Source organism: Populus alba, chromosome 12, assembly GCF_005239225.2.
Source record: "Populus alba chromosome 12, ASM523922v2, whole genome shotgun sequence".
Taxonomy (NCBI): Eukaryota; Viridiplantae; Streptophyta; class Magnoliopsida; order Malpighiales; family Salicaceae; genus Populus; species Populus alba.
This window is the reverse complement of record NC_133295.1, coordinates 4,304,218-4,376,306: the sequence shown is the minus strand read 5'-3', so window position 1 is coordinate 4,376,306 and position 72,089 is coordinate 4,304,218. Positions and strand designations below refer to the sequence as shown.

The 72,089-nt window shown below is 31.0% G+C and overlaps 5 protein-coding genes and 1 pseudogene across 8 annotated transcripts in view; 3 read left to right on the top strand and 3 right to left on the bottom strand.

Moving 5' to 3' along the window:
* The window catches only part of LOC118044292 (probable serine/threonine protein kinase IREH1), a 13,008-nt gene extending 12,853 nt beyond the window's left edge, over positions 1-155 (top strand). For both annotated transcript variants that reach the window (XM_035052531.2, XM_035052532.2), the window contains exon 18: positions 1-155. This exon is cut by the window's left edge and continues 74 nt beyond it. The gene's annotated coding sequence lies outside the window, so the exon portion shown is untranslated.
* A 5,745-nt stretch (positions 156-5,900) lies between these two features.
* On the bottom strand, positions 5,901-9,093 carry LOC118044294 (probable inactive receptor kinase At1g48480). The gene is made up of 2 exons (XM_035052535.2): positions 7,423-9,093; positions 5,901-6,828 (listed from the first exon to the last, which is right to left on the bottom strand). Exons 1-2 carry the CDS (start codon positions 8,759-8,761, stop codon positions 6,209-6,211), a joined length of 1,959 nt encoding a protein of 652 aa, XP_034908426.1. The 5' UTR covers positions 8,762-9,093; the 3' UTR covers positions 5,901-6,208.
* Positions 9,094-27,014: 17,921 nt separating this feature from the next.
* On the top strand, positions 27,015-29,369 carry LOC118044255 (LRR receptor-like serine/threonine-protein kinase EFR). Its single transcript, XM_035052483.2, has 2 exons — positions 27,015-29,121; positions 29,236-29,369. Exons 1-2 carry the CDS (start codon positions 27,015-27,017, stop codon positions 29,367-29,369), a joined length of 2,241 nt encoding a protein of 746 aa, XP_034908374.1.
* A 786-nt stretch (positions 29,370-30,155) lies between these two features.
* LOC118044295 (uncharacterized) lies at positions 30,156-33,197 on the bottom strand. Of its 3 annotated transcripts, none has more exons than XM_035052536.2 (9): positions 33,038-33,197; positions 32,710-32,950; positions 32,427-32,601; positions 32,215-32,277; positions 31,191-31,261; positions 30,995-31,072; positions 30,708-30,795; positions 30,536-30,591; positions 30,156-30,404 (listed from the first exon to the last, which is right to left on the bottom strand). In XM_035052536.2, exons 1-9 carry the CDS (start codon positions 33,101-33,103, stop codon positions 30,328-30,330), a joined length of 915 nt encoding a protein of 304 aa, XP_034908427.1. In that variant the 5' UTR covers positions 33,104-33,197; the 3' UTR covers positions 30,156-30,327. The 3 variants fall into 3 exon arrangements, with proteins under 3 accessions (XP_034908427.1, XP_073259638.1, XP_034908428.1); XM_073403537.1 differs by having other exon boundaries at positions 32,215-32,274; XM_035052537.2 differs by lacking the exon at positions 32,215-32,277.
* A 3,758-nt stretch (positions 33,198-36,955) lies between these two features.
* Positions 36,956-38,778, bottom strand: LOC118044296 (nudix hydrolase 4). Its single transcript, XM_035052540.2, has 5 exons — positions 38,238-38,778; positions 37,780-37,885; positions 37,576-37,659; positions 37,344-37,472; positions 36,956-37,240 (listed from the first exon to the last, which is right to left on the bottom strand). Exons 1-5 carry the CDS (start codon positions 38,414-38,416, stop codon positions 37,103-37,105), a joined length of 636 nt encoding a protein of 211 aa, XP_034908431.1. The 5' UTR covers positions 38,417-38,778; the 3' UTR covers positions 36,956-37,102.
* Positions 38,779-43,250: 4,472 nt separating this feature from the next.
* Positions 43,251-64,419, top strand: LOC118044256 (pentatricopeptide repeat-containing protein At1g59720, chloroplastic/mitochondrial-like; annotated as a pseudogene).
* The last annotated feature ends 7,670 nt before the right edge of the window (positions 64,420-72,089 follow it).

Below are 72,089 nucleotides of genomic sequence, written 5' to 3'. Positions count from 1 at the left end.
TGTTGGGGTTCAATTTTATTTGTTTAGTTGAGCTGAGGAATATTGTTTTCCATTATTTAAATGCCCCGGTGTTGGTCTGCGCTCTTTTGATGTCTGGTGTACTTTTTTGTGATTTTCACCTCGTATCAATGAAAGAACACATCCCTATTTTTGAAGTTCAGTGTAATATGATCATCAAACTTGCAAGATTCTTTGCTATTCTGTGGTTTAATCCGTGACCGTAAGAAGTTTAGAGACCAGTTGCTGTTTTTTTGTCCAATCACAACGGAAAATTTGTTTGGTTAGCAAATAATTTATGTTTTTTATACTGAATTTCATATATAATTGTGTTTTAAACATTGATTTTGTAGAAGCTAAAATAACCTATTTTTCTCCGCTGTTTGCTTAATTTCACAGTAGTTTTTTTTAAAACACTGCTATTAAAAGTGTTTCTTAAAATTACAATTGCAAAAACAATTATAATATTAAATATACACTTGGTCATGTTAGTATTTACTACTGTTAGCAGTCAGATTCCTTTTTGTTGTGCTACCTGTTCTCGTATGTGCTGCTTTGCTCCCCTTTCCTTTTCCCTTGATTTGCCTCTGGTTTTCACAAATCCATTTATAATGAAAACTCTTGCTACTCTTTGCCTGTCCTGTTACTGCATCTTTCATGCACGGTGCGGTCTTTATTTATTTACTTCAAATAAATGAAGGGAGAAAAATAAAATATTAGAGGTTCTGTGGCCAGTATTCTAAATGCTGCAAGATGGTGTTACATCTAAAAAGTAAAAACTACTAAAAGATTTGGTATTGGTGCTTCCACTGTTCATATGAACAGTTGAAGCACCTCCCGTCCTCTTTTACACTTGATTTGTTTTTTTGGGTTTTTTCTAAGGTTTTTTTCTCAAGTTATATATACTTGAAATTTGGTTAGATTTAAATGATTTTTACAATTTATTTAGTGTTTGTTATGAGATTATCACTACTTGGAAAAAAAAACAACTTGCACTGTAACAAAAAAAAAACTTTATGTAATTACTGCTTAATTGTACAAGTGATTTAATTATTTTCTGTTACCCAAAAAACACTAAAGATCTGGACAGTGCTAATGGTGCTTCACTATTTATATAAAACAGTGAAGCACCCTTTTTTTTATCACTTGATTTTATTTTTTTGTTTTTTTTTTGAAAGCTTGTTTTCCTTAATCGTATCCTTTTGATAGTTTTGTAGATTTTAAATTGATATTTATAATTTATTTTGATTTTATTTTTATGAGGTTATTATACTTTAAAGAAAATATTTTTGGTATGTGATTGCTACTTTAATTTTTTGACGTATCTAGTTTTATTATTGTGTAATTAAATAAAAAATAAAAATAGATTTTAAATTTATTTTTTACAATTTATTTGGTATTTGTATGAGGTTATCACAACCTATACAACTTGTATGTATTACCGCTTAATTTTACAAGTGATTTAGTTTTATTATCTAATAATTTTATGTAACCTAAAAACACTAAAGATCTGGCACTGCTTCATCTGTTCATATAAACAGTGAATCACCCTCTTTTTTTTATTTATCTTTTTTTTTTAAATTTAGATTTTTAATTAATATTTATAATTTATTTGATTTTATTTTTTATAAGGTTATTACAGTTTTTTTTAAAAATATTTCGTTATGTAATTACTGATTAATTTTTCAAGTGTGTTTAGATTTTTTATTTATTTTGTTAACTTAAACGTGTATAAAAAATAATTTTTTGAAAAATAAAATGATTAAATAAGTTATAATTTGAATAGCGGAAAAGAACTTTCATCCAGTTTATTATTTAGATTCCGAAGCCAGTAATCGCACTGAAATAAAATAAACCCTGTGTTACTTTCTTTTCTACCCGTTTTGCCCTTTCTTCATAGCAAGATGCCCGAGACATTCTCCTTCCCTGGACCTTTGTTAACCGGCTTGAAGGGAGAAAGGCTGGTCTCCGCTCAACCACTCTCACTTTGACTAGAAGTAAGGGACAGAGCCTATTACAATAAGACTTTTTTATTAAAGTTATTGTGATTTTAAATAAAAATCTTCTCATAGCCATTTTAAGTATTTTTGTTTAACTCATACAATTAAGAGAAAATAGATTTTTTAAAAAAATATTAAATCTAGTAAAGTTTATTATTAGAATCATACATTGATTATAAGCAGAAACCAGCGCGCCAATAGAATCATAGCTTTTATAAAAAAAAGATGCTATGTGAGATTTTTTTTTAAAATCAAATAATATTTTTATTTCTTTTTTAGATTATTCTTAACTCGTAAAATTGATTATGGTTCATATTAGGAGGTTACCACACCTTTTATTTTGAAACCTGGAATATGTAAGGATTTGAATCAACATCTTTCAAGGTGGACTTCTTGGGAGTGATCTAGACAATTCTTGTTTACATTTTAAACAAAATATTTGTTTGACCCCAATGATCAGCTCCTCATTTGGTCCACTTTTTTACGCTTAATTTTTAGCTTCTATTTAAAGACGAATGGTGGTATATTCCACCTTATATTTGTGCATCTGAGAAAAGTGGGTAATTTTTTACATGTTTATTGATATTTCCAAAACACGAGCCTCATCTCTGATAATCATTTGCACTGTGTTCCCATAAATCTAAGTTTAAAAGATTTTTTCTTTATAAAAGTAAAATGATAATTTTAGAGTTTTAATCCATAATAAACTGAGTTATGTGTACAATGGAACAATAAACCCCAAGTTTTTTTGTTTTTTCTTTGATTACTGATACTGACATGATAGGGTACCTGGCAAGAAAGAAATATCAGACATTACAGTGGTGAGGGTATTCAATGCTGACAAGAACACACATCTAACTTTAGATTTTTCTTAATTGTCAATGCTTTGTATCCGCTTGTGACCTTGGAATGTGTGGTGAGGCGTGAAAATTCCAGTGATACTGTGTTTTAAAATTATTTTTTTTAAATAATATATTTTTAATATTTTTAAATTATTTAATATATTAATTTTAAAAATAAATTTTTTAAAAAATAACGGTAACCATATTCTCAATCAACACACTTCAATTAAATGAAACAAATTATAGGTTTTCTTCTTCTTCTTTTTTTTCGTCTAATGGTTAAGAATTTGAATACGAGAGTATCGTGTATTAAAACATGAATTGATAAAAAGTGCATTATGTTTCCTTAAACAAATAAGGAATTGATTGTCAACTACGAATCCTTGTTAAATTAGGTTCCTCTCCAAAATAAACTCCAATTCTATCGCCTCTAATGTCCTGTAGAATGAGGAAATTGCTTTGCAGTAAAATTTATAAATTAAAATGAAGGATAATTTTGAACCAATTAAAAAATTAATACAGTTTTTACATAGTATCTTATTATTTTTTATCGCAAGGTCTTTTCAAACTCCAATTACAATGAAATTCTAACTCTATAAAAAACAACATCTTTAAAATCTTCTAATAAACTTTTAATCTAATTCAATAATTGAGTCAAAAGTTATAATATTAATGTAAAATTTATATATTAAGATAAATTAAACTCATAATCACCACCCCTTATCCAACCTTTGCATAAATCACATTAATCAAAGCTTGATCACCCCCTTGTTAAATTCTTGAAGTTGGACTTAGACAAGATATCTTAAATTAACCTATTGAAAGCTTTTTTAATTTTTTTTTGGCACTTGACTTTGTAATTGGTCTGGTCGGCACTTCTAATAAATTTTTTCGTGATATTTATTAGTTCTCATCAAAAATAATAATGGTTGAAATTAAAAATAAAAAAGGATTTAAATAAATAAATAACAATAAAAAATAAAGACTATAATGAAAAAAAAAAGGATCATTGCTTTTAATTTTAGCTGGAACATCATGAATCCCATTGCAATAGAAAAGAGGTATTTCTGATTCTGAGTTTTTTTTTTATTTTTTTTATGATTTGATTTTGTAATTGTTTGATTTTAAAAGGTATTTAAACATCATTTTCTTTTTTTTTGTTAACCAAAGAAAAAAATTGATGTTCGCTTGCGGAAAATTTTTTAAAAGAAAAAAATATGCTCTTAAAAACTATGATAATGGATGGTTTTTTTTTAAAAAAAAAAAAAAATTTGAAAACAAAAATAGAAACAACAAATGATACAAACGACTCACTTATTGAGTTTATATTCTATTTACTTGCTAGTTGGCTTTGCTATTTTTTTAAACAGAAGGTCCAATAAAACTTGGGTAAGGGAGGACAGACTTTTTCCATGATGGTGATGTTATTTTTGAAGTTCTTTTTACCATATAATTTTCTCCTATAAGAATTTCAAATAGTAAGCCTCACATCCCTCCAGCTTATTCAAAAAATAAAATTTAGTTAAGATATATCAAGCTAAATGATTATTTACGTTAATAAATAAAATAAAATTCAATCTTAAAAATGAGACTAATAAAATCAAAAAATAAAAAACATAACCATCTAAGAGATGGCCCAACAATAAAAACATGTGACTAAGAAATTTACTTTCTTTGTGGTTTCAGGTTCGAGTCATATGATTGCTTATATGATGATCACTAGAAGCTTACATGGTCGTTAATTTTAGGATCCGTGAAATTAATCAAGGTACACATAAACTGACCCGAACACCCACAATTAAAAAAAAATGAAAAACCTTTGTCATCACAAGTCAATTCCTTCAATTAGTGGAGATATTTTAATTTGGCCTTAACACTAAGTGACAAAGACAAGTGAATGTTGGGCTCATCCTGCTTGGTTGAGCGTTCAAATTTTGTATTATGTGATGAAAAAGATTTGTGTGTTCATCTTATTCTAGGGCAACTTCTGATGAAGACGAAGAAGAATAGGACAGCACAAGGCAACGAGACAAACAGATCCCATTTTAGAAAATGGAAGGTCTACCCGCTCCCACCTTCTTCTTCTTCTTCTTCTTTTTAATAATTATTATTTTTATGTTTTTTTTCTCACTACTCATTTTCAAAGAAATTTCAAATTCTCGAGGCTTTGGATGCATATAAAGTTCAACTATATCCCATCTCATTATAGAGACCACTACTTTTTACAGATGACCATCCATTTAGATGTAACTAGATCATTGATTTTATTTTGAACATTAAAAATTATATTTAGGTATTGCTAATATATTTTTAATGAAAAAAATAATATAAATTTAACTTGATAAATCCAAAAATAATATGAACGATCGATAAAAATATAATTTGATTAAAAAGAACTAAAAAAACAAATAACATATCATATCAATTCGAGTTAATTTGTTAAATTTACAACTTTAACTTAAGACTATGATAACCCTAACAGAAAATAAATCAAAACAAATTATAAAATCTAATTATCAATTAACCTAAAATTAAAGGATATTTTTTTTTTAATAACAATAACTCAAGTCAACTAACCGAATTAACTTAATAAACTTATAATCTAAATCAAGAAATCATAAACTTATAATCTACATCAAGAAATCAGATAACTTTATAGAACAAAAATTAAAACAAATTAAAAAAAATTAATTCTCAATCGGATAAAATACTTTTAAATAAATCAAGAGCATATTATTTATTATAATTTTTTTAAAAAAATACATTAAATAATATTTTTTATTTTAAAAAATTTATTAAAAATATATTAATTTAAAAAAAAAAAAAACAAAACAAAATTTTACACTAACACACGCAAAACCTATAACTGTGTGATATGTTTTAACAACTCCCTAAGTCTGTAGCGTAGTAGGGCTTTGGCGAAGAGGCTACAATCTAAAGCACTAATGAGTTGGTGGAGCATAAAAAAGTGAGCTTTATCGATCGACAGGCGGTTTGAGAGTCGCCTGAAGAAACATTATAAAACCTTTCAAAGTCACCAAAACACATGAAAGGCTGCATCGAAAGCAAAAGAAAAAGTAAAAGCAAAAGCAAGAATAATAATTACAACCTCCACCATCCACCCAACAAGGAGAGATAGAACAGACATCCACCCCTCATTTTTCATGAAAAAAAAAGGGGAAATTAGTACAGTGGGGATGAGGAGGCAAAAGAAAAACAAAAAAAAAATAAAACATATCAGTTGGCTCCTAATTAAAGATGAGAACGGATCAAACACATCATCAAACACCAGAATAAACATTTAAATTATGGGCACAAACAAAGCAACGAAAATCCCTCTGCAATACATGGAGTGATGTGGCCAGCTAATCAAGAGGACATATCGTCTGCACCATTGCTTGGTTCAGGCTGTGAGTCCTCCCGCAGACTAGACCGACATAGTTCGTCGATCCTCCTTGTTACTTCAGACATTGAAGGACGGTTGTCGGGGTACTGGGCGGCACAATCTATTCCAAGCTGCAAGAGCTGAACCATCTCTTCCTCGACATTTTGGTATCTGAGGAGCTCAAGATCGAACACCTCTGAAGTCCATTCCTCTCGGACTATAGACTGAACCCATCTGGGAAGGTCTACACCATCCTCGTTCAAAAGGGCATGGGTGGGGGCCTTCCCAGTCAGCAGCTCCAACAGCAATACACCAAAGCTATAGACATCAGCCTTTTGGGAAACCTTGCCAGGGTCAGTTACTTCTGGTGCTCGGTATCCAGCAACTCGGTTAGGAGTGGAGGGAGGACCAACAAGGCGGGCAAGGCCAAAATCAGATACTCGGGCATCATATGATTGAGTGAGAAGGATATTGGATGACTTGATGTTTCCATGAGAAACGTTGGGACCTTGAGAGTGAAGGTATTCAATGCCACGAGCAGCTCCAAGGGCAATGCCAGACCTGATTTCCCAGTTCAATGGAGTCCTACCAGCTCCCTTGTTCCCTGTGAAAAAATTGAAGATCAGTGGCTACACACCAAAAGATTATTGTTTGAATATATGGCAACTCAAGTGTCCTGCCAAACTAGATCAAAGGGAACGTATGACTAGATAACTCCTTCTGAAGATGATAATTGAGTTCGTCTATTATTGAGTTGAAGAAAATTTCAAACAAGAAATGACAAAATATGTTGACTTCTCTACTTATTTAACACTACCTACTTGGATGTGCAGAAAACAAGCAAATTTAAGCACAGCCGCGGGGAAAAACTCCTTGCCGATGCAAAACAATGCAAGCATGTAAAAACAAACCATTCGGACAATCAGAAAGAAAGCATAGTATTTGCTAATTTGACTCAGTTCATCATTAACTTGGCAGATGGATTCAGTTGTAAGAGATCACAATCACAACCAGATAGACACAAAAAGATAAGACATAATTCTACAAAAAAAAATAAAAAATTATAGTAATTATCTCCAAAGGTGACACACAGGAGAAATCTCAGCAATCATTCATCAATATGCAAATCCAAAAGAGGGGAAAATATATGAACAAACCAAAGAGAACATGTCAAATCCAAAAATTGAGAAATGCTCACCATGCAGAAGTGCAGACAAGCTTCCCATTGACATGTAATCATAAACAAGAAGCTTCTCATCTCTACTATAATAGTAAGCTCTCAATGGGACCAAATTCTCATGATCCATAGCACCCACAGTCTCAATCTTCTCCCTAAATTCTCTCTCGGAAATTGTCACATCCTTCAACCTCTTTACAGCTACCACAGTCCCCATCTCCAAAACCGCCTTATAGGCTGTCCCAAATGTACCTTTTCCCAAAACCTCTGCCGAAGCTCTTAACAAATCCTCCAAATCAAACACCCTTGAAGCCTTGCCGAAAAACACCAACTTTTTACCATCACCACTATTCAAATCCCCACCTTTACCATTACCCACCATTGCAGCCGCCGCAGCGGCAGCCACAGAATACCCATCTCCATACCCACCACCATTTTCCGCCTCCACGATTGGCTTCCCCCCTTGAATCTCCATCTCTTGTTGCTTAACCGACGCAATGTCAATCGATCTTGAGTTACTACTACTCTTCTTTCTACACAAAAACATCAAAATCATTAAAATCAACAATAACCCCGTTATAGATCCAATGACAATCCCTGCAATTGCACCGCCAGACAACTTCTTCCTCTTACCTTCCCCACCCCCATTTGGCCTACTAGGCACCACAATACTCCTAGGAACACCATCACAACCAGGGAGAGGCTTCCCACATAAAGAAGTACCCCCAAAAGAACTAATCCCAAAACCCTTAAATCTATCAGGTATAGACCCATTTAGCAAATTATTACTCACATTAAACTGCTCTAACTTTTCCAGTTTCAAATCTGGCAATGACCCAGATAACGAATTGTCCTCTAAAAACAAAGTCCTTAACCTGATAAAATTACCAAACCCGGTTGAAATCTGGCCAGTAAAATTATTCTCACCAAGGTTCAACCTCACAAGATCTTTCAAACCAAACAAGAAATCAGGTATCTCTCCAGAAAAAAGATTCCCTTGTAAATAAAGATTTCTCAAACTTTTACAGTTAGCAAGATCTTGAGGAAGCTTTCCAGAGAGTGCATTAAGTCTAAGACTCAAAGTGCGCAATTCTGTCAAGTTTGAGAAGATTCCAAGTGGGATTTCTCCTGTGAGTGCAAAACCAGGAAGCCGTAGCACTGTGACACGGTTTTGCTCACATAAGACACCAGTCCACGAACAAGGGGTCGGCAGTGAGGTGTTCCAGAGAAGGGTTCGGCCGAGCACAGCGGAACGGAGAGTGAGGAGGGCTGAATGGTCGGCAGAGAGATCTGGTTTTGAAAGAGGTAGAGAGAGTAGTAACAGAAAGAGGTGAAAAGGGAGGAGACATTTGGTCTCCATTTTCAGAAAGTTTGGAATTTTGGAAGGAAAAGATTGGATTTTCGAAGGGAATGTGAGATGGGGGAGTGAGAAAGTTTAGATTTTAAGGAAGGGAATGGGAAATGTGTGGGATTGTGGTTGTGATAGTGTAGGTTTTGTTTAAGGTTTTTTTCAGGGTTTTGGGTGGTAGATGATAGACAGACATTGTTTGGGGAGGAAGAGAGAGATGGGGTTGGTGTTAGTGTTAGAAAATAGAGTGAGAGAAAAGGGACAAAGAGTTGAAAAGGGTAACCCTAGCTGTTTTATGTAACTGGCATGTGAGAGCATTGAAGGGGGTGAAGTGAAGTGCAGTGGTGGCTGTTGCTGGATAGGCGTTGGGGCTAGTCAACTATGTTTTTTTTTTCTTCTTCTTTTCCTTTTTTTTCTAACTTTATTTTGTATTTTTTATGTTGTTTTTTTTTTAAAATGGTGTATAATTTTTTTTAAAAATTTTATTTTTATATCAACACTTTAAAATTATATAAAAACATCAATTTAAAATTTTTTAAATAAAAAAATACTTTAAAAAACATGTTATAATAATAGCATTTTCTTTTACAAGAAAGCAAAGTTTGTAACTAATGGGATCTTGTAAGTTATAACTGAACTATTAATTATTATATCATGTTATGTTAATAAATCTAAAAAAGCTATAAATTATATTTAATTTTCTATCTAAAACAATTATTAACCAAAGAAATTAAATAAAAGCAATCACTTTTAAAGAATAAAATTAATAAAATTATTTTGTTAATAAAAATCAGCATTGATGATGGTTTTAAAGAGTAACTAACTAATTAAAGTTTTGGGTTTTTTACAATCAAAATGCCTATTATATACTTGTACTTAAATAAATGTTTCACTCTCTATTTTTGAAAATTTTTAATTTTGACAAATTTATTCTTTCTCAATTAGTATATTTATTTAGAGATTAAAGTAGTTTTATTTTATAATGAAAATACTTGATTATCCTTTAAAATATCAAAAACAAAAATTGTTGCAGTACAAGCCTAGAAAAATTGATCAATTGTGCATAAGAAATCACAAAAATTGGAATGTTCAAGGGTGATTAAAAAGATATTTTCATTTCTTAATTTTTCATTTTTAAATTTTAAGAGATTTATTAATTTTTTAAATACATCCATCCTTAAAACCGCTTTTGGTTAAAAATACATTTTATTATAATAATAATAATAATAATAATAAAAGAGTGAGCCTGTGTAATCTACTTTATGGTGATAATTAATAATTCAAAAGACAACGTAATTTTAATGGTTAATTGCTTTAATTAGTTTAACGCAAAAGGACACGCTTATGGCTTAATCACCATCGAGTTTGTCCTCATTGCAACTTCTGAAAAAGTGGACGATAAAATATCCATTCAGATCAGACAGTATCAGCTTACTGACACGATGTCGTGTCTCAATCGATGTTAAAAACACAGATATGACGAGGTTATTAGATAGTTTGATAATAGTTATTTTTTAAATAATATTTTTATATTAAATTATAGGTTAATAATGTTTTTATATTTTTAAAAAATTATTTTTAATTTCAACACATTAAAATAATTTTAAAAAACTAAAAAATATTAATTTAAAATTGATAAAAAATAAAAAAAATTTAATTTTTTTAAAAATATTTTTAAAACATAAAAATAAATAGGCTTGAAAACCATTTAATATTTTTTTTTTCTTTTTTATTAAGATACACAAGTAAATAAATTCATGAATGAAAATAATTCTGTATTTTTTAGGTTCATAATATCCCTCTTATTGCCTTATTATACCAACACATAATTCTAAGGAAATCTCATCTTTGAATATTTTCAAAGGATAAATTACATTGTCTGGCTCTGGATTTTATTAAAATATGATTGTTATTTCCATCCTCGTAACGTTATATAGCCTATTTTCCTTTTTGAAAACTACTTTAATATTTAAAAAAAAAAATAAACCAAGGTGTTATATATATATATACTCTTCAAATAAAACTGAATGATTTTTTTTTTTCGTGTGAAATTAAGAAATGCATGGCATCTTCATCTAACATTAAACAATAATAAAAAAAAAAAAAACTATGATGCCACTATAGCACCCCTAAAGACATATAAAAGGGAAATTTTACCCAAAAAATAGAGTCAAGATCTAGACAAAAAATATTTTTTATGAAATTAAAAAATAAATTATAATACAAGAAATGGATCCCGTGTGGTCTTAATTTTCTCTTTAGTAAGATATTGGTAGCTTTACTCTTTTTCCTTTTGTTATGTATTTTTTTCCCAAATAGATAATTGACATTAAACAACCAGAAATTTTTTTTTTTAAAAAAAAAAAAACATGTTTTGTAGCACAACAAACCCTTAAAAAGGCATGAAATAAATAAATAAATAAACTATATTGCTTTATTGTATTTACAATATTGTTAAAATTATTATTTCAAAATCACCTTAAAAAATCACTCTATTTTGCTTTTTTATTGCAACGCTCCTTTCTTTTTATTAACTTAAAAAAATTATCAGTACCAACAACAAGATTGATTAGTGTTGGTAGATTTTTACGACCAAAAAAAAGGTTGGTAAATATTCACCAACCAACACTGCTGTTTTTATATTGTCAAAAAGAGATTTAATTTTGACTAATACTTTTTATTATTGAAATAAATAAGTGTAATTTTTATTTAATTAATGCTTTAATAGAAACTCAACTTACCAAGGAGAAAAAGACTACTCAAGTAGCTTAACCTCAATGGAAAGGGACTAAAAAATGATAATGTTTCCCGTGAGATGGGCAATAATGATCACCTTTGCCATATTATGATGCAGGAGCAAGTTTTTTCCATTATTATTATTTTTATTATTAATGTTGATGTCCATGTCAACTTGTGTGAATCTCGACTAATTTCACAGGTCCTGAAATTAATGATCATATAAATCTCCAGAACCTCTAAGATTTATGAGACTTGAACTGATGATCTTAGAAAACAAATTTAAAACCTGACCAGTTGAGTTACACTTCTCAATGTTGCAAGTTTATTACTATCCCTAAGAATTATAGAGTATCGTCAATGTGTCTTTTAGATGGATAATCAAAGCTTACGTAGAGGTTATGTTTGTTTTTTAGGTAGTTTTTATGGTTGTAATTAAAAAAAAAAAAGTTTAGAAGAAGTATTTTTAGTTGTAGTTAGTTAGATTTAGATATGTGTTTGGTAAAAACTGAGGTTGAAGTTTATGTATAGCAAAAAAAAAATATAAAATATTTTGATTTTTTTTACAAACAGTAAATAGGAGACTAGTAAGGAATATTTACGAAACCCAGTTAAAAAAACATATAAAAAACTATTGTACAAAACCTGTGTTTTAAACTCAATATTTTAATGAGTCCCACAACATAAAACTCAGTTTAATGTTATACCAAACATGCTGCTGCGTTTGTTTCACCTCTAACGTGAAAGCTAGTAGAAAACAAACACAGTTTTAGTATGGTAGAAATTACGTTTTAAAAATGATTTATGCTCGAAAATATAATAAAATAACATTTTATTATTTTTAAAAAAAATTATTTTTGATATTAAAACATTAACACGATTCAAAAATATTAAAATATTAATTTTAAATAAAAAAAAATTAAATTTTAAATAAACAGTATTTTCACCGCATTGCGGAACTCCAAATCGTGGCTAAAATTGTTTTTTGGTCCCGCTTTTTCTCACTTTTCACTAAATTAATAATATTATTGAGTTTGGAATTATACAGGGAACATAAGTTGTCAAGTGCTGGAGAAGAAGTAGAGGTTACATGCAAAGGGAACGGCTACAAATGAAGCCATTTTCGGTACGTTATAGATGAGAGAAGAAGGTTTTGTCTTCTATTTGTGGGTGAATGGATGCATGCCCGTGTGGACAAGCACTGGCTTTGTCCAATGAGAACAAAGATAATAATAAATTATACATGGGGTTGTGACCTAGTGATTGAAGGGACTTGTTCCTTTCCTCCACACCAGGGTTCAAGCCCCACTTGTGTATGTCTGTCACCCCCACAGTGTCTTACATGCTCACTGGGCTTGCAGGATGTTTAGTGAGTCCGAGGATTAGTTGTGGTGTGCGCAAGCTTGGCCCGGACACCCCGAGGTTACCAAAAAAAAAAAATAATAATAATAAATTTGTGAGTAATGCTGCAAAATAAAAATAAAAAAACATAAAGAAAAAAAAATTTCCCAGCCAATTACATGGTATAACAAGATTAAATTGCTTTCTCTCATTTAATATAAAATAAATATAATTTTTATTTTTCTTTCAATTATTTGTGAAAAATTGCTGCATTTTTTTAGCTTAAAATTATGAAATACGGATTCATTAAGATAGCTAAAACTCCAGTAGCGTCATAATATTTGATTTTCAGCACTTCTTCATCAAATGAGATTTTTCAAGGATGAAATAATTATATAAAAATTAAATCAAAATAAATTATAAAATTTAATTTTTAATCGACCTATATCAAAAGATAAAAAAAATAAAAGTTAGAGTTTAAAAAAAACATAACGACTCGAGTTAACTCTAGCAAAGCTTCTAATTTTTTTATTTAATTTCATTCTTCAACATTTTATTTCATTTTTTTATGTTAAATTTGGTCATTATTCTTTTTATTGCTATTTTATTTTTTATTTTTTATCCTTTGTTATTACATTTTATTTTTAATTTCATTTCTTGATATTTTGTTGATTGAGAATTTTGTTTTGTTTTTTGTTAGGATTTGTTTTTTATAGAGTTAGTCTCATGCTCATGACTAGAGTTACGAGTTTTGAAAATTAATATAGGTTGATTTTGATTTTTTTTAAGTTCTCTTTAAAATTTATGTTTTTTCTCAAACTCATCCTTCAACATTTAATTTATTGGAAAATTAGTATTAATGGTTGTTGTTTTTTCACTTTTCTTTCTATGGAGTTAACTCAATCGTATGCTCATTGTAGTGGGGTTAGAGAGTTAACCCAGTTTGACTCATATATTTTTTTTTCATTTTTTTTAATTATTTTTATCAGTTTCATCCTTCAACATTGAGTTACTTGATTATGATTAATAGTTTGATTCAATTTTATTTCGATGGGGTTATCTCAGTATTATGACCGGGTTGTAAATTTACATTAAGTTCTTTTTTCAAATTGATCCTTCAACATTTGATTTATCGTGAATTAGTCTTTGTGTTTTTTTTTTTTCACCTTTCTTTTTATATGGTTAATCCAAATTTATGTCATTGGTCGCAGAGTTAGTAGGCTAACCTAAGTTGACTTAAATTTTTTTGTTGCTTTTTTTTAAAAAATCAATTAATTTTTTCTAGTTCTGGCTTTCAATATTAAGTTGTTTGATAATTGAGTTTTATAATTTTTTTTAATTTGTTTTAAAAAAGGTTACTACAGTATCATGATTGAGTAGCAAATTTTGCATGCTTACCCAAGTGGGCTCCGGTTAGGTTAATTCAGTTTGATTCAGGTTTTTTATTATTTTTAAATTTTTTTTTATCATTCAATATTGAGTTGTTTAATTATCAAGCTGGTTTTATTCAACTTGTTTTTGATGGAGTTACTTTAATAATAAAATACTAAAAAAATTATTAATTTAATATTTATTTAAAATACATTAAAAAAACAAACACAGGCATAATAGCCATAGTAGGTGGCCAAACCGTGGGTGGGGACGCATGAATTAATTTAAAGACAAGTCCTATCACACTCTCAGCCCTCACTCTCATGTTGCAGTATACATTGCGAGTAAGTAACTAAGTATGGTAGTTTTATAACGGTTTTTAAATGTTTTTTTTTTATAAATATATTAAAATAATATTTTATTTTTTTTATTTTTAGTATTAACACATAAAACAATTAAAAATCCATAAAAAATTAAATAATTAAAAAAATAATTAATTAATGAAAAAAATATTTTTAAAAACAATTGATGGAATGCCTCCTTTTGCAACAAATTGAAACAATAATATCATAATGTACAAGCCAAGGACAAAATGACAGGGGGGCTTAGATTATGACATTTTATCCACCAAAATGCTTCATAATTTTTCCCTTTTGCATCACCAAAATCGTGCATCATCATCTTTGCCCTCTGAACCTTATTTTGTACTTCAATCCCATATACCGATTGGGAAATATACTATACTCTGTTTTATTTGTACTGGGTTTTTCTTATAATTATTTTAATCACAGGATGTCCTTATTAATTACGAGATATAAGTATTTAGTATGGGAATTTTCAGTATTTATTTATTGAAAATTCAATTACAATATGTGTTTTTTTACTCTATTTGTCATGATCCTTTCCTGCAATCTTATAATCAAAATAATATTATTTTATTTTTATTTTTAAAATTATTTTTAATATCAGTATTCAAAACAATCTTAAAATACCCAAAAAATAATTCCAAATTAAAAAAATTAATTTTTCTTTTAAAAAACACAATTACACTACAATATCAAAACTATCTAGTTGATGGCCTAATGATAAGAATTTAAAACTAAGAAGTTTGCTCCCTCTGTAGTCTCAGGTTCGAGTCTTATAGTTGCTAGTATTACGATTACTGGAGACTTATATGGTCGTTAACTTCAGGACCCATGGAAGTAATCGAGCTACGCGTAAACTGGCGAAATATCCACATTAATTAAAAAAAAAAAAAACAGAAAGAATGCAATATCAAACAGTACCTGAATATTTCCGTTAATGTCAGCCATGCTTCAAAAGATTAAGAAGAAAAGGTTATGTAATCATTAGGCTAGATTTCTTTTATAACTTAAATTCCTCACCCTTGATTGTTTTGAAAGATTTGTCAATACTTTTGGAGTTTTTGGTGAAATGTATGGCGCATGTAACTCAAAAGATCAAAAAATTATAAGATGCTGCAGCCATAAATAAAGCACTTGCTTTAGCTTGTGGTGAAGCGATAATTACTGAACCATAAACACGGGCCCTCATAAATCTCTTCATTAATCACAAGAAATGACTTTATAGTATAGTAGGAATTTCATATCCATGAAGTTTAAATTTACGGGTTTTTTCAAAGTAAATGGTCACTACTACGTCCAAAATCTGCTATCTACATGTTTGGATTGCGAGATTTATACATTTTAAAATTTAGAATTCAAAATATATCATTTATAAAAAGATTTATAATGTTCAATGAGTAATTGAAAGTAGTTATTTTATGAGTTTATTTTGAAGACAGATATTAATAGATGATGAAAAAGAATGTTCAGTCTTATAAAAAATAATAAGAATATTTTTGTTTTTATTGAAAATATATATTTTTTTCTTTTTAATTTCTCTCTTCCTCTTATATTTTAAACATAATAACTTTTATTCATTTTACAAGTTCTCCTCTTATACTAGTGATTCAGCTTCTACTTTGTTATTAATTTCAAGCAAAGCACGTACCTTTTTCTTTTAAAAAAATTAAATAACAATTGAAGAGGGTGCAGCTCAACTATTCAGATTCTAGATCTGCTCCTTAGAGGTCACCAATTTGAGTCATAAATTTTAGGGCCACTAGAGACTTACATGTCATTAATTTCAGGATTCATGAGATTAATCAAGATAGACATAAGCTGATTTAGACATCCACATTAATAAAAATAAAATTTGAATAACGCTAAAGAAATTAATAATGGTGTTACTACTTGCTTAACAATCTATGTCACCTCTTAAAAAAGTGTTTAACAACACCACGTTTTAATGATATGGACAAAGAAACCTCTTGAAGTTTGTTAAATTCAAACAACCTATGTAAGAACATGAATGAATGATACTACGAAACCTTGATAATAATAAAAATCCAAAATCATTAATTAATAACAATTTCTTTCGGTCCATTGATTCATATTGTTTCAATTCGAGCATATATGGCTACAAGTTACTACAAAAACAGCTCATGATTAAGAATTAATGGGAGACAGAGAAGAGAAAGAAGAGAAGGTATATGCATAATCCAGTGATCAACCGCCACCTCATTGTGGTTTCCTGCACTCTTTTTTCATCCTTGAATATTTGATGGGCAAAATCCAATGCAAGAAAGTAAAGGGTCATATAGCTACGGTGGTTTAGACTTTAGATGTGTACGTGTTGGGTTTCTTTACACAATTCTTTGCGAATTGCAACAAGTAACAAAATGCTAGGACATGGGTATCGGGAAATTATTGTTTAATATGTTTGGTAGCTAATTGTTTGATTACATGTAATATTATTATATTTATATAAATATATATTTATTATCAGTAAATAATTAATTTATCTTATAATATTAGATTAATAAATTTAGAATAAAGATAAAGTTCATGAGACAAAAATAATTTACCAAATAAAAATATAAAATTGTTATAATTATGGAATTTTTATCGCATCAAAATATTATTTCTAAAATGTTTTTAATTGACAATCTCTTAAATATTCAACATTCATAAGAGTCGTAAAGACTAATACATATTATGTTCTTTATTTTATGAAAGGAAACAATTGTTCTCATAAGTTAAGATATAAATAATACATAAAACTAATATGTAGATTCTTGTCATAAAACATGTACACTGAATTGACCTTTATGAGAATTATATATGGAAAGATCACTTTATATTTATAGAAAGGCTCATGTGACGGCTATGTAAGTAATTCTTAAACTTGAGATTACTAAGTGATCTTATATAGAAAATATTATACTTTAATCATGTTACATGTTATATTAATCGAGGTAATGAAGGGGCAACGATTGAGTTTAGTATGAACTATATGAAGACACTTGAGTAATTAAGAGAGGATTTATCACTCTAGGTGAATTAGAAAAAAATATTACATTTGTTTTCAAATATGATTGAGAAATTCTTAGTTAAGGTAGTATGAGATTTGAAAAAAGTTTTAAATCTTATTCAAACGATCAATGGCTATTATGTAGAGAACAAACATGATTTAACATAAAAATATATTTCATACCTTAATGTTAAATCGAAATATTATTGATGAAAGAATATTAATTACATTGAAAAATCGATCACTGAAAGGTTAGTCAAACCACTAATGATTTTTTTCATATTTAGGACATCATGACACATTTCTAGACGATGCACTTAATCTTTAGAATATAAATTAATCAATTTCTTTAATTGATAATAAATTAAATTATTTAATTTATTTCATTATAATTTATATTTATATTTGAGGCCAACATATTAGAAACTTAATGAGTTACACAAATTAAAAACCATTAGTCAGAAATTAAATTGAAATGATTTAATTAAGTATAAATTGATTAAAATATATTTTAGAAATTGAGGACTATATTATAATTAATATAAGAATTTATATTTCTAGACCTAGAAAAAATCAAATAAAAACTTGATTAAGTTAATTTATAAAATTATCTTGTATTAACATATGAATATTATTCAGATGAAAAATATAAAAACACGGAATTATAGCTAACACTGAATTATAGCTAACACTTTAAGCATATCAATCCCTTTATCTTAAATAAAGATTTAGAAGATTTTTTATGGATGGTTCATGTGAATTAAACGTCATATTGACAGTTAAATATCTTGTTGTTTATTACAATATAACCTTTAAAAATTTATTCGAAGTAAAAAAAAAAAGATTTATAAATAATAAATCTTTAAATATATCTAATAAAATTCTAAAAATTTCTAAATAATTTTATTTCATAATTTTTTTCTCATGTATAATTTTCAGTAACCCAATACACAATTGCTGTTATGCTTTTGAATCATCACTGAAATTGACTAGTTAACATCCTTCGAGGCACCACCTATATGTTCTAGGTAGCAAAAATGCTGTACAAGAAAAGAAACTAGTTAACTTGCACATCAGAAGGCAGCATAATTAATCATGTCTTGAGTTGCATGGGAGCTAAAAACACTCTACAGAAATCAGAAGAGTGTTTAGCTTATCCTATCGAGATAGATGCAAGTTAATTTAGATATTTAAATTAATAAAAATAAAATTTAAATAATACTAAAAAAATTGATAATGTTGTTACTACTTGCTTAACAATTTATGTCACCTTTTAAAAAAGTTGTTTAACAACACCACGTTTCAATGATATGGACAAAGAAACCTCTTGAAGTTTGTTAAATTCAAACAACCTATGTAAGAACAGGAATGGATGATACTACGAAACCTTAATAATAATAAAAAATCCAAAATCATTAATTAATAACAATTTCTTCCGGTCCATTGATTCATAGTGTTTCAATTCGAGCATATATGGCTACAAGTTACTACAAAAACAGCTCATGATTAAGAGTTTATGGGAGACGAAGAAAAGAAGAGAAGGTATATGCATAATCCAGCGATCAACCGCCACCTCATTGTGGTTTCCTGCACTCTTTTTTCATCCTTGAATATTTGATGGGCAATATCCAATGCAAGTAAGTAAAGGGACTTTGTTCCCTTTTTCCTTGTATTGCTGGTCACCAGCATGTACTGCAAGCTTGTCTTGCAAACACTTTTGATCTATACAATACTTACATTTGATCAAAAAAAAAGTAAAGGGTTATATAGCTACGGTGGTTTAGACTTTAGATGTGTACCTATTGGGTTTCTTTACACAATTCTTACGAATTGCAACAAATAACAAAATGCTAGGATATGGGTATCGGGAAATTATTGTTTAATATGATTGGTAGCTAATTGTTTGATTACATGTAATATTATTATATTCATATAAATATATATTTACTTATCAATAAAAAATTAATTTATCTTATAATATTAGATTGATAAATTTAGAATAAAGGTAAAGTTCATAAGATAAAAATAATAATTATGGATTTCTTATTACATCAAAACATTGTTCATAAAATATTCTTAGTTGACAACCTCTTAAATATTAAACATTCATTAGAGTCGTAAACACTGATATATATTATGTTTTTTATTTTATAAAATGAAATAAATGTTCTTATAAGCTGAGATACAAAATATATATATATATATCTCACGTATGAGTTAATGAGGAACTTAAGGGCCAACATATTAGGAATCATTAGTCAGAAATTAAATTGAGATGATTTAATTAAGTATGACTTGATTAAAATATATTTTAGAAATTAAGGACTATAATATAATTAATACAAGGATTATATTTCTAAACCTAGAAAAATCAAATAAGAACTTAATTGAAATTATCCTGCATTAATATATGAATATTATTCAAATAGAAAAAAAATATTTTCTCAATTTATAGGTTTTTTTATATTTTTCTATAAATAAAAAGCAATACCTCTTATTTTCTAGTTATTATATGTTAGACGAAAAAACTATAAAAACACAGAATTATAACTAACACTCTAAGCATAGCAATCCCTTTATCTTAAATAAGGATTTAGAAGATTTCTTATGGGTAGTTTATGTGAACTATCGTTGAAGGCTAAACAATTGGATGTTTTGTTGTTTGCAACAATACAACCTTTAAAAAATTGTTCAATTTTTTTTTTAAAAAAATCATATTTACAAATAATAAATCTCTAAAAAATCTTTAAATATGTCTAATAAAATTCTAAAAATTCCCAAGTAATTTTATTTTATAATTTTGTTTCCGTACATGTATAATTTTCAGTAACCCAATACACAATTCCTATGATACTTTGGAATCATCACTGAAATTGACTGGTTAACATGTTTTTAGTCACCACCTATATGTTCTAGGTAGCAAAAATCCTTTACAAGAAAAGAAACTAGTTAACTTGCACATAAGAAGACAGCATAATTAATCCTGTCTTGAGTTGCATGGGAGCTAAAGACACTCTACAGAAGTCAGAAGACCGCATAACGACCGACACGTGGAGATATATATAGTTCAAGGATCGAATATGTTTTGCATGAATGCGTTAATTTCAAGGATATTCCCCCCCCCCACAAAAAAAAAAAAAAAAACTGAAACTTTAAGCTTTTGGGCGCATTGAGTATAATATTTTTATTTTTAAAAAATTAATTTTAAAATTAATATATTAAAATAATCTGAAAATATTAAAAATATATATATTTTTTTTAAAAAATAAATTTTAAAGAACACAATTTCAACCACGTTACCAAACACGGGTTTATGTTCTATTCCAACTTATATTTGTTTTGTGTTTTAAAAATATTTTTTTAAAAAAATTTAATTTTTATTTATTTTTTTAAATTAATTTTTTGATGTTTTTATATTGTTTTAATGTGCTGATATTAAAAATATTTTTTTTAAAAAAATATTATTTAATATATTTTCAAGTTAAAAACAATTATTATTACATTTTCAAATATCACCTTAATCTTATTATATGAATATGATAATTAGGTTTCCATTGCATAATATGTGGGAAGCGTTCAATAACACTAATTTTTTAATTTAGATTTCCAGATATTTGTTATATCATTGGGTGACTTCACTGTTAATTTGAAAATTGACTTTGAATTATATTTAAAAACTAGATAGGTGTCCATCCTCATCTCTATATTATTTATTTATTTATTTTCATATTATATATGTCCATTGAATGCCAATAAGCATCCTAACTCGGTATTAGCCACTTCTTTCACTTTCTTTTCCTTCTCTGTTTTTTTTTTTTCCTTTCATTTTATTTTTTAAAAATTCATATCTATATTGGTTTTGGACCGGATTCTTTTATCGTATTTGAAATTATAATAAAAATATTTTTTATTTAAAAATATATCAAAATAATATATTTTTTATTTTTAATATTAGTACATCAAAACAATTTAAAATATATAAAAATTATTAATTTAAAATTAAAATAATTTAATTTTTTTAAAAAGCACAATCTAGCCACACAAACAAACACTTTCTTTATGTGTTTGTTAATATATCTAGATTATTGTCTAATTTGTGTCTCCTCTTTGTTGGAGACTTCTCTCCTGTTGGAGGTTTGATTCCTTGCTTGTATGGGATTATTATTATTATTATTATTATTATTATTTTTTAACTTTTGAATAAGAATTCGGTAAATGATATCAGTTGATTGGAAGATTTTGATACTAATCAGCAGATATACATCTTTCATCAATGAAATTTTCAATATAAGAAATTAGTAGGTGAATTTAATTCACCACCTCACATCTTGGATCAAGCCAATAAAATTTTTATATATCAATATTACATTCTTTTACATCATTTTGTGATTGATGCAATATTTTACTATGGAAAGATTTAGATTTTTTAATATCATTCATGAAATTGATGATTGAGAAAAAAATAATGATTTTTTTTTTTATTAATTGGTACATGGTAGATGATGAACTAGGTTCACCTAATAATGTTCTCATTTTCAATGTTTTTCGTCTGGGCAAAGATAAATGTGATTTTTGAAATCTAAAACTTAGTTGAGTTTGAGCTGGGCTAAAGTCATGCTATTTTAGGCTTGGCCCAAGATTTGTGCTACATTTCTTAGCATTTGATCCCACATCTATGAAGGCATGTACGAAATAAAACAAAAGCAATTTCAGTTGAAATTAAAAAAATATATTTAATTAGAATATTGGAATGATATGTTGATTACGGACCGTGATGAATCCATTTTATTTAATATGCGTGATAGGTCTTAATGAATGTATAATATGCTGACAAATAAAAATATTATAAATAAATAGTGCATAAAAATATAAAATAATAAATTTAAATTCAAAAAAATATTAATTGTCAAAAAAACTGTGTGTTAAATATATGAAAAAATCATTAAGTAACAGCACTAAATAACATAAATCAATAAAAAAAAAATTAATTGTTGAAAAACTGCATGTTTTTTTAATGCATGTGAACTGCTTAATAAGTCAAGAGACAATACACACACACATGATCACCATAATAAAATTTTACTCAAAAGAGATAAAAATACCATAAATAGAACACAACATATAAAATAATATATTAAAATTCAACAAATAAAAAATATATTAATTGGCAAGAGATTATGCATTACATGATTAGTATAATACAATATGACCAAATATTCAACAAATATTATTACATTATTTTTGATAAATATTATGCCATTTAAGAAATAATCATGCATTATTTAGGACATAGTTGTCATAAAAGCCTATATTCACTCACATAAACAGTTTCATAACAATCCTCAAATACACACATTTATGGTTGCCAAAACAATCTATATTCACACACTTTTGAAATGTCAAAACAACATCCTAATACACACATTTATTGGTTGTCTTAACACTCCACCATTATGCACACTATGCTATTCTAAATAGCCCAAACTCATATGTTTTTATGCTGCAACAACTTTTATTTAAGCATATTTAAGCTGTCATTTCAACAATTTTTAGAAATTAATAAAATATTTAATTAGAATATTCGAATGATATGTAGATTACGAAACATGATAAATCTATTTTATTTAATATATGTGATAAGTCTTAATAAATATATAAATGCTGACTATTATGTTTTATATATTACCAACAACAAATAAAAATACTATAAATAAATTATTAGAGCCATATCTCTACATTCTATATATAAACATATATTTAGGCTTTATTCTTACAATCTTGTTTCATTTCCTCATGTATTATATACTTATTGTAACCATAAATGTAAAAATACATAGAGCAAAAATAATCTATTTTATATGATATCAAAGCCGACTTTTCTATATACTTTTACTTGTTTCTTTTTGTAGCCATCTCCAATACCCATCTCAAGAAGCCATTTCTTTAACATCTTCATCAATTTCAGATATATATTTTTTATATTTTCTTCATTCCATTGATCACCCAGGTGTCATTGTAGTTTCCATTCTTTTTAATGGTGACAAGTATCCTACTTGAAAACAAGCCATGAAAATGACATTGAATGACAAACAAATTGAGTTTTGTTAATGATACCCTCTCCAAACCAACATACTCCATAACAAAAATTCAACTATGGGAATATTATAATGATATAGTCTTGTCATGGATTCTCAACTAAATTGATAAATTCATTGTTACTAGTTTGATATATAATGACTGTCTCCGTGATGTATAGCTCGATCTTGAGGATCGTTTCTCTCAAAAGAACAATCCTAGAATTTTCAAATTGAAGTGTGACATTGCTACTCTCATTCAAGGCTTTATGACCATATTTGCATATTTTACCACACTCAAAGGTCTCGGATGAACTTGCCATGCTTAATCCCACATCAAAATGCACTTGTGGTGTCCTAAAAGAATTAACCTCATATGCAAGACATTGAGCATGTTTTTTACTTTTTGATGGGGTTACATGACTTTTATGCTTCAATTTATAGCTAGATTTTGGTTATGGATCCTTTACCCCCTTGTTACTAAAGTTTATTCGATTTTATATCGAGAGGAGAAGCAACACCTCCTTCATATTTTTAGTGTTCCAACTGAATCTGCTACCATGGTAGTTCCTCGTCCTTTCTCTCATTGTTCTAATAATAAGGGAAGAGGATGTGGTTATCCAAAATGCAACTACTATGATTGTGATGGTCATTGAAAATTCCATTGTTATAAGTTACACGGTTATCCCAAAAACAAGTCTCAATACTGTGAAACATCTAATGGTCAATCTGGTTTATCAATGGCAGTGAACAATCTCACTAGTCCTTCAACCTCTTATGAGATTACTGTTTTTCACCAGTGACCAATGCTATCGACTTTTGGATCTTTTATCACCTTTGAACACTAACTCTGTCAATTTTACTAGTAATCTTACCTTTTGCCATTCTGCTTCTTTCCCTAATCATGAATAAATTATTAATTCTGGTACCTCATATCATATAATTTCAAATCTGTCATTCTTTGATAATGTTCAACTCCTTCGTCGACCATACCCCATTAAACTTTTAAATAGTGATATTGTTTCTATAACTCATACTAGCACACTACATATTTTATGTCCATTATAATGGTAAGTCTATGATTGGAAGAAAACAAAGTAGTATATATAATAACAAGTATAGACATATATGTCATAAACATAATAAAATTAAACACTTTCTCTTAAATGAGATAATTTTAATTGACTATGTGAACAAATGAGAATATTATGAATACATAAACTAAAGGTTTATCAAGAGAGTTTGTGTATAATTTATTAAGAGGAATGAGCTTAAAGTATTTATAGATGAAAGAGTGTAATGATGTTAACCATACATAGTTAACTAGAGATTCTGAAATCTAGGTTTCAATAAAAAACTAAGTCATATAACATTTTTAATAGCACTAAAAAATTATCATTTCTTGTTTATTTCTATAATGAGAAAATGAGTTAGCTGCAGCTTGATAAAAGGTGTGTTGTGCTCTTAATGATTTTTATATCTTGGTATATCAAGTAAAGTATAGCATAATACTCTTAATAAAATATCACTTGTATGAGTGAAAAATGTGATCGTTTCTTTGAGAATTTACAAAAAATATTGAATTCTCTTAAGCACTCATGAAACTAGGAGTTGTTCAGGGCTAAAATGAACACAACCAAGAGAACTAAAGGAAATATCTAGGTAGAGAGCCATGTGAGAACTATTTTCTTAGTTGACATAAAAGGTTGAATAACTTAAGACATCATGTTCACTATTTAGTTAAGTAAATTCAACAGTATTTCATCAAGGTTTAAAACTAAAAGTTACTTATCCTAATGTAGTGATTCACTAAATCATTAACTCTCTACGAATCTTTGAGTCTTTTATACTTGGTAAGACAACTTTCATTAATGTGAATGATTTTGAAAATTTATTTTAAAAAACATGGATAATAGATACATTTGAGGCTAAATTAATTATGAGATCCACTCACTTCTAAAATTAAAGCTTTGTTGAAATTTATTTTTCAACAAAAATTATTTAATATAGAATATTAACATGATTAAAATAAATTATCAATAAATAAAAAATTAATCTCAAAAAAACTCTTGGTTGGTATTTTTTATGAAACCCAAAACACTATATCCCATACTGCAAAAACAAATACTAGATATCTTGTAGTTTATAAAGTGACAAGTTAAAAGAGCCATATATAAACCTAAAAAATATTGTTTGGGTTTAATTCACAAACGCATGCTTGACACAAGCATAAGCATATGCATGGCCACGAGCCTTAAACCCCGAGCCTCGTGCGTGTTCTAAGTTATGGAGCCTATGGCCTAGGCTTGGGTTTGATTTTGATTTTTACTGTTTCAAACTGGATTTTAGTTTATTAAAAGATAATTCTTTGAACAATAAAGAATTTTTTCTCTCAAACCCGAATAAAGAGTTTGAACACTCTTCTTTCTTCTAAATAGTTTATTTTCAAATGATAAACTTCTTGTTTTTAAAGCAAAAAACTATAATTATTACCCTTAATCTAGGATAGTTAAGGCAAAATAATGAGATTTAAATCTGGTAATTACTAATTACCAGAATTAATTATGTATTATTTTTTGTTTAAAAAATGTTGAACATGAGATGTTATGCACGCTTGCAGTAGCTCTCTATTATTTCCCCAGCCTCTTTTGCTCATATCCCTCTGTTCTAAAACTTAAGTTCCGGTTCTTAGAGAGGTTTCTGAGTTTCTCTCTGGTTTTTTTTCCCGTACTTTTAAAGGGAGTGCAGATCTGGCCCAAGTAGCAGTAGAGGTAACAATGGAAGGATAGAGAATTGTTTGGCATCAGTCTTTCAAGTAACGGAGTCCTTTGTTCTGCTGTTTTCCAAGCAAGAGAAAAGTCATGGGATCTGATGCTCCTTTAGAGCTAAATAAAACTAGTGAACATTATCTTAGCAAGTTGAAATATGTCAAGTTCATGATGCAGTTGCCCTTAATCGTAAGTTTCTGTGGTAAGCAATGGTATAGAGTAGAGACTATTCACTTTCCAAGAATCACGGCTAGAAAACATTTTGAACGCCAAGACTTAAAAATGACTTTGTCGGGGGGGATTCAATTTGACTTTTATTGTGGTTCAAATTATATGTTAAAAAGTTTTTTCTGCCATTATTATAGCTCCTTTCTTCATTAGGATTTATGCAATATCAAAAATATGTTTTTAGCTTTTTCAAGAGAAAGGATGGGGGATAAGTGGACGGAAATACAAGGGTTTTCTATGAACATTAAAATATATATTTCTTGTTTCTTTTTATCCATCATTCAAATAATTCCGTGGATATAAAATAGAGAGTTCTAATAGAATTTGCCAGAAATTTGTATCCATCTATAGGAGCATATCAGAGCAAAAAATATGATTTCAAGGCTACTAAACTCGATCCTTTTTATCTTGTGTGCCCTTTGTTCCATCAACTACTTGGAGAACCCCACGGCCTCTGGCTTCACAAATGAAACAGACCGAGAAGCTTTGCTAGCCATGAAACATCTCGTCTTAAGCGATCCTTTCAGAGCTTTGAGCTCATGGAATGCCTCACTGCATTTCTGTACTTGGCACGGTGTTGCATGCGGTTCCAAACATCAAAGAGTGATTGCTCTGAATCTTTCATCACTGCAACTGGCAGGGTTCTTGTCTCCCCACATAGGGAACCTTACCTTCCTCAGGAGAATCGATCTCAGTAAGAACAACTTCCATGGAACAATTCCAGAAGAAGTCGGACAACTGTTTCGCCTACATTACCTCTCTCTCTCAAACAACTCTTTCCAGGATGAACTTCCAGGAAATCTAAGCCACTGTTCAAATTTGAGATTCTTGGGTATGGAGGGAAACAACCTTACAGGGAAAATTCCTAGCGAGCTGGGATCTTTGTCTAATCTAAGAATTCTTGGCCTCCTCAAAAATCATTTGACAGGTTCACTCCCTCGTTCATTTGGGAATCTCTCTAGTCTCATCTCACTTTCTCTGAGAGAGAACAATCTTGAAGGAAGCATACCTATTGAATTTGAACGCCTGTCCAGGTTAGTATATCTTGACTTGTCCTTCAACAATTTGTCAGGTATGATTCCGAAAGAGCTTTACAATATCTCATCCTTAAGCACTGTTGCCATGGTCTCCAACAATTTAAGTGGTCGCCTCCCCCTTGATTTAGGCTTGACACTTCCCAATCTCCAAACTCTGTATCTCGGAATAAACCGGTTCCTCGGACCTGTTCCAGCATCCATAGTTAATTCCTCGGGACTTGAATACCTTGATTTGGCTTCTAATTCCTTTTCAGGGCCAGTGCCAAAGAATTTAGGAAGCCTAAGTTATCTTCAAATCCTGGATTTTGGTTTTAACCAAATTGGTGATAAGAATAACAATGACTTGACTTTTCTCACCTCCTTAACCAACTGCACCTATCTAAACGAGATCTGGCTTTACAAAAATAACCTCGGAGGTTTGTTGCCAAACTCCATAGCAAATCTCTCGACCGATCTCTATTACCTTGTAATGTGGGGCAACTACATAACTGGAACCATTCCTACCGAGATTGGAAATCTTAAAAGCTCGCAGATTCTTGATTTGGCTGACAACATGCTCACAGGAAGATTACCTGAATCTATTGGGAAGCTAGTCATGTTAAAAGAGTTCTACGTTCACTTGAATAAAATCTCGGGGGAAATCCCATCCTCTTTGGGAAACATTTCTGGATTACTTAAACTAGATTTGGGAGTGAATCTTCTCGAGGGAACCATACCTGTTTCTTTGGCTAATTGCACAAGCTTAAATCTTTTGGACATTTCACACAATCACCTTAGCGGGTTCATACCTGAAAAGATCTTCAGTCTTTCTTCCCTCACGCTTGGCCTTCTTTTAGGATCAAATAGATTAAGTGGAAGATTGCCAAGTCAAGTGGTTGACATGAGAAATCTCATCGAATTGGATATTTCAAGAAATAGAATATGTGGAGAGATTCCAAGTACTCTAGAGACTTGTCTCATGTTAGAGACTCTCAGCACGAGTCGTAATTTCCTCAGAGGCACTATTCCTGCCGCTTTCAAGAAACTAAGAGGTATTCAAGTCCTAGACGTTTCCTGCAATAATTTGTCCGGGCAGATCCCGGAGTTTCTTGCTGATTTGCCATTCCTTTCTAATCTAAACTTGTCCTTTAACGAGTTCGATGGCAAGGTGCCAGCTGAAGGAGCTTTCAAGAATGCTAGCCGATTTTCCATTGCTGGAAATAACAAGCTATGTGGAGGAATCAAGGCGATTCAATTGCCTGAATGTCCAAGAACGAAACAACACAAGCGTTTTCCAAAGAGAGTAGTGATCGTTGCAGGCAGCGTTGCTCTCTTCATTACGTTGCTTCTAGCATGTATTTTTGCCGTTAGATACAGGAAACTATCAGCCAATATTTCAGCTTCAACCATGGAGAAGAGGTTCCAGATAGTTTTATTTGCACTGATGGGTGCCAATGTGATTGGTGATTATGGCTCTGTGCTACAAAGGATTCTCGCCTGATGGTCAAACCGTCGCCATAAAGGTGCTCAAACCTGAGCAGCGAGGAGCCAACCGTCTTTTGTGGCTTGTGAAACAGGCGCACAGGCACCGGAGTTAAACACCTTGCTCAACAAAGGCAATGACTTCAAAGCTTTTGCAGTGGAAGTTGGAGAGCTGGTTGCATCCAACAGTGGAGTCACAAAACTCGAGAAGATTGAGTCTACTGCGTAATGTTGATCGACTGTGAATGAACAAATTGTCCATATGTGGCACCAGGTTAAAATAATATTGCGTAATTTGGACACCAGTCCCTCCCTCATGACTACTCTTGAGCATATTCATGAATTCTAATTCCATCCAAGTTTAATTTAAATTGCTCGAACTTCAAAATAATGCTATGATATGCTCTAGTTTCTATCTAACTTCACTGTGTTTTGGTTCCTAACCAAAATATGATTTCAATTAAAATATATTTTGTTAATTCTAAGAGGAAGTGTTGACAGTAAATGTCTTATTTGTATCTTGAATTGCAGAATATGGTATGGGTGGACAGGTTTCAATAAGTGGTGATGTGTATAGCTATGGCATCCTCCTTCTGGAGATGTTTACAGGAAAAAGACCCACCGACAGCAAGTTCACGGGCAACAATAGCCTCCATAATTTCGTTAGCCGAGTATCGGAGATCATCGAAAAATTGATACGTTAGTCCAAGTAGCAGTAGGGACAAGATAGAGGGCTGTTTGATATCAATCTTACAAATTGGAGTCCTATGTTCTGTTGAGCTTCCAAGTGAACGAATGGTCATAGCAGAAGTTCTCTCTGAACTTGATAAAATTAGGAAAATTCTCTGCAGCAAGTAGAGAGATCCCAAGCCATGACTCCGATTGCTCTTGCAATTTTCTGTTGTGATGCATGACATGGATTTATTCTGAACTTAATTCCCTAGCTTTACTACTTGTATGTGGGTGCTGTACTGCTATTATATGTCATGTTTTAGAGACTGATCTCTGGAAATCATGAGTGAGGAGCCGACATGTAAATTTCTCCGTAGACTGGTGCATCAAAATACAAGAGTTATATGATCAAGCCTTATCAATTGCCTATGATTTGTCTTGTTGATTCATTTAGCACACCAGCAGAGGAATTCCATCGTTTTGATCTGCAGCTTAATTCATCATGGAGTTCATCCTCATCTTCCAAGCTTGTTTCTTCGTTGAAGCTCATCCATCACCAGATGTGCAACTGATTTGTAACCCATCTCTCGAGCTTTTATGTCATTCGTATGAAAGGAAACCAATACCATATCATCAATCAACTATATTAGCTCGTTAACAGAAAAGGAATTGATAGTAATTATATTCATATGCAAATGAAAATATAAATGCCAGAAGATAAACCTTTGAAAATTGCTAGCCCAGTTGGAGCCATCTTTCGCTTGCGTAAGCACAACGAACTATCCACGAATAAAAGATTAAAAATGAGAAACGAAAACATTACTTGGTAATTCTGCAATAGCAAATACATTTAATCATAGCTCTAAATTAAAAATGAAAACATAATCATTCGTACCTGTTACAAATCCAATAAGGATTAGTTCCTCTTTCTTCTACGCAATGAGGGCACATCCACTTCTTATTTTCTCTCACCGCCTCTATGTCTACCAAAACATCATCACAGTAGGGTTAGATGATTCCATTATTTTTGTTGACACAAACATTTTGCATATCATCCTCCTATATGAACATTTTTGTAGTCTTAGGAGCTTTAAAGACCATAACAAGGTTTTTAAGGCTGCCAACACTAACAGGACTAAATGGTTTTGTACCAGCTGGTTCTTTTTTGGTGGAAGGACTCACCTTCACCATACCTGACCTCTAGACAACCTCGACAGAAAACACCAGTTGGAGAATGACAAAATGAACAGTCTGTTTTTCCTGCTTGGAACATAAGAATTTAAAAAGTACAGATCATTATGGATTATAGAGACTGGTTCATTTATAACTGACCTATGCAAGGATAAACATCAAAATACACAAAGCATTCTAAAGCTACCTATGCATGGTTCATCAGGATCAAGGTTACTGCAGCGCTTGCAATCTTCTTCGCTACACAATGTCTTTTGCCTGCATTTGTGTGTAGATTCACATTAAAATAACCATCCTGCTCTATTTTGACTAGACTTGCCAGGTTGAACGGTTAGCCAAAACTAGTTAAAGCATAGAAAGGTCTAAAACATGCTGAATTCTAAGACAGTGCTAGTTAGAAAATTAGTAACTTTTGCCTGCATTTGTGTGTAGATTCACATTAAAATAACCATCCTGCTCTATTTTGACTAGACTTGCCAGGTTGAACGGTTAGCCAAAACTAGTTAAAGCATAGAAAGGTCTAAAACATGCTGAATTCTAAGACAGTGCTAGTTAGAAAATTAGTAACGTGTACAATGTTCACGTATTCCAGTGTGATGTCACATCGTATAAAAAATTCCTTGTGACTTTCCAGGCCACGAAGCGCAAAGGTTCCCTTTTTAACTAGTTGCCCACTTGTTTTCGAGATTCAAATGGTTATGTGGCTTCATAATGGATTGTTCTTGAGGTTCAAATGATCGATTTTGTTTACTTAAAAAGTGCCAGAACAATTATTTATGCAAAAGACCGTAAGAAAAATATATGCAACTGAGGAAGTCACATAACCATTTGAATACTTGGTCCACCACTCATCAAATATCCTAGTCTTTTTCACTTCATTTTTTTTTCTCCGACTAAATAGAATAGTTTTTATCCTTAGAAATAGCATCACTTAATTGATTTAACCAAGTGAGAGCTTTTTGGGTCGGAAATACCTAAATAATGAATGCCTTTTGGATTATACCAAAACCATGAATTTGGTGCTTTCAAAATTTCAATTGCAATTATACATGCAGTATAGAATGGTAGTGAAATGGGACTTAGGACGCTTATATTATGGAACATTACTTGTAACTGAGTGTGCTCTTTCTATATGGTTCATTCTTTGCCATTCTTAAATAGCTATGATATAATTATGTAAAATACACTAAAATTTGAGGGTGAAAACGCACCAAATAGATGCCTCTTGTAGAATTTGAAGATCTTTCAACCCTAAGCGCTCTACAATCGCACTTCTAATCACAAAAACAAACAGAGATATTTATTTCAATCATCTTATATAACCCATTTCCAAGAATTTCCATGTCCCTCATTAAAATAATTATCATAACAATTCAAATGAGCAAATAACAAAAACAAAACTTTAGCAGGATGGATTTTGTACCTGCAAAAATGGCAGCAAATCCCAAAAACCGAGTTATAGATCGTGCCTCTACCCTTACTACTACATCGCCTAGCAGAAGCCTCCGGCGAAAGTTGAATCTGCATCACACCCTTTACCTTCACTAACGGAGCATTTGCAGGCCTTTTCTCATTAACCTCCACTTTTCTCCTCACAACTAACACAAAAGGAACACACACAAAAAACCCGCGTCAAATCCAACAACCCATTATTTTAATTTTGAAAAAATCACTCAGGAAAAAAAAAAAAAACAAAAACAGGATACCTGCTTTGACGGGTTCGGTGGAAATTTCTTTCAAACGATTAGACCGACGCAAAGAAAGATTGTTACTGTACTGTGTTGATGATTCGACGGAGCTGATCCTCTTCAATCGATCAGATCGTCGCAAGATTGCGGTCTCGTAAACTCTTTTAGTCCATTTCCTTCTCTCGCATTTCGGAGAAGAAGAATTTAAGGATCGAAGATCAGAGAGTGTTTTGTGTATTCCAAGCGATTCCAATCGAGCCTACAATTATTAATAATAGCAGTTCAGTTAAATCATTGGTTCTTACAAGAAATCAAAGAAACGAAGCAAAAATCCTGAGAGCATTACCTGGTTCTCTAAGATGCGTGCGTTTCTTAGATCTTCATAGTCGGATTTGCATTTAAGCTTCCCCATTTTTTAGAAAATTCAAGATTTCTTTCTGGTTTGAGGGGGGGAGAGAGAGAGGGAGGGGTTTCTTTGAAGTCCTCGTTTCTAACGGTCAAGAGATATTTGAGTGTTCAAATTTTGAATTTCTATCCAGATTTATCTGGCCCCGGTAATTAAAAGGGCTTAGGTTGAATATTTTTAAGCCCATTTCTAATCATTATAATTACCGATCAGCTTGGGTGACAAAACTAAATTGTTTTGTTCCGGTTTACGTCGTACCGATTGTGGATCATATAATAATAATTTTTAAAGTATTTTTTATTTAAAAATATATTAAAATAATATTTTTATTTATTTTTTAAAAGTTATTTTTAATATCAGAGAATTAAAATCATTCAAATATATATAAAAATTATTTTAAATAAAAAAACCAAATTTTAAAAAACATTGTTTGGAATCCAATCCCAAACAGTTCCTCAAACACTAATTTTTTTAAAAAATACATCTAAATCATTAAATCAACTTATAAGTCATCCACTTTATTTGAGTTATTGATTATTTAGGAATGCGGTAATTTCTATTTTTTAATGTGTTGAAAGTGTGGTAGTTTATATTTGTTAGTGTATTTTTAAAATGCGTTTTACTTTTTTAAAAAAATAATTTAATGATTTTTTTATGATTTTTAATATATTGATATCAAAAATAAAAAAAATATCATTTTGATACATTTATAGAAAAACACTTTTAAAAAATATCATACATCATAATATTAAAAAGGTATTATTTTGTTTTTTTATAAAAAAAAACTCCTTCATTTTAATTTGATCGCATTTTGTCAATTTTATCAGATCAATATTTGATTTAATTTAACTAGAAATTTATCTGAAGTTAAGTTATGTTTCTTAAATTTTTCAATCAAGCCCACCAAAACATTTCAAGTTTAACAGCTATAATTCAATTAAGTACGGGTAATAAATCACTCATTGAAACAAGTTGGTATATTTGTAAAACAAATACTGTAAACTTTATTGAATTCAAATTCAAAATAATAATAGGGAGGAAAAATACAATTTTATATATATATATATATATATATATAAACTATTAAGCCCACCTATTTATTTGGGGCTTAATTCTTCGGTTCTTTTCTCTCTCTTTTTTTCATTTGGATAGAGATTTTGCTTACAATATTCCAAATAGCATTAAGGATTCTGCTATTTTTTCTTTTTTTTTTCTGGAATTTATTTCCTTGTGACCAAGGTTGTTAAAATCACGATTTTAACACGGCACGGAAAGCCGTTCACAAACTCGGATCGTAAAATCGTAAAATCGTAAGGAATTTTAAAATACATTAAAAAAAAAATTCATGCTTCAAATAAAAATTCATACATAGTTCAAGCACTTTAAAAAACATATTTCAAATAAAAATTCATATATATTTTAAGCCTTCAAATAAAAATTCATATAGTAAAGTAGAACTATGTATTATTTATTTAAAAATAGCTCAACCAACAGTAGAGTCCTCTTTCTCTTGAGATATCTCGAGCCTCTTTTTTTTTAATAAATAAAAAAAACAATATTTACTTAATCTCTACTTTCAATAGCGAGTTAGCAAATTAATGTCCGGTTATTAGCATGCTTGCATACTAGAGACAGGATTTAACCCAGCTTTTTTAAAAAGGGAATTCAGTCACCCATGACCCACCAATCTACTTGCGTGACGATGTTTAAACTTTAAACTATAGAACACAAATAGACAACCTTAGCCACTTGTAAGTAAATCCAATAGGCATCTGACAGCTGGACAGGACAGGAGAGGGGATTTTGTTTCAGGGTCTCATTCTGTTAAAATCGCAAAATTGGTCCTGAAATCATGATTTTACGCGATTTCATCCAATTTTTGCGATTTCACTCGATTTCAACCCGATTTTACCTATTTTTTATTTTTCCAAGCGATTCAACCCGTAATGCATGTTTTCACTCGTAAAATCGTACGATTTTACAAGTCAAAACGCGATTTTAACAATCATGCTTGTGACTATAATTTAATAATTTTCTTTGTAGATACCATTGCCTCGTTATTCTGAAGATATAGTGCCGAACATATGCCCAGAGACACCAACCTCCAAGATTTTATCTAAATTATTAAATCCAGCTTGATTCAATAAGTTAATTAAGCTAAATAAGGTATCATTTCAATTTGTTTTGTAAGAAACACATGATTAGATCAATTTAAAAAAAAAAAAAAAAAAAACTAAAACTATATGATTTTGAACAAAATAAATACCTTAGATCGATCCAGTGACCTATAATTATTAAAACTAGCTCCATTCAATAAATCGATTATGCTAGATTGAATTTTATTTTAAATTGTTTTGTAAAAAACACATGATTAGATCAACTTAAAAAAATAAAAATAAAAACTATATGGTTTTGAACAACATGAATATCTTAGATTGATCAATAACCCGGAATGATCCAATGACCATGATTTTTAAACCGGGTCAAACCCATATCCATGGATATTACAAGCATGTGTATTCTTTCTAATGCAACTTGTGGTCTATCATTATCAGCTTTCCTGGCGCTCTTCAATATCGCATTGCCAGTTTCAATCTAACCATAACGACTCCATCGATTTTCTCCATCGGAAAGGGAAAGAAATCTACCACCACCACTAATCTTTGCCGAGCTGATCAAGTCATAGTTACTCCGTCAACGTGGTCCGTCCATCAATTACAGAACTACCCTACCACTACTTGTTATCAGGCCAAAATGTATTCTTTGCCTAAAAAGTAGTTTTAGCAACAAGACATGTTCCTCATTACAGGTGGAGCAGGGCTTGTTGACCGTCTCTAAAGCCTTTAAGCCTTTTTACCTGCCTTTCCAGCCTTCTGGGACCAAAGATGTTTCATGGTTTCTTAGAGATGGAGTCCGGAAGGAAATTGCAGTGCCTCTGTGAACAGAAACTGAAGATTTTGAAGCCACGAAAATGGTATGGATCATGACTTTTTATCCCCGTGGTGTCGATATCCCAATTGTAATCAACCCTAGCCCAGCCATGTTCATCTGTCATTTGAGACTGGTATTCATAGGCCTTATCAACACTAGCTGATCACAGAGGAAGAGCAACAAAACGACACTGCTACAACAGCCTACAGCATAGTTGAAAACAAAGTCCTCTGTAGTGTTGTCTTGTATAATTGGAAGCAGTCACCGAACTATATGGTATTCCCTGAAAATGAAATTGTTTGCAAGATTTGCAAAAGCAGCATACAATTATCATGCAGAGAGCCAGTGAAAGTCTTTTGCTTCTTTTGCCTCAGTAATGTTGATATTAGATTTTGTGTATATCTAATCACCGGAGAGAAATGACTTGATCTGTTAGGGATCCGGTTGGTTTGTGTTGTTTATGAGGTCTTCTGTGGTACTGGATGGACGTGTCTCTTGTTGTGCTCTTCTTTTGGTAAATTTGTCTGGGAACGGATCTGCCAAAGCATTGTTATAAAGAATTCAAGCAAAATCAATCCACAAGTCTCTGCATCACCTGCCTGCATTATTTTTTTTTTTTCCATGAACTGCTACAGACCAAGTCGCCAAACCATCTCCATCACCAAGGGCAGCATTGGCCAGCAGAAACAGGCATTTCGCTTGTAAAGAACTCAAAAGCCCTTCTTTTGGCTTTGGCCTGCAGAAGCAGGCATTCTGTGTTTAAAGAACTCAAAAGCTCTTCTTTTGGGGCCTGCAGAAGCAGGCATCTTGTGTTTTAAAGAATTCACAAGCTCTCCTGTCATTTTTAGCAGAGACGTCTTTGGGATGCTTGGTTGGTAATAGATACGTAAATTTTAATTATCTCCGAAAATTTGGAACAAGAGTACGTGGTAAAGAATCGAGCTTATTGCTTGAAAGAATCAATGAATCAAAATTTGTACACCAGCTAATAAAGACGACCACCATTTGCACTTCATCTACAAGATGCTAAGTAACCTATTCTAGGTTGAAAACCCTATGGCCGTTGACAAATGTTCAATTTACAAGCAGTTGCTGCATTTGTTCCAGGTTTCCTAACTTTGTGCTTGGAGATTTCGACTTTGTTAATAATTCTTCTAAAGCTTCTCGCATCCACCAATTATGGCAAACTTCTCTAGCTTCATTGATAGAAACCTGAAAGAAAAGAGCAGATACATTGCTAGATCAGATCCCATCCTCTTAAACAATTGCATAAAAACTATCGATCAACACCATGACAGCATACGTTAACACATACCCATCTTCGTTTTCGGATATTTTTCTCCGGCCAACAGTCTAATTCTTTTTGAACAAGCAGAGGAAACATGTAGCTCTCATGCATTATGCAACTCCTTTTACTCTTGTAATGCCATGGGCCTAATTTCTCCTGCAGAAGGCAATATTAAAAAAAAAATCAATTACATTTCATAAGAAGGCATCGACTGAAACAATGAGAAACTTTGATGTAATGATGGATTGCATGTACTAACCTGAACAACACCAATAACTCCTGCTTCCTCCTCCGTCTCTCGCTTCGCTGCCTCTTCCATACATTCATCATTTTCCCATCCTCCCTGTTCAATATAGAGCAGACTATTGGTTAAGAGAAAAAGGAAATGACTAAACACAGTTATCTTAAGAACCAAATGATGATAACGAGCCTGTTGGTGTAAGCAACATAGTATTATTAGTACCTTTGGGAACAACATTCCTTGACCATTTTGTGCACTAATGACAAGGACTTCTAATTCTTCAACTGAAGTTGGTTCCTGTGATTTCTTGTATCTATATGGAATGCACCTACATAATTTTAAAAGCAAATTAACGAAAGAGGATCAGATCATAATTTGACCAATTAAAAGTGAAAGAATATCTCTTTCTTCAACAAAATAAAATTCAAATGCAAAAGAACGATTAAAAAAGATAAATCCAAGCCAAAATCGATATCCTAAAAGTCCAAAACATCAAAACCATGAAGGCAACAGATCAAAACTATATTTAAATATTATAAAAAAAATCAAGTTCAACAAATTTAACTCGAGATTGTAGAGAGTTTCCAAATGTTTTAGCAAAGATCAAGCAAACATATTTAATTAAGGAATTACCAAAAACCATAAGATATGAAAGAAAGGAAGGAAAAACGAGAACTCACCCTACAACAAGGCGATAGCCTTTCTCATAACGTTGAAGATGTCTGCCAGTACGAGAAACTAAATTGACCATATTCTCAATTTGCACAGGCAAACACTTTGATGGGATTTTAATAAGAAATGGGAAAAGAAAGTTGAGGAGATTTGTTAAGTTTGTGAGATAGAAAGAAAAACACCTCATGTTGATGCCACACAAGAGACTCAATACCAGATTTCTGGTGAAGGTTTGATTTGTTTGACAGCAACCTTAAATTATACAACCCTAAATTTGCTCTTCTTTTTCTTTCTTTCTTGAAAACTAAACACGGGTTCTCTCAAAAGGGATTTTGCTGTACTCGGAGAAGAGATTGTTCTGGTAGGAAACGGAGAGCATTTGCAGCTACAACGATACCGCGAACAAAAAGTTCAGACAAAAGTATGTGGATAAGAAATAGGGAGGTTATTTGATGCCATTAAATAGAGATTTTGCAGTTCGGAGAAGGAGGGAGGGACAGGGAGGAAACTGCTGTATGGCTTTTGTCTTGATAAGTGGACAGACGCGCACTTTGTGATGGTGAGCATAACTCGATTCGAAAGTGAAATATTCAATAAGAACACTCCATTTTATTTAGCATGAGGATTATTTTGTTAATTATTAATTCTTTGACTGACTTTCTTTTGTGCTCGCGTTGCTTATTTCTTGGATCGCTTGTTTAGGGACTGCAATTGTGACAGCCTCTTCATGGATTGACGGGGTCAGACAGCGGTTTTCGTCTGCAAGAGTCAAAGATAGAAAAAATAAATCATCTAGTAGATGGTTAATAATAAAAATTTAAATTAAAAAATTTAATTTTTATATAAATTTATATTCGAGTCATATAATTACTAATATAATAGTCACTGGATATTTTTATGATCATTAACTTTAACGTTTATAAAATTAATCAAGATATATGCAAACTAACCCGGACATACATGTTAATAAAAAAAAAAACTTGATTTTTTCAAATAAAGAGATAGAAGTGTTGTCTTTTAATCCCATCAATATTTATCCAAATTTATATTATTGGCATAAAAAAAATGACTGATATAAGATATAAGATATTTAATACTATCTATTCTAATTAATTAAAGTTGGATAATTTAGATATTATAAATAATAATGGATAAAACAACTTAAAAAACATATATATCATAAGAGTTTAATGACAAGCCGGATTTTTGGAACTCCATCAACTAAACCCAATCTGTATATCCTATATAGCCCCTAACAATGTAGATATTAAAAATTAATTTGTTGGCTTAATTTATTAAGCTTAAATCTTAGTTCTAATTAATCACAACTCGTAAAAATTAGTAATACAACACCAACCCGTGAATTATGAAATTTTCATAAAAGATTTAGCTCAATATAGCCAACTTACTCAGGTCTAAAATATTTAAATGAATCACGTGTAGAATTTATAAAACAATAAGAATTAAATTGGATACAATTATACATCCAAACTCAACCCTAACTATATACATAAACACCCTTAATTTATATATGGATAAATAATTTATAATTTCTCAATGTATATCCAAAAAGTTTGTATATTATTTGTCTAAGATGATCTTGATTAACTTTGTTTGATAAATGTAAAATATTTTATTTTTCATGACAATGCATTTGATAAAAATTAATTATAAGAAAAATCTATGTGCACCTTCTATCTCTCCTAACCTCCATTACCATTAATAATAAATAATAAAATAATTATAAGAGATAAATTAACTGGTCAAGTCTTAAAAATACAATAACCTCTTTTTTTTACAAGAAAAAAACAATATAAAAAAAAATTAAATCTCAGTTACCTTTTAGTAATAGCAATTAATATCTTACACATGATATATGTAGCATTAATGGTCATGTAAGAATAATTTTTTATTTTTTTTTCTTAGTAAGCATTTACCAAAATTTTGGTTGTTCAGAAAATCAAGATCTATGTATCAAAAACATGGTTGACATTTAATTCAACAAAGTTCTAATCTGAATGTGGGTTTTGACCTCCCCATTTACGCAGAAACAATTGTCGTTTGACTCAATGTTCAAAAGACACGTGATTATTTCTCGTGTGACTAGAAGGACGTGTCAAAACTAGAAACGGTCTCACAAGGAATACAATGTGTTTGCCCTCACAAATTCACATACATTACACTTCGTCAAGCAATTATCTAACTTAACATCACGCGCCCGATGCGCGTCGGTAATGCCTTTTTGCTACCACGATATTTCGCAGTTTTTAATTACTTTCCTTCGTTACATAAATTGAATAATTGCGTGGACTTATCTATAGGACCGCGTCCGCTTAAATTTATTCAGAGAGTTAATTATAACTTAGTCGGTGTAGTTTAATAAAACTACTAAACCAGTCCTCATTAATTTCAAATATTATTATTTGATCCTACATTCTTAAATCCATTAAAAAACACAACCCTGCAAATTCCATATTCCTTTTTTTTTTTTTTTCAAAAATATAAAAAGAAAAGACAATTAGGATTAGGAGAGGTCTCAAGATTTCGATACCTGAGAATATGTTCTCGGAACAACTTGCGATATTAAAAAATGCTTGGAATGATGACAATCATTACTTTTAAAAATATTTTTATTTAAAAATATATTAAAATAAATTTTTTTATTTTTAAAATTTATTTGTAATATTAACACATTAAAAAACATAAAAAAAAATTCAAAACAAGAAAAATATTCTCAAAATTTTTTAAAACAACCCCAACCTAAACCCCCTAAATTAAGTATAAATCAACTTTAATAAGTATACTGCTTCAGACAGTCACACTTAATAAATAAATAAACAAGTATGGTCAACTTCAGTCAAGGGATTAATTAACTATCTTGATACTATAAGTACTGATTTAATTTTGAGAAACTCAAGGACTGAGATGTGAAGTATTTATTCAAATGCATGCGTGGCACTTGGTTCTAAAAACGGCGGCACATATAATAGGTATCGAAGCGAGACCCAAACAACACGGCTTTAAATAGCCTCTTTTTTTTTCTTTTCTTTTTTCGTTTTATGGTAAGGGTAATAATTACTTGGGGGCACTTTTTGTCGTTACTTCAAAGCGTGAGAAACGAGGATTGCGCCCTTTTTTCACTTAACGTTTTTTATAAGTCAACAGGGAGTTTTTTTTTTTATTTTTTAATACAGTGAAAAAAGCAGATAAAATAATACAATTTAAAAAATAATTGAGAAATTAGCATATTCATGTAATACTTATTATATGTTATTATAATTATGAATAGATTTATAATTAGTTTAATTTTTAATAAAATATTATATTATTTTAATTATCAGTATACATTTATTATTTGCAATTGAATATATTATTATATATTATTTATGTGAATTATGTTTTAATGATGAAGAGCTGATTATTTGTGATTGTATAAATTATTATTTTTTAACAGGAAATTACTAACAAAACGTTCTGTTTCTAGAAGCCTATATTAAAACAGTTACATATATCATCTATAAAATACAAGTTGCAAATATCAATTATAGCTCGTGTAATTTTTTAAATTACTAATTATTTTTCCACTTATATTATATTACGTAATTAAAATTTTAAAATAAACTATCTTACCAAAACACTAACAAAAAGGTATTGCCGAACGGAATCCCAATGATTTTGTCTTTGTTGCCGTCAAGTTAGGCTATAATTATGGGGAAACTAATCAATTGATATGAGGCTATAAACTGGTAAGGGATACTCCAAATGGAAACTCAAAAGTAAAACGACTAAAAAAAAAAAAAAAGTTTTTATTTTTTATTTTTTATTTTAATAGCTTTAAGAGAAGAGATATATAAAAAAAGTGTCAAAATAATACTTTTTTATTAGTTAAGTGACACTCGATATACATGGATTTACCTTTTATTTTCTTAAAAAAATTGGATACTAACACTAACGGGATCCATGTTTAATTTGGGTCTTGCACAACCAATAACCTAAAGTTATTTTGAGTTATGCAGCTATAAGATCCAAGGATAGTTAGGTTTTGGCACAGCTCAAGCACCATGTATGCGCTGGGATCTGCCCAGCACACAACTGTCAGCCTAAGCACCACTTGTGCGATTGGTCAGCTAACACACAGGTAGGTAGCCAAAGCGTCACATGTCCTCACATGGTTTCTCTTCGATAGTGATAACAATTTTTTAAAATTTATTAATGATGATGATGATGATGATAATGATAATTTTTAATTTTACCTTTCAAATCAAATATATGGTTGTTTTTCAATATTAATAATGTTTTTTTTTCTAATTTAGTAATTATTTTATTAATAACATTCATTGTTATAAAAATAATAATATTTATAACAAAAAGATAATATTTTTAATATTAGTACTTTTGGTTATAGTAAAAATAATAATATTCATAACACAACTAAAACTATTTTTAACTCCAAAAATATTTAGAACATAAATAATAAAAAATGGTATATTAAAACTTTGAGTTATTATAAAAATAAAATATTATAACAAAAATAATAAAATCTTTGATATGAATACAATGAATTATAAGAACTATAATAATATTTAAAACACAAGTAATAATACTTTTATATGAATACTTTGTATTAGAAGAAAAATAACAATATTTACATCACAAATTATAATATTTTTTATATTAATACTTAGAATTGTTGAATATTTTTAATAATAGTATGCCATGGGATCACTTTTTAATTTTATAAAAAAAATATCTTAAAAATGTATAGTATAAAAAATAATATGTTTTCAATATTAATAATAATATTTCTTTCAAATTTATTAATTATAAATAATAATATGTTTTCAATTTAATAATAATATGTCCAAGTCCAACATAGAGTTGGTAGCGGTTGCGTTCAACCCCAACGTGGGGTTGGGGGGATGCGTCCCGGACCAAGATAGAGGTGGGAGCGGTAGCGTCCCGGCCCAACGTGTGGTTGGGTGCGGAACGCATCCCGGGCCAATATAAAGGGGGTACAGGTGATGTCCAAGGCCAACGTGGGGTGGGGTGAAGACACGTCCAGGTCCACCATGGGGGTAGGGTGCGGACACGTCGCCGAGGTGTGTCCAGCACTAAGGTATGAGCTCAAACGCCACGTGTGCGTTTGGTCTATCAGCACACAAGCATCAGCTCAAGTGCCACGTGTCTCCACGTCATGTTTCTTCGATGGTAATAATAATGAATACGTTGAATTATAAGAAAAATAATAATATTGAGAACACAAATGATAATATTTTGAAATGAATACTTTGAATTATAAGAAAAACAATAATATCCAGAACACAAATAATAATATTTTTTAATATATAATTTGTACTAGAAGAAAAATAATAATACTTACGACACAAATTATAATAATTTTTATATTAATACTTAGAATTGTTGAATATTTTTAATAATACTGTGTCGTAGGCTCACTTTTTATTTGTATAAAAAATATCATAAAATTTATAATATAAATAATAACATGTTTTCAAATATAATATTAATAATAATAATATAATTTTCTTTCAAAGTTATTAATTATTTTTATTAATTATAATAAAAATAATAATATTTCTCACACAAGTATCAGCCCCAAGCACTAAGTGTGCACTTAGTCTGTCCAGCACACTAGCAGTTAGCCCAAGCACCACATGTGCATGGTCTGCCCGCACACATGCAAGCAACCAAAACGCCCAAGGCCAAGCAAACTGACAACGGTAGTTGCAACCTGGGGAGTGGCCTACCTAGCGCGCAGGCCTGGCAGCCAAGCTCTAGGTGTCTGCAACCCCAGTGGACGTGTCTCCAACCTGGCGCTTAGGGCCTGCTCGTTGTAGCGTCATGCATGCTTCCATCAAACAGTGCAGTTCGCAGTGAAAGCTCTTATAGTCCATAATGAAAGCATCCACAGGGTTGCTACAGTGCAGAACAATGCAATTCACAGTGAACTCACTCACAGTGCACAATAGCTCGTGTTATAGTAAACAAATAGTGCAATTCACAGTGAAAGCTCTTGCACTCCCAATGAAAGCACTCACAAGGCCACTACAATGTAGAGCAGTGTCATTTACAGTGAATTCACTCACAATACACAGTAGCTCGCGCTATAGTGAAACAATGATAAGTTTTAGTTATAGTTGGTATTGGAGAGTTATTTTGATGTATAGGTTAAAAATGCTAAAAGTTTATTTAATATATTTTAATGTAAAAGAAAAGTTTTCATTAGAGTTGTATTAATTAGTTATAATTAATAAATAGTTTTATTAGTATTAAATATATTAAAATATAATTTACTCTTCTAAATAGTTTTTTTTTTATCATTGGAGCTCATGCAAAACAAAATAATTATATTTATACTATTTAAAAGAAAATTATTACTAATTTGACTATTCTAAATAACATCTTCATTTAAGATACTCTATGGAAACAAGGAAATGAATTAAAAGTATCTTAATCCTAGATCTGAGCTTTTGAGTTTTAACTCCATCACATGGATTATAGAAGAAAGTCATAAATTGAAATTTGAATCTCAAGCTATCTCTATTTGATTGATTTAAAATTTTGAAATTTAATAAAAATAGAGTGTTTTAACCTCATGAGGTCATTTATAAATTCAAACATTTGATCATGTATAGTTATTAAAACTGACTCGAGTCGACTTCACATAAGGCCCAGGTCATAGATTGAGTAGAAAAACTTGGATCATTAAAAAAAATTAAAACATCAATAAGATATTGTTTTGAAAAAAAAAATTAAGAAAAAAAATCAACGTGTTTTAATCTAGTTGCAAATTGACCCATCAAGTTGATCAAATCAACTACACTTGATTTTTTTTTAAAACCCTACTTAAATTAGGAGATGAATTGATGGGTCCTAGTCGATCAGTTAGGTCACATTAAATTGACTAGTTGGGCCAAGTTAGGTTTAATAATGATGAGTAAACTATTTGCAATATTAAGATGTATGCAATACTAAGGTACATTTTATGATTAAGATGCATGATTTACTTATGTGTAAATATATTTAAAATCTTAATCAATAATACTTTGAAATCTAATAAAAAAAATCAAAACAAATATTGAATCCTTTTACTTTATATGCAGATTAAAAAAGAAAAAAAAAAGCATTGATATCAAGTTGAAAAAAAAATTAAAAAATTTAACTGAAAAGAATATATTACAATTTCTTAACATAGAATTTTTTAAATTATTTCTACTCAAACTAATTGAAACCTTATATCATAAGCTTCAATTAAAAATGCATATTAAAATTTTTTTAGATCTAAAAGCAAAAAAAATCAAGAAAATTATCTCGTATACTTAATTTATCCACACCAAGTTCCTTCAAATTTACTATATATTGATTTTTAATTAAAACCCTTTCCTAAATTAAATTATAAAATCAAGTGATATAATTGTATTTATTTCAAAAATCACGAGTAATTAGGATTTTAATATTAATAAATTTTGTATTATTAAAAAGATTTATTACCTTTTGATTTTATTTTTAGGATAGGAAATTTTTAAATTTTAAATTGAATTCTAATCAATAAAAAATTAAATACTAATACTAGATTGGAAGGGATAAGATGCCAAAAACATTATAGAATTTTGGATTGATCATTTTTCATATATATATATATATATATATATCCATTATTATTAATGTTTAAATATGATAAGAACAATATAAATAAGTATAATCATAATGACTGACAATACACAAATTTAATTATGATAAAAGAATCAAATCTCTAAATGATTATTTATAAATGAATGGTATAAAAGATAAAATTGTATTGTTCTGTAATGTACCAGTGTACAACTAGTTTTATTTTAAATTTAACACTTTTAAGATTAGTTGATGAAATATAGACACGCGGAGCATTGTTAGCAACAATTTTTTTTTTTTTTGATATGTTATTGTTGTTGTTTTCATTATTATTATGATGTTGAAATTGATTACTTTAAAGAGAAACTCCTTTTACATTTTGCTCCATAGTTTTTGAGAAGTTTGAAAACATTTGGCAAATAATAAAAAATTGATTGTTTAAATGTCTAGTAAAAAATATCTTCATAATAATAATCATCTTGTATAACTCTAAAATTAATAAATTTCTTAAAGTTTGTCATAATGAAATTATATTCTTATCTGTACGAGATCTATTAACTAGAAAATCTTGTCACCAATCTTTAGCACCATAAGTAAGTTTGTGTATGGTAAATCCTACTTTCTCATAATAAAGAATATTGTTCCCATAAAAATAAGTTTCAAACTCTAAGAACCATCTAATAAAGTTTTTATTTGAAAAGTTTCCATAAAAAGGGGAATCTCATAATAATAATAATAATAATAATAATAATAAAACCAAGTCTAAGAACAAGATGATTGTGAATTAAGTCTTAATTGTTTCACAAGTCATAAGGACAATTGTTCATATAAACACCATGCCTACATAGGTTTACATGTTTGGTTTTATCTAAGATAAGGCTTTGAGCATATCCTTCACCTCATCACAATTCTTGTTTGCACCTTCCTTTTTTAGTGCTAAATGGTTCAAGTATCTTATGATTTTTGCTAATGAGTGCTCCATTTGATATAGTATCTACTATTATTGGTTTCTTTTTGTTGTCCTCTAAGACCTCATAGTACTTTAGATAGCCTTCTTTCCTGCATCGTAGAATGGGAGGTTATTGTCAATATCTTCATTCATCAAATAATCTAACTTGATTCAATAATAATTGATACAACATATAACATAGATAAGGTTCCTTGATACATAAAGGTGTCCTAAATTATAATGAAAGAAACTAGGTTATTAAACCTTAATGTTATAACCTTTAATGGTAAAGAAAACTTTGTTAGTTTTTGAAAAGTTTTTATCTCGTTAATTTTCTAGTAAAAATATCTTATAAGAATATTTAAATACAAGAAAAAAATTCTAAGTAATAAAATTATAATTAAGTTAAAAGTGCTAATCTAAATAGTAAAAAGAATCCAAAAATTAAAAAAATAAATAAAGAAACTCCCTAGGAATAACTTTGTAACAAACTCGAAATCAGAGTGACATAATTATAAAGGATTAGGTAATTTAGGTTCTTAATTAAAAAATTAAGGGATATAATTGAATAATTAGACTTAATTTAACAAAATTAAAAGTTTTTCTGGGCATAATCGAGGTAACCCAGGTCTCCTGTGATAAAACTAAGTTGTTCTAAAACATTTCTCAATGCAGAAAAGGACTAAATTTTTCAATTTAAAATATTTCTATGAATTAAAATTTTAAAAAATAAATTTGAGATTAAATTCAAAAGGATTTTAGACCAATTTCACGCTTCAAAACTCTATCATATAAAACATGTCCTTCCACATGTCATTCAGTTGTGATTTAATGCATACCTACCATATATGTAGATTCCTTTTTTCCTATGTAATATCTTTATTTTTTATAGGCTTTTAGACTAATCACCTTCTTACAACTTCTTGAATAAACTGCTTAATTATAGCGAAAGAGTGTCTAAAAGACCTTGCTTTTTCTTCTCTAGCCAAATCCTTCCCCAAACCTATTATAATCCCTCTTTTCTTTAGAAATCCTTGCTTTTGAAAAAGGATGAGTGCTTTTTTACCCAAAACTCTTCCAGCTAAATAACATTCTCGACGTTTTTTCCTTTTCACGTGACTATAATTTTCTTCTTAGTTATACATATGGTGTGGCGCTCCCTTCGATCTAGTATTTTAACTGGACTTGGTTGGGGTTTACCTTTCCAACTAATGGTGGCAAGTTTAGTTCTAGTTGTTTATTTAGGTCAATCTGTCATTTTAGTATGGAGAAATGAAAAGTAGGATGAACTTTTGTTCTTTTTGTTAGCTCTAAGCGGGAAGTAATTTTTCCTACCTTAGTTTTTATTTTGAAAGGCTCATAGTACTTGAAAGCTAACTTTTGGTTGTTTTTTTTGTTGTATAATTATCTAGTAGTGTGACTGGAGTTTAACGTATCCCTTGATATTTACCGTTATATTTAAAACACAACCCCTTTTTCATCTTTTTCTTAAGCTAAGCTATGAATAAACTTTATATAGGTAAAGTAGATTTAAAATATGCTTTTGGATTAGGCTTAGAAGCTAGTCTTTGCTTGAATTTCTAATGAGCTAGGCTTCTAGCTTCATCTTTTTTTAATCATATTAAGGTTTTTCTCTAACACTTTGGCTAACCTATAAGTAGCCACCAAGTTTAGAGGGATTAACATCATAACTCCAAACTTGATCTCTTTTTTTAGCTCTCCTAATAAACTATTCAATCAATGTCAATCTAAGAGACCTTTAGCCCTGTTTGAAAGTAACTAAAACTAGAACTTATAAGCCTCAACCAAATAAGTTTACTTTAAATTGATAAGTGTCTTTATGAGGTCATCATAAGTCAAACCCCTAAATTAAATTTGAAAAGCCTTTACAAGTGCTTTCTGATTGGTGAGCACTCTAGTTTTCTCCAACTCCTTAAACCAGACATTTGCCTTCCCTTCCATATAGAAGCTTGTCCTAAATTACTAGTGTTGGAGAGACATCTTATAATAATTAAATAAATGGGTGGTCTTGTACACCCAACCAAGGTTATCAAAAACAAGTTTACGATTTTATGAGTCAAAAAATAAAAACGAGTTAAATCAGGTTAAAAAATCAAAAACCAGTAAAATCGGTCAAACCTGGTCAAACTCGTGTAAAATCAGTTCAACTCGTTAAAATCGTTCAAACCGGACCGATTTCACGATTTTATATGAAAATTAAAACAGCTGCACTCCCCTTTCCTCATGAGTCTCCATTCCTCACTCCCCTGCTCGACACTCCACCTTTCCCCTTTCCCTTTCCTTTTCCCTTTCCCCAAATCACCAATCAATTTAAGAAATCAGCTGCCATGTAATCCTTTACAACTTGCCATATACATCATTGTATCTTAACGGCAATCTATGATTTGCCTTGCAATCCTTTATTCCCTCTAAGGTACGCTTATTAGGTTTTTTTCTTTGCTCTTTTTAGAATGAGGAAAGTGTTTAGCCTTCTTTCGTTGCTAGCTGACTTTGATGTCTTGGTTTTTGCTCGTTATGTTTGAAATAGACAAAACTTGTCAGCCATTTTTCTTGTTGCAAAGTAATGCTTTTGTTCTCTTCTTTTGATATTTTTAGAAGTATTTCAAAACGGCTTGTGTTTGTTTGATTTTAGAGTTGGAAATCGATTGTACAAAGAATGGTTTAGTAAACTTTGATACTCTCAATCAGCCTTTTTTTTTCTTTTTCTTTTTTGAGTCTTAGTTATGCTATTTGACTGCATTTAATATTTCTATTTAATGGCTGCATCTTGTGTTGCTTTTTTTTTTATATATATCTTATATGTGATGATGATCATCATTATCATCATATTGTGTTTTACTGAGGTTTTAAATTGTCAATTCTTCAGGTGTTGGATTTGGTCCTGGTATTCCTGGTTTATAGTTTGGCATTGGATTAAGTGTTGGATATCGGATTGGTTATGGATTTGGCTATGGTGTGGGAAGAGGTGTAGCTCATGATGAGAAACAGAGATACTCTAATGCCAGCAAGCATTTTCATGGTCCTGTAAATCTTCCAACTCGGTTTGTATATAATCATGTTTCTTTTTGTTTAGCTTTTTCAACTACACTGACCTTGCTTAGATGGATAATGTTTTATCTTGAAGTGTTAAGCAAAACATTCATTAAGCTGTTGCAGCAGTATAAGTAGAAAGTACTTTGAGAACTTGCTAATTTCTTTTGCTTTAGTTTTTCTGGGAACCTTTTCTACTCTAGCAGGGGAGCCTTGTTCAAACAACCAATTAAGCTTGCATTTACTGAAATTAATCATCAAGAATGGATAATAGGCTATTTTTGTTGATTTTTTGTTGTGATTGATTATTTTCATTGACCATGGGATGCAGCCAAAACACATTTTTGATAACCTTGGATGCAGCTATTGAATTGTTATTGGCTGATTGATTAATAATCATGCCAAAGGTTGTTAAGACAGTCCATGTTGCTTCAACTTGTTCATCATCTTCTCTGGCTTTCTCGAGAATGGAAATACTGGGACAACTCGCTCTTTTATGTGGTCAAAATGGCCATCTATTGACATCTCTCTTGATAATGAAGTATTTGTAGTCCTAAAGGGTCATAATGCACCACAATAAGTAAGCAATTGGAATATCTTGTGCTAAAAAGATCTGTGGTGAGATTGCATATGGATTTACTTGATAATTTTGTTTGTTCTGCCCAATTTTAATGCTCATGGAATTATCATGCAATTATGTGAAGATGGAAAGGGAAAGAAATGATGTTTTGGTGCATGTGCATATTCTTGAATACAAATAGATTGTTTGTTTTAAATTTGTTAATTGTTAGTTAATGAAAAGTTACTTAAACCATGTATGAATTTTATTTAAACCATGTATTTTAAGATGCTTGAACTATGTATGGATTCATGTATTTTAAAATCCTTGAACTATGTATGGATTTTTATTTGATGCATGAATTTTTATTTTTTTAAATGTATTTTAAAATTCTTTATGATTTTACGATTTTACAATCCATTTTTACGATCTGAGTTTATTTTGCATTTTTCGTGTCGTGTCAAAAATATGTTTTTAACAACCTTGCACCCAACCAACCAGATCATCCTTATTGAAACGAGAAAAATCTAGCTTAATTGCTTTAAGTTGAATCTATTATTGGTCTCCTAATGGTTCAACTTTATGTATGTTATATCCATTAATAAAAGTTATTAGGGGTATTTAAAGGTGATTCAATTAGCCTCTTGCCTTGCACCCTAGTTAATTGATCCACCTTGTTAGACATGTTTTGTAAATGCTGAACTAATTCTTCCAAAACCTTTTTTTATTGTAATTATTTGTAATTTTGTTATTCCCCTTATAATTGTGATCGATGGCCATTGTTTCTAGTAGCTAGGATATTTAGGTTATTTTGTCATTGTGAATGAGAGATCGAAAGGTTCTAATATCATATGGTAACAGACTCAAAATTAGAAAAGTGTAATTAAAAATGATTGGGTAATTTAGGTTCTTAGCTAAACAATTAAATGGTATAACTGAATAATTTTTTTTGAATTAAAATGACTAAATTCAATCAAATTAGACTCAATTAAACAAAATAAAAGTTTTTTTTAAGGCAAATCAAGGTAGCCTGGGCATCCTAAGATGAAATGAAATTGTTTGAAAAAATTTTTCAATGTAGAACAAGTCCTAAATTATCGAAATTAAACTATTGGTAGGAATATGAAATTTGAAAATAGATATGAAATTCAATTAAAAAAAGATCTTGGACCAATTTGATTGAAGACCAATTCCATGCTTCAAAATGCTATTGCACAAGACCTATCATTCCACATGTCATTCAGTTATGGTTAAGTGCATGCCTAGCGTCCACATAGTTTTCTTTTTCCTACACAACATCTATATTGCTTGTTGACCTTAGAATTTATCATCTTTTTACAGCTTCTTGAACAAGCTACTCGGTTGTAGAGATGGAGATTTAGGGGAGTTAGTTTTGTCTTATTTGTTACAAAATTCTGGGTTGAATTTAGATATATTTCCAATATCGAATGAAGCTTTAATCTTAAATTTGTATGGAATATGGTTTTAAGAACATTCTGGAAAACTTTAAGTCCAAATACAATGCTCAGTTAAGAATTATGACTTTATATATATATATATAAACTTCTAATAGGTTTAAACTTCTTTTTAAAGTATAACTTTTATGATAAACTCAAATTTAATGAGTCTAAAAACCTCGAAAGCCCAAAACCTACGATCTTAATATTTTCTCTCATTAATGTTTGTATAAGGAATATCTATCTTTTATTAAAATTATCAAGGCAAAATTAAACGTTAACCTCTCATCTTCATAAAAAGACAAGATTCATGGATTATAAACACCTCAAACATCTTTCAAGTTTCAGGTTCACAATCTGCATTATTTACTGTATATATATTTTCAGAATTTATCTTATTTAGTATTATTGTATTTTTTCTTTCTAAAACGATACTTACTTAAATATTTGAGAGGCTCCAAATGTATCAAAAAAAGACTTTTTATAGGTATCAACCACTAGCTACTTTAGTCTTCTATACATCAAATACTGGTTACTAGCCACCTTGACTAAAATAAATAAATTAGATTACAAGAATTAATAAATTAATCAAATATCTAAAACATAAACTTTGCTTATAAGCTACTAAACGACTTGTTTTTTTCGTTTTTCCTTCGTCATCTTGTTACATACACGACAAGAGTTAAGTTCTAGAAAATTAATCATCCAATCCAAATCTAAAGAATTCTAATATGGCATAAGGATCGGAAGGACTTCATTGAATTTGGATAATAAAAATAATAATATATTGTGATGAAAAAAACGTCATCCAATACAATAACATGAAAAATCTTTGCTGCCAGAAGTAGCCTTGTCCATGACTAGATGGCTACTCAGCATGGGGCCAAGTCCTTATCTGCAGTCGCCATTGTTGATGTGAAGATTAGCACAAGCGCCTTTTGATTCTATGAGAGCTTTCGGACATAGAAACACGACAAGCTTTTAACTGTGGGTCCACACCTCCGTCTCCAAAGTCTCCGGTTCCAATATTACTGTTTCTGCGATTTCTTTAGATTTCACATGATTGTATTTTCTTCAGATTAGCGGTTTGTTTTCCTGTGTTCTAATGCACACGCCCTGGTTTGTTCAAAAACAAAAACTAATCCTGGAGAATATAAATATAGCTGATGATGAGATTATTTTGACAATAACATCCTGTTAATTCTTCCAGAAAGCTCATTAGTTATTTCTTTTTTAAAAAAATCTCTACGGCTAATTCTCTTATGTGCATATACATATTGTTAGTGAAGAGTCAATCATGGTAGAGATTAGAAAGATGTAGTTGAGGGACGTAATCAACTGGGAACAACAAGAGGACAACTATATTTTTAGGTATCTCTGTTCATCAGCAGCTCCATCTTCATCTGTTTGCTGAGATCTCCAATATCTTTCAGGTATCTGTTTCCACTTTATTCAAGCAATGCGACCCGATACTCTTCTGGCAGCATTTGGATTATTACTATATTTATATTTATATTAGCAGAAATCTTGTTCTTGGCAAGTATAGAACTGTTAAACTTAATGAGATCAAACACAAAAGGGAGGCTAGAATTCTGAATAATCTGTATATTATGAATGCTTAGTCTTAACCTAAATACAAATAAAGTATATATAGGTTAAACTGAAAGTACTATTCTACCCTTAATAAATAATACTACATAAATATTATTTAACATCTCCCCTCAAACTCACGATGCGGCAGCTGTAAGCATCGAGAGTTTGCCAACCAGAAAACGAAAACGAGAGATGGAATGCGCCTTGGTGAAGAAATCTGCAATCTGCAAGGAAGAAGGAACAAAAGACAAAGTAATGGTGCCATGCTTGAGATGATGACGAGTAAGATGACAATTGATCTCAATGTGCTTAGTTCGCTCATGAAAAACCAAGTTGTGAGCAATCTGAATAGAACTCTGGTTGTCACAATACATAGGAGTAGGATGAGAAAAGAAAACTCTCATATCAGCAAGTAACCAACGTAACCAAACAATCTCTTTGGTGGTAGATGCCATGGCATGATATTCTGCTTCGGTGGATGATTGAGAAACAATAGATTGTTTCTTGCTCTTCCAAGAAATAAGAGAATCACCTAAAAAGATACAAAACCCGGTAACAGACTTGCGATCTGTGGGATCACTACCATGATCAGCATCAGAGTATGCACGCAACTCCAAGGAAGAGGTGGATGAGAGTAAAAGACTCTGAAAAACTGTACCCCGAAGATATCGCAAAATACGAAGAACAGCTGCCCAGTGAACAGTAGTAGGAGAAGCAACAAACTGACTAACAACATGAACAGCATATGCAATATCTGGACGAGTAATGGTGAGATATACCAAACTCCCAACAATAGTGCGGTATAAGGTAGGATCTATCAAAGGTAAACCATCAGAAGAAGAGTACCTTGCATTAACCTCAATGGGAGTATCAACAGTCTTGTTATCTGTAAGTCTAGCCCGCTCAAGAATATCTGCAACATATTTCGACTGAGAAAGAAGGTAACCTCTAGGTGAATATGCTACCTCAATACCCAGGAAATATCGAAGATGACCCAAATCCTTCATTTCAAATCGTTTAGCCAACTCTATCTTCAAAACTGAAATACCATCAATATCATCACCAGTAATAATCATGTCATCAACATATAAAGACAGAATGATACGACCTGCATCAATGCACTTGATAAAAAGAGCAGAATCATGACTGCTAGAAACAAAACCAAGAGACGAGATCACAATAGAGAATTTCTCAAACCAAGCACGAGGTGCTTGTTTGAGACCATATAATGCTTTCTTAAGCTTACAAACATATCCAGAGTCATGTGAAATACCAGGAGGGGGTGTCATATAAACTTCTTCTTGAAGATCTCCATTCAAGAAGGCATTTTTAACATCAAGCTGAGAAATATGTCATTGACGAATCGAAGCTACAACAATAAGAGTACGAATAGTAGTCATTTTTGCAACCGGGGCAAATGTCTCCTCATAGTCCATACCATACTGTTGAGAGTATCCTTTTGCAACCAGCCTAGCTTTGTATCGCTCAATAGACCCATCAGAATTAGTCTTGATCTTATACACCCAAAGACAACCAACAACACTCTTACCAGGAGGTAGAGGAACCAGATCCCAAGTATCTGTCTTATGCAAAGCAGAAAGTTCCTCATCCATAGCTTGCTGCCAAAGCGGATCAAGAATTGCCTCTTTATAGGAAGAGGGCTCAAAGAGACAATGAATAGAAGCTAAAAAGGAAGTAAATGATGAAGAATAACAAGAATAAGCAAAATCTGGTAGTTTTGTAGACTTACGAATACGGATGGACTGACGTGGAGGTGGATCCACAATCTCAGATGAAGCTTGAGGGGCTGTAGATGAGAATGGAGCTTCAGGTGTGCCAGAGAGTAAAGTACCAGTACCTGCAGAGTTATGAGTACAAATTGATCGAACATGGGGAGAGATATCAGAATCCTCAGAAAATGGATCTATACTAATAACATCAGATTTGGTCAGGTTATGAGTAGTGGATGGAATAGAAAAGAAAGGTATATGCTCAAGGAAGACAACATGACGAGACACATAAAGTTTCTGAGTTATTGGATCAAAACAACGATAACCCTTTTTACCTTCACCATAGCCTAGAAAAACACAAATAGCGGATCGAGAGGATAACTTACTTCGTTCTACATGAGGACGAAGAACGAAACAAGTACAACCAAAGACTCTAAATGAGGAATAATCAGGAACATACCCATATAACTTTTCAAAAGGAGATAGACCCGAACTATGAGAAGATGGAATTGTATTAATTAAACTTACAGCAGTAAGAACAGCTTCTCCCCAAAACTCACTAGGAACAAAGGCAGATAACAAGAGAGAACGAGCAGTTTCAACAATGTGCCTATATTTTCTTTCAGCAACACCATTTTGCTCAGGAGTATCTGTACAAGAAGTTTGGTGGATGGTTCCATCTAAGGCAAGCAATTGGCAAAATTTATTAGAGGTGTATTCCCCACCCAAATCACACCTAAAACATTTAATCACAGCAGAATGTTGAGTTTTGATAAGAGCTCGAAAAGCTGCATATATCTCAAAAAATTCAGAACGATGTTTCATTAAATAAACCCAACAATAACGAGTATGATCATCAATAAAAGAGACATAATATCGAGACCCTCCTTTTGTGGCAACAGGAGAAGGTCCCCATACATCAGAATGAATCAAATCAAATGGTGAAGAAGAAACATAAATACTTCGATTAAAAGGTAAGGCGGAAAATTTTGCTAATTTACATCCACTACAATCCGAAATGTCACAAGTTTTCAAATTTCCTAAAGCTCCTGTGGATGCCAAAAATCTCAAACGAGAAGATGAAACATGACCTAGATGGGAATGCCATAAATAAAAACTAGAAGATGAAAGACTCAAACGAAAGGAAGACAAATCAACTGTAGTAGCAGCAGCGGTAGCAGCAGCAACTGGCACTTTTAACTCATCCAAAATATATAGTCCATTCTCTCTACGGCCTGTCCCAATCAGCTTCTGAGACTGCAGATCCTGTATACAACAAAATGAACCAGAAAACATGACTAAATAATCACCAAAATCACATATTTGACCAACAGACGCAAGATTCAATTTGAGTTTTGGAATAAGATAAATATTAGGGAGAGACAAGTGAGGTGTGACAACAGAACCAACACCTGCTAAGGGCATAGGAGTGCCATCAGCAGTCATAACAGGAATGGAGGACAAAGGGGAAACAGAGGTAAAAGATGAGGAATCTGGAGACATATGATGAGAAGCACCAGAATCCAAGACCCATTCAGAGTGTGACATACTTGAGGAACTATGATGCAACTGACCTATGGAAGAAGAAGCGGACATTGCTTGTGGCTGCAAGGAGATAAACTTCTGAAATTGCTCAGCCAAAATATTAGGATCGGTAATAGAACTTGAGGAAGCTACTGTTGCAGTATTGTGGTGTGGTGGTTTATAACCCTGAGGTGGTCTATGAGCATTAAATTGTGACTGATTGCTAGACTTCCAAGCTTGATTCTGTTGTCTCAACTTAGGACACTGAGCCTTCCAATGACCTTTCTGCTTACAGAAACTGCACTCATCGAAGCCAACCCTTGTGTAAGGCTTATTCTGATGATTAGAGAATGACTTAGAAGGCACTGCTAATACTGAAGGATTCGAAGCAGAAAAAATTCCCTTTTCAGAATAAGACTGAAGACGTATTTCTTCAGCCAATAACTCACTAACAACAGAGTCAACAGAAGGCAATGGAGAACGATGCAGAATTGAACCCCTAAGTCCTTCGAAATCACTGCGAAGTACTGTTAAAAACTGTACCAATCGTTGTTGCTCTCTACGCTCAATATAGGCACCACATGCCTTTAATTCTGCCGATTCTGTAAGAGCCAATTGATCCCAAAGATCTGTCATAGCAGAATAAAACTCTTGGATACTCATATTCTTCTGATGAAGAGCTCGTATGTCATTCTCTAATTGATACTGTTTTGCAAAATTTGATTGTGTGAATAACCTTTGCAGATGATCCCAAACCTCTTTTGTTGTCTCATACTTCGCCAACTGCATACCTATCGAATGCTCAACAGAATTGTTGATCCAAGTAATGATCTTTGCATTATTTGCTTCCCATGTATCTATCAAAACAGCATCTCCCTCCTCAACATTCTTAGGTATCATATAAGTCCCACTAACATACCCCCACATCTTCTTACCCTTAAGAAAATTTCTCATCACATAACTCCAATACGAATAATTCTTCCCATCCAACCTCACACTCACAGACTGAAGTGAATCATCTCTTTCAATAGCCATAATCAGCAATCACAAATAACCAGAATGCAAAAGCAGCGGAAACAAAATACTAAATTGCAGAAACTAAACAAATCTCTTCTCGAAATTATACGATTACTCCAAAACACAAAACAAATTTGAAAAAAATTTGCAAATACCAAATTGCAGATGCTGAAGGGAAGACGAAATACCAAAATAATTGCAGAAACTGTCGAAATACCCCGGCAGGGGCGCGCTGCCCCCTGCAAACCCCCAGCCAACTCATCGCAGAGTTGGATCCGCGAAGCTGTATTTGGGATTAAGCCTCGTTTCATAAAACCAGCTCTGATACCATGTTAAACTTAATGAGATCAAACACAAAAGGGAGGCTAGAATTCTGAATAATTTGTATATTATGAATGCTTAGTCTTAACCTAAATACACATAAAGTATATATAGGTTAAACTGAAAGTACTATTTTACCATTAATAAATAATACTACATAAATATTATTTAACAAGAACAACATAGATTTCCTCCTGCCGACACATCAAATGGTTAAAAAGGTGCCATTTTGCTTTCTTGGATTACTGCTACAGATAAGATATGCACTACTGGTAGCTAGCTTGATGGCGACCTCAGCTATTACTTAATGCAGATGGTGAAGGTTTGAATATCAAAAAATACATTAAAATGAAGGAAACTTTCTTAACGACGAGATTTTCATGCAAATAATTAACTAAACAAATCGAATTCAATTGAATTTTCCTTCGATTTCTTCTGATGTCACTTTCATATGATTAAAGATTTGCAGAAATAATTGACTTTGCGCCATGCATGCATGCCTTCGGATCACATCATACAATCCTATTTCTACACTGATAGCACACAGATAGGAAGGAATAAATGACTTTTGCTGCAAAACTGGAATCATCGCTACCCATCATCTTAAAGGATATTATTCTCTGTCTCTCGTTATACGCTATGATTAACCTTAGTGTGCATGAGAATCATGCGCCCTCCATGATTTCTATCGTGTGCACTCAAATATTCTCCAAAAACTCAAGAAACTATTGGGCTACGCGGTTGATGTTTTTTATTTTAAATTACATTTTAGATAATTTTAAATTATTTTGATATATTAATATTATAAATTTAAAAAGTAATCATTACACTACTATCCAATACTAACTCACATTTTGTTTGTTTGTGTATCTTTAAAATACTTTTCAAAAAATTCTGTTTTTTTAAAGAAAAAAGGGAGCAGCTTTATTGTTAACTTCTTCAGTAAAGTTGCTGAGATTGCTTTTTTTCTACTCGATGCCCCATTCTTCTAGTAAAGCATGGGGGACCCTTTTTCCAGATCTGAGGTGGTGATTCCTGATAACCTCGCTCGTCAATGCTTAGCCGAACCTTGCAAAAAACGTACTTTTTTTAGCATCATGTTCTTCACAAGCGTTAGAGCCACGCACAAAGGTTTTTTTTTTTTTGTTTTTTCCTGCGGGTTCTAAGTGCTTGCCTCGATTCACAGCAGTTTGATCTGTTAAAAGTAATTGTGTTTCTGGGAGAAGCTTGACAGCAACCTCAAGATTGTTTTCTTTGTCTTTTCAAGCATAATTAATCAGTACTTTTTCTAATATTGATCGCCTTGGATAGCTTGATTGCTCACATATGGGAAATAGAATATTAAAACAACTCTACGACCTGCCAGTTACTTTTATGTCTCAAACTATAGCTTACGAAATTATAGACTGCATTTTATAATCTAAAGTCTTAAGATACCTTTTAAAAGAGTTGTCCGAATAGCGTATTTGATTATATATGTGTAATTTGTTGTTGTATTGATTGTCTGTTGTCGTGTTTTTATTGCAGTTTTTTTTTCCTCTGCTATCATGTCTCTATATTTAGAGGGTGTTTGGGAGTGTGGTTGCTGTTGCTTTTCAAAGTGCTTTTCACTTAGAAAAGCATGCCAATAATATTTTTTTATTTTTTAAAAATCATTTTTGAGATCAGCACATCAAAATGATTTGAAAACATCAAAAACATATTACTTCCAAGCTAAAACAAAAAAAAAAAAATTTTCAAATTTTATGAAAAGCGCTTTTCAAACGCAATCCCAAACAGCCCTTTAATTATGGTTTGTTTGGGGTAGCTTTTGAACCACCATTTTGTCAAGTCAAATTAAGTTTTTTTTAATACTTTTACAGTGAAATTTTTTTATATAACCTTGAGTTTCTGAATCAACTTACACATCTAAACTAATCTCTTAACATCTGAATTTAATAATTATATAAAATTTTAAATGATATTTCCTAGTAATTTTTATAAAAATAAACTTATAACTAATCAGTTAAATAATAATAAAAAAAAATGTGGCATATTATGTTCAAGATTCTCGGATTCCCTCTAGCCTCTAGGAGGAGAATCAAAAGGACAGAGTGCACTAGGAGCTGGTGTACGTGGAGATTCAACTATCCATGCAAAGCTCTGATAAAAGCTTCTTCTTTTTGTGATTAGAAATCGGTGAGAACCCACGCAACTTGCCGGGACAGAGGACAGGACAGCCATCAAACAAGTTGTGGAAAATAAAATAAAAAAAGGGGGACAAACCTTCTTTTTCTTCTCGAGGTGATGTGGTGCGCATGAGAGTGTTTGGTAGTGCTTTTCAAAAGTTTTTTAAAAAATATTTAAAGTTTTTATATATTTTTTTGTTTTTAATTAATATATTTTTGATGTTTTTAAATTATTTTAATATACTAATCTTAAAAATAACTTTTAAAAAATAAAAAATATTATTAACATATTTTTTAAATAAAAAAATATTTTTAAAAAGCAATGGCAACCACTCTCAAAACACGCTACTAGCTTAAAAAATAAAAAAAATAAAAAGAAGAGAGAGATGAGAGGATATCTTCGAGATCTTCGATGATTTGGCTGCTTCTCCGGTCCTTTTCACGAGCAGCATCTGCTACCCGACGAGTTGACTGACTTCAGTTGTCCCGTCCAATAATGTTACTTGATTGTGTCGAAAGTGTGCTCGCTAATGTCGCGGTTTATTTTTTCTATTTGGAAAATATTGAATTAGTAATTTCTGAAGTGTTTTTCTTATGATTTTAATATTAAAAAATAAAAAATGATATAAAAAAATACAGTTTTAATATATTTTTGAAAAACAGCTGCACGCATTACTAAGCGCGCGCACTGAATCATCCTGTCCTTTTCTTCTGAGACTGCCGGAGGAGACCCTATCCATTTATTATTATTTGCCTTATATTTATCGGCGTTCATACATAGACCAATTCCGCGATGCCAATTTTGATCAATTAGGAAAATAACTTTTTTCTTAAAAAGGACTTTTCCCTAAACCCACGGTATACAGCACACAGGCTACCAAAAATGATCATGAGATATATTTTAGATTTTTTTTGACGTAATTGATTTTTTAATATATAAAAAATATATTCAAACAACAAAAACGTGAGCGAATTCAATTTAATTTAACTAACTTGCAGTCTAAAATAACCTTGAGAAAGTAAAGACAAAAATAAATTCAAGGCCCAGTAAAAAATCAAGCCCAACAAAGCAAATTTTAAAAGATAAAATTGTTAGTATTAGAGAGTTGCAAACATGGTTTCATTCTACTAGCTATATAAAACAAATATTTTTATTTAAAATTATTTGGAAAAAAATAATCAAAGCTAAATAAATAAAATTAAAAAAAAAAACTCGAGTCTCATTGGATTAACATAATAAACCTAAAATTCGAGAAAACCATATAAAAAGAAAAAGAATTAAAAACAAAAATCTTAAGATCTAATAGCCCAACTTCAACCGATAAAATTAAAAAAAAAAAAGAAACATTGAAAATAATCCAAAGCAACTTATGTTAACCTGACTAACTCATGTGTTGGAATAACCCTGGAGAAAAGAAAGAAAAAAATAGAAAGCTCAAGATCCAATAGTCTAATGTCAAAGGATAAAATTAAAAAAAAATGTTAAAAAAAAAAAACCAAAGTTAAATCAAACTAATTTTTAAAACCAACAACTCTAGTCATGAGACTGAAAAAGACAAAAAATATCTTTAACAAAATTCTTAACCATTAAAAATTAAAAAAGAAAACAAATAATAATCAAAATAATGAAGATCAAATTTGACATAAAAATTAAAGAAAAAAAAAATGATGAAGGGCTTAAATCAAAAATAAAATGAAAAACAAAAAGGATAAAAAAAAAACCAATTACAAGAATGAGGACCAAAATTGGATAAAAAATATTGAGGGATAAAATTAAAAGAAAAAAAAAACAAATCAAGAAAAGGATTAAAAAAAAACAACAATCAAGACAATGGGTACCACATATGATACAAAAAAATAAAAATCAAATGAAAAAAAAATGAAATTAAAAAAAAATATAGAAAAAAAATCTAAAACAAAGAATTACCGATAAAAAAAAGATCATAATTGAACAAAATAAATGGCACGACAACCTTGATTGTTGGCTAACCTAACATGAATTTCAAGGAGGAAAGATAAATTAAGAGGAGAAGAAAAAAAGCTAACTATCACCAAACAACTATGATTTGAGCAACAAGCATTACCTCGTAAGCTTTGTCTCCACTAAATGCTTTAGACGACACGATAATTGAGAAATTTTAGACGCCACATGATGTCGCTTGAAGGGTGCAAATGGTGTCCACTTGCACGCACCACCAACTTTTCATGAAAATATTAATTGGCCTCTAATCCAAATTAATAGAATATAACAAAAATATATATAAATTACTAAAATACCCTTTAACCATGACTTTAAGGGAAATGAAGTAATTGCACTATATGTGAAAAAAGGAAATTACACAAAAAGCCATCTTAGTCTTTCATTTTTGTTTTGCCTTTTAAGGCATTAAAAAAAATTAAATTACTAAATTGTCCCTGTTAATTTGTAAATGACATTTAAGCTACATTGAAAATACAATTATAGCCATGCAAGCAAGGGAAAAAAAAAAAAACTGGTGTGGACAAGGAAAAATTATTAATTACACCGTGCAAGTTCATATCAGTTTTAGGTTTTTTTTATAATTATAATCATCCATTAAAATACAAACATATAACATAGCCCAAATACTTGGGAGCCAGCCCACGAAAGTACCCAGAGGCGACAACTCTATATGGGTTAACACTTAACAGTATCCATCTTTTTGAAGTTTTGAAATCAATGATTAAGATTTCATTTCACGAGTTAGTGGATATATAGTTAGAAATTCTTAAAAAATGATTTTTGTTGTTCACTATAAAATAAAAAATTATTAGTATCGATGCTTTTGTTTCTTAAATATATTTTAAAGTATTTTCAAACACATTTAGCCAATGTGATGTGAAAGAAAATGGAAAGCTGTCCAGTTAGGATTGACCTGAAATAGGCTTTATGCTAACTCTATTTTTATTAAAATAATATATTAATAATTGACTTGATCGAATCAAATCAAATGAATCATTAATCAATCACATAATTTTTTTTAAATTCATATTAAAACTCTCGAATCACAAATCCCCTCATCGGGGCAGCCGAGTTTAACGACTACTGGGCCTTGGATGGTTACTACGTTGAAGAGAGGGTTGCAATTTGGTGCATCGTGCATGCATGCTTGTTGTCCGACTAACTTGTGTTTGGAGAGTCGAAGCTAACTTTCGAATCATCATCATGATCTTGTCTTGCTCGCAACTATTTTAATCTTGTTGTTAATTAATATGATCATTAGCTGCCTTTTCTGCTGAAATCGAGCTAAAAGGCTCTGTCATTCTCTGCAATTGGGCTCCTTTCGTTCACTTATTTCAACCAATTAAGAATGCTGTGAGCGTAAACGGTATTTCCAAATCAAAGGAAGAAACTCTTGTATCTCTTTTGAAGAAATGCTCTTGAATGAAAGTTTTGGAGCAAGGTCATTGTGTTTTGTGCTGTTGCAGAGCATGGAGATATGAGCTATGCTGTTTCGGTTTTTGAAAAGACTGAGAACCCAAATGCTTTTATTTGGAATACAATGATTAGGGGTTTCGGCAAGATTAATGACGCTCCAAAAGCATCTGTGTTCTATAAGAGAATGCAAGAGAGAGGTTTGGTGGCAGACGATTTCATTTTCTCGTTCTTGCTTATGGTCTGTGGGCAGTTAGGGTCGGTTTTGTTGGGGAGACAAATGCATTGCAGTACATTAAACATGGGGTTGATTAACATGTCTCTGTTAGGAACACTCTTGTTCATGTACATGGAATGTTCAAGAATATTGAAACATCCTGCCAGCTGTTTGCAGATATTCCCAGCCTTAGTGGCATGGAATACTATGATTGGTAGTTATGTCTCTTGTGGTAAGTTCAAAGAAGCACTTGGCATGTTCTCAAGGATGATGGAACTCTGCTTAGAGCCTGACGAGGCCACACTCGTTGACACGTTCTCTGCAGGTTCTTCATTGGGTGCATTAGATTTTGGGAGATGGGGTCATTCATGTATTAGTAATACTGATATCATGGGAGTACGTATTATAGAGGTTAATTATTCACTCCTTGATATGTAAGCAAAGTGTGGAGCTCTTGAAGAAGCACATGAGACATTCGATGGGATGAGCAAGAATAATACAGTAACGTGGAATACGATGATTTTGGGACTAGCAGTCATGGCTTTGCAAATGATGCATTGGTTCTCTTTTCCATGTAAAGCTCTGGGTACCAGATGATATTTCTGTCTTGGTGGTTTTTGTGCCTTCAGCCATGGGAGGGATGGTTGATGAAGGAAGGAGATTTTTTTGATGTTGTGAAGAAAGAGTATCATATCCAACCAACGATAAAGCCCAGTGGGTGCATGGTGGATATTTTAGGGCGAGCTGGGTTCGTCAAGAAGGCTTATCGATAAATAAGTAGTGTGCTAATGCAGTGCAATGCCATTGTGTGGAGAACATTGTTGGCTGCTTGGAGGTTGCACGGAAATGTTGAACTCGGGGAGCAGGCTAGGAAACACCTTTTGGAATTGGAACCGGATCATATGACTGTTCTTTTTGCAAGAACACACTAGTGTGGGAAAGTGGAATGAAGTCATGAGACTGAGAAATTCAAAGCAGAAGAGGGGGAGTTCGGAAACCTGAACCTGGTAATGGTGATGTGGGTAAGCATCAGAAAGAATGAAGAAACAGAGAATAGAGAAAATGTAATCTGTATATATTTTTCTTAGTAATTAATTATAGTACAACAGAAGCTCACATATATATACATTCTAAACTAATCAGTTACGAAATATCATTACAAATATAATTTCAATTTTGAAATCATGATTAGTGTAGGTTCATCAATGCAGTAGAATATCCATCATAAACAAGAAGCTCACAGTTACAAAGTTTGAATCTTTGTAACTGTAACTCTCTTCTTAGTCTTCAATGTCTGTCAGTTACAAAGTTTGAATCTTTGTAACTGTAACTCTCTTCTTAGTCTTCAATGTCTGTCAGTTATAAAGTTTGAATCTTTGTAACTGCAACTCCTTGGTCTTCAATGTCTGTCAGTTACAAAGTTTGAATCTTTGTAACTGCAACTCCTTGGTCTTCATTGTCTGTTATCTTCTTATGCTTAACAGCATCCTCGTTTGATGGCAGATAAGCCTCTCTAAGCTTGCTGTGAAGTATATTACATATTGTTATGCAGCTTGAGTCTGTTCTACCAAGCACTTGATTCTGTCAGATGCTTTATCAGCAAATTTCACTGCTGATGCTCTAATATGGGTTCATAGAAGTGAAAACCTTGTAGCCTTGCTGTAGCTCCTGAATTTTGTTGGACAGACGTAGACTTCTGGTGGTAAACTTTTGCTTTACCACTCAATGTGTAAGAATATCTCTGTTACACATCTTTGCTTTGCTGATCACCTCATGGTGTTCACAGAAGGTTCTGTTAATTCCATTATGCAGATGTTCAAAAAATAAAACTCATCATGCAGAAATTTTATTCTCTCTCAAGCCCTATACTTAACATTTCCAATACTTGATGCACACTGCTTCTGGTTTTAGGATGGGAAGCGTACCAGTCAAGTATTTCAGAGATCCTCTTCTCTGGTAAATTGAGTTATGGTGATTTTAAAGCCCTCATTGATGAGAACGCTTTCTGATTGCAGCAGTGGGCTTTTAAATTATCATCTTTTGCCAGGAAGATTGCAACCTGTTACCGGTCTTTTTCAGTATTCAAAACTACTGGCCCTTGAAGTTCATTCTTCCTGCTTTTATTATCATATCCATTGAGCAAAAGTTCAACGCATTTTTGTGGAACTGAAGAGATGACACTGACGAAGAGGCAAAAGTTGTTTAGGACAGCATTACTTCCACTTGAAAAGAGAGTCTTGGCACTGAAAAGTGAAGAGGGGAACTTTGGATGCTTAATGAGGGCTTTGGGTGGCTCGGTGTGTGGCTCGGTGTTATGCACATCTCTTAAAAGGTAGAAGCTTTTGGTGCTTATCCGCTCCTAGTGACTGAATCGGAGAAAGCTTGTTGAACTCAGAAGTCTGATTTGGAATCAAACACTGCGCTCAATAGGCAATGGAGAAAATGTTCACCCTCTAATATCAGCTGCGATTCAAGGTGAGAAATGGCACTGCCCACCAGCCGGATCTAATAAACTGGAAGCAGTTCAGAGTGCTATATCCTTTTTAATTCATCCTCAACTTGTGATCATCGATAGCGTTTCCTGGAATCCTGGTTCCGATGGACAATTCCCTGCAAGAAGTGCCTGACAGTTTGTTTGAATAAAGGAGAACAGAGTTGGCTGGTACGAACTGTTGCATTGTTCATCAATCGGTTGATCGTTTTGGACAGAATAAGAGCAAACCGCAGACAATTGAAATGGAGAGAGATGTAAATCTTATCTGTGCTATATGCAAGTGTGCTGATGAGGAGGAGATGAGGATATATAAAGATCGTGTGTTATTTTCTTGATCTACTACAAAGAGTATTTGACAGCAGATTTTGATCCTTGACAATTTACCAACAGAACGCAGGACCTCAAGCCAACCTATAATGGTGGGGGACAGTGCCGATGGACGGAAACGACCTATAACGGTGGGGGACAGTGCACTCGTGACATAGATCATGTTTGTGTATGGACGGAAACGATGAAGCATCGGGATTGCTTACTTTTTTTTGGTAGGAGATTAGGCACATCTTATTGAGTTTTATTTAGTTTTAATTTATATTATTTTATTGAATTTATATTATTTATTTAGTGCGTTTTAAAACTAAATTTATTGAGTTTTGCTATTTATTTGTAATTTTTATTATTATGATCAATTTATAATGAATTGAATAAAGATGATATACTTTTAGTTTCCTCCATTTTCTCAATTTAAAACAAATTTCTTCTAATTCTTAACTTTTCTTAAATTTGGCTTTGGGAGTCTTCTGCCAGATCCTACAGCTTCCTTTACTATCCAATTTCATACCTTTTTATTTTATTTTCTTTGTTTAGTTGTAATTTTCTTTAATATTGATTTGTAAAAAAGACAAAAAAAGAAGTCAAAAGTAAAAAGGAAATGACATTAGCAGACAAATTAGCCGATACAACAAGAAGTCTGTGATACTGCATCAATAAAAGCTTGTGTGATGTAAGTGTCCATCAACTTTCTTCAACTTCTCAATATTGAGAAGAGTCAACATCTTCCATCAAACACGTGTCAACATATTGAGAAGAGTCAACATCTTCCATCAAACACGTGTCAACACAATGAGAAGAGTCAACATCTTCCATCAAACACGTGTCAACATAATGAGAAGAGTCAACGTCTTCCATCAAACACGTGTCACACATATTGAGAAGAGTCAACATCTTCCATCAAACACGGGTTTCGGGCTTCCAAATGTCGAGGAGCTGAACTTGGTGGACCAATCCAAGATTCTATCAGCTATGCTTCAAACTATTAGTCTTTAGACTTGTCCTGCATTTCGTTCTCAGGCATAATTCCTGATTTGCCAGGAAATTTAAGAAATCTGAAAACTCGATATTTAATTTAAGAGTATTGTGCAATTGTATGAACCTAGTAACGAGGATTTTAGTAGACTAACTAAGATAATGTGTAATAAAAACGACTTAACACAATAAATTTAAATGAATTTAAAAATAAAATTAAAAACAATTTAAATATATTTATTCTAGTTGTTGAGAAAATTTTTAGAAAATTATCTCGTTAAATATAATATTGAAATAATTTATAGATATTATATCTTTTTAAACCCTCTAATTCTTTATTTTCTAGTCTTGACATTTAAAAACTTCTAATAGATTTTGGCTGTCGTGTTGCATTCCTTGATCTTTCAGGTAAGATTTAAAATGTTATTATGATTGTTTTTTAAAATATTTTTATATTAAAATGTATTAAAATAATTTTTTTTTATTTTTAAAATTAATACATCAAAACTATCCAAAAAATATATAAAAAAAAATTTAATTAATAATAAAATAAAAAATTTTAATTTTTATAAAATGTAGTTTGCATCACGTTATATTTTTATAAGATGCTAAAGATGAAAATAATTTTTATGCTTTTGCTTCATGATACAAGGAAAAAATAAAACTTTTGTGCCTTGTTTGTTTCAAGGAAACTGAATTCCAGGAATTCAGTTTCCTTATTTTCCAATGTTTGGCAACCATCCGGAAAGTTAGTCAAAGGAAAGTTAATTCCTTGACTTTCCGGTCAACAAGGAAATTACTTTCACTCGCAGGAAAGTGTTTTCCTTTCCTTATCAAAAGGAAAACACTTTCCTTTATTAATAAAACACATCTTCTTCTCTTTGTGTCCGAAAATAGTTGAAAAGCAAAGAAGATCTGCTGGAGAATCACACTTGCATTCGTCACATTCAAACAAGCTCACAGAAAAACCCAACCAAATTTATCACAAGCAACCCATAAAAAAACACAAGTTTTCTTGCACATTCGGCAGCTTCCCCAACCAGTCCTACCTTGTTTCCTGAACAAAGAGAACAAAGAGAACAAAAAGAGAGAGACGCAAATAGGAGGGGAAATTGTCGGGGGGGAGGGGAAATGACAATGGATGACAGAAAAGTTTCTCATCTTAATTAATTTGTCGGGAGATTATAGTGATTTTTTTGCTGCTGTAGCTCGTATGTGATTTTCAAACCAAACATCACAATCTTCCTAGTTGTCCCGTTCTTCTTTCCCTGTCCCTCCCCATGTGCCATGTGGTTGGGGAAGATAGTGATCGAACCAGCCTCAGACGTTAATGCCAGTAGCTAGCACACAACGAAAAAAACCTTATCTCTCATGGCTGATCATTCTTGCCACGACTCTTGACTTAAAATCAAATCCTCCTCATTCCGCTGCCCCTAGCTGCTACACAGCCGTAGTTAACACTGTGTGAGATTCTCGGAAAATAAAGAGAAACTGTGAGAAAATCGATCTGAACAAACGGAGCCATGTCTTGTCACTGTTGAATTTAATTGGGGCATCGAGATTTCCTTGCCCGAGACTTTGCCACACGCTTCATCTGCGCCAATGTCGACGCGAGCGGGGAATGAAGCAAGATTTGTATCCATTCTGTTTAATGAGAGGGGAAATGAGGGAAACTGAATGAGGGGAATACAGGGGAATGAGGGGAATACAGATGAAGTGGAATACAGTGGAAGAGAGAAACCGGAATAAGGGGGGAATGAGTGGAAGAGAGAAACTGGAATGAGAGTGGAATGAGAGGGGAATGAGGGAATTTGTGAGAAACCAAATATTAAGTTATGGGAGAAACCGAACGATGGTGTCCTAATTAAGTTATGGGAGAAACCGAATGATGATGTCCTAATTTGTTAGAGATTTGCAATATAGGAGCTGGAACAGTGGGGTTTTTTTTTATAAAGCAAATGTATAGGTTGCTGTAGTTTGTTCATGTGGTTGTAGTAGATCGCGACACAAATCATGAGAACTAATTATACTATATTTATAATTTCAGTTATAAATTATGTGTTTAGTAACATAATGAAATATTTTTAAGAATTAAAATGATTGATTTTATTGATCATTGTGGACTTATGAATTGTATATTGTCAGCTTCTTTGAGCATAATTTATTGTATTGATTGTGTAAGTATTTTATATGATTTGGCTTTTTTCATATGAAAAAAAAATAACTTATTTTAAGCTTTTAAAATTGAAAAAATATATATATTAATAAGTTTACTTAAAAAAATATTTCACAAGCTTATTTCTCTATAATATGATATGACATATATAGTTATATTTTATAAAATAAGTTATGTATGAATATAGGATATAATAAAAAAATTCATCATTATACTTTTTAGATTTCATTTTTTTATTGTAAGTGATTAAATATTTATATTATATATTATATATATATTAGATAAACTTGGAAAAAAAATTAATTCATTAATAAATTATTTTCCAGTTCATTTTCCATAAGACAAACAAACACTGGAAAGTGTTTTCTAGTTTATTTTCCATAACACTACCAAACATCGGAAATACTTTCCCGGAATTCACTTTTCAGGAATTCACTTTCCCCGGAATTCACTTTCCAAAAGAAATTCACTTTCCTGCAAACAAACGGAGCCCAAGGCTCATTTGAGGAACCAGAAACAGGTTATTTTCTGGATCAATCATCAACCACCACGTGTGGCAGCGACTTGATTCTATCCACGTGAGCTGATGCAAACTTTTCATAATATTTACTATTAAAATGCCCACCTTTAATCAGCAAGTGATCTTCTGGTAAAAAAAAAAAAAAAAAAAAAAGGGCTCCCCAACGCTTGAAAAATGCTATGATAATGAGAGTTCCACTTGATTCTATCCACGTGAGCTGATTTAATATTGTATGGCATAATTAATGGTGTAAAAAAGGGTTCCCCTGTAATTAATTTTAATGGTCCCTAACAACCTATTTTAGGTTAGTTGAGCTTCCCCTTCAAGTTTGTTAAAGGGTCGACCTAAGTTAGGTCAATTTGATAATTGATTTAATTATTCTGTACATACATCACCTCAATTATTACTGTTTATAAGTCAATATCCATTAATTTCTTTATAAATTATTACTGTTCATCATGATTTAATGAACCTTTTTAATTTAAAAAATAATTCATAAAATACCACTAGTTATTCCTTAAATATTATAAAATATTTCATGTATATACGTTAAATTATCAGTATATTTAAAATAATTTCTTGAATATATGTTATAAACAATATTCTGAAAAACTTTTTTTTTATTATTGTACATGTTTAGCAACATTTAGCTTTAAAGACAATTATATCAATTTTACTAGTGATTATGATACAACTTTTCCAACATTACATATAAAGACATTGGTTTCAGATATCATCGTCGATATATTTAATGCTGACAAAGTTATACCATAATTGCCAAGAAAAATACCGCTAAAGATACATAATAATATTATGGTAATTATGAAATGTCATTATAATATACATATATACACATGATATTATTTATTTGAGTAAGTTTTTTTAGACAAATACTATCAAAAGTTAATTTTGTTTCAGTGCCTCTTTAAAATTAATATAATGCTTGCAATTTGTCGATATCTCTATTTGAATTTCTATATTTTTACATTTTCTAATGAAGTTCATACGCGTGTAAAAATTGTTGAATCAAATATGTTTATTTTGAAAGAAATCGCCAATAGTTTGATTACTCTTGAAAATTTAATTTTTAAAAGAAATTGAAGAAACTAGTTCATTGGCTTGCATTATATTGTAGATTCATTTTTTTTTTTTAAGTAAAAAAAGATACAAACATTGCTGACATGTAATATAATAAAAAAAAATTTGACCATGAACTCAAAATATAATACATATTGAACGATATTTTTTCAAAAAATATTCATATGGTAATATATTAGATACCATTGTTTTTTAAATATTAAAAACAACGACATATTGAATTAACTTGGGTTAACCTGTCAAATTTATAACCCGAGTTATGAGATTGTGATAATTTAATAAAAAAAAATCAAAATAAATAATGAATTCCAATTCTTAATCAATACATTATTAAAATGATAAAATGAAAAAAAAAAATATTAAAAAAAATAACAAAAAAAACTAATCGAGTTAACCTGCTAAACTCGTAATACTAGGTCATGAGATCGGGATAATATCATAGAAAGCAAATAAAAAAAATATCTTTGAAGCTTGATTTCTAAGAAAACTCAATTTTGAATGATAAAATTGTATAAAATTAATTTAAAAAAAAAATCAAGTCAACCTAGGCTAACTTGTTAAACATATGACTTAGGTCATGAGACTAAAATAAATTTATAAGAAATAAATAAAAAAATTATGAAGCTTCATTTCTAAAAAATCCAATGTTGAATGTTAA

Bases quoted from the DNA above. Each gene is read 5' to 3' on its own strand.
- LOC118044255 (XM_035052483.2), top strand. From the start codon at position 27,015: ATGATTTCAAGGCTACTAAACTCGATCCTTTTTATCTTGTGTGCCCTT. The intron at 29,122-29,235 runs GTGATTATGGCT...CTTGTGAAACAG, and splicing joins GATGGGTGCCAATGTGATTG to GCGCACAGGCACCGGAGTTA.
- LOC118044296 (XM_035052540.2), bottom strand. From the start codon at position 38,416: ATGAGGTGTTTTTCTTTCTATCTCACAAACTTAACAAATCTCCTCAAC. The intron at 37,886-38,237 runs GTGAGTTCTCGT...AAAATTATGTAG, and splicing joins GGCTATCGCCTTGTTGTAGG to GTGCATTCCATATAGATACA. The intron at 37,241-37,343 runs GTATGTGTTAAC...CTTTTCTTTCAG, and splicing joins ATATCCGAAAACGAAGATGG to GTTTCTATCAATGAAGCTAG.
- LOC118044294 (XM_035052535.2), bottom strand. From the start codon at position 8,761: ATGGAGACCAAATGTCTCCTCCCTTTTCACCTCTTTCTGTTACTACTC. The intron at 6,829-7,422 runs GTGAGCATTTCT...ATTTTTTCACAG, and splicing joins CTTGTCTGCACTTCTGCATG to GGAACAAGGGAGCTGGTAGG.
- LOC118044295 (XM_035052536.2), bottom strand. From the start codon at position 33,103: ATGGGGAAGCTTAAATGCAAATCCGACTATGAAGATCTAAGAAACGCA. The intron at 32,951-33,037 runs GTAATGCTCTCA...TAATAATTGTAG, and splicing joins CACGCATCTTAGAGAACCAG to GCTCGATTGGAATCGCTTGG. The intron at 31,073-31,190 runs GTAGCTTTAGAA...TGTTCCAAGCAG, and splicing joins TCCTGATGAACCATGCATAG to GAAAAACAGACTGTTCATTT.